Source organism: Rousettus aegyptiacus, unplaced genomic scaffold (genome assembly GCF_014176215.1).
Source record: "Rousettus aegyptiacus isolate mRouAeg1 unplaced genomic scaffold, mRouAeg1.p scaffold_m13_p_1, whole genome shotgun sequence".
NCBI classification, from domain to species: domain Eukaryota; kingdom Metazoa; phylum Chordata; class Mammalia; order Chiroptera; family Pteropodidae; genus Rousettus; species Rousettus aegyptiacus.
In genome coordinates, this window is record NW_023416284.1 from 93,866,164 (window position 1) to 93,929,505 (window position 63,342).

Below are 63,342 nucleotides of genomic sequence, written 5' to 3' on the forward strand. Positions count from 1 at the left end.
GTAGCTACTTTGTGATTTTAAGGGAAGCCAGCCTGAGCAAGGCCATCACCCAGAGGGATGGAAAGTAGAACAACAGAAAGAACCTCTGTGATGACTATACTGAGTGCTGATCATAATGAACTCTACTGAATCACAATCCATAATGAATCACAATTCGCCCTACCTCTAGACTTCCAATTTATGTAAGATGGTAGCTTTTCTTATCATTTAAGACAGTTTGAGTTAGAGTTTTTCTTGTAGTCAAAAACATCATGATGATTCCCTGGGTCGAAGGAAGGTAGGCAATATACTCAAGACATACTTAATGTATATAACTAAAAAAAAACCTATTAAAGAGGCAGGGATTTTTTTTTCACTTAGCCTTTATGACCCAGTGGTTCCAATGGTGTTCCATGAATGGGTGGCAGATGAGAATGCCACTAGCAGGCCTCAGCAGGAATCTGAGAGGAGCCCCTAGAGTTGTGCTCTTGGGTCCTTGGGGAACCCAAATGTTGGCGTACATATTGAAGCTGCCAACTATGAGTTATCTGAGTCACCCAGCTATAAAGTAGGGCATTCCAAGCAACACTGTCATTAGCTGGAAGAGGCAGAGCATACAGGATTAAGTTCTAGCCATTTCTGAAGACATAGTAAGTTGTGTGACTGTGTTATGCCTAGACCAGCAGCTTGCCTAATAGAACAGCGGAGTGACTTATTAAAGATCCAATTGAGACTATAACTGGGACAACACTTCGTGAAGTTGGGATGCTGGCCTGCAGGAGGTATTATATGTTTAGAATCATGAACCAATGTATCTGTATTCATTGCTTCTCCTGTAATTAGAATACGTAGGCATGGGAATTAGGAGGTGAAAGTGGATAGTGCCCTTCATGATAAAGTCAAATGACTTACTACATAATTGCTTTTCATATCTATGACTTGGGGCTCTGCTGACTCAGGATTTGGGGAAATAAGAGATAACTGTTTCTATAAGAGGAAAATCTATGTTTCCGATGCTGGTAACTTTGGGTTTTTATACTACGAATGATTAGGCAAAAAGGGGTGACAAATCCTGAATAATCTTGACTACCAAGGGAAAAAAAGTTGCAGCTTCAAAGTGGGCATGGGGGTATCTTAACAGAGCTCAGATCTGTAGTTCTGGAGCAGGTCTTATATTACCATATTTAATGGAAAAAGTTAATGGAAGACTATCATACTCCTATAAGGACAGAATTATCAAGGGCCCAGATCCCTGTGAAGGTATATTTGGTAAGAAACCCCAACCTACTGAGTGCCCATGTGAAGGCAAAGGGAACATAACACAAATTATAGATGGGGAAAGTCATGCATACCAACTACGTTATCAATTGCAGAATAAAGGCTGCCACCTCTATCTATATATCTTTCTTTATTGTGTATATTTTTATACATTTTAATAATTTTTCCCCTTCCTCTTCCCCACTTTCACCATTTATACTTGGCATGTTAGTAGTGGTTAACCATATAATATTTTTAATATCAGGGTTATTGAGATATAATTTTGTACAGTAAAATTCATCTTTTTTAGAATACAGTATTCATATTCATCTATGTATTTCGAATGATGATTATATCAAATGTAGGGTTTTTATGTCATGCTATTAAAATCAGTTAAGTAATAAAAAATATTCTTCCTTTTTAGGTATATAGCTCAATGAATTTCGACTTGTGTGTAGTCATGTAACCACTACCACAATCAATATTTCCTTTGCCTCCAAAATTCTTTTATGCCCCTATGAAGTCAATTTTCTCCTCAATTTTCAGTTTTTGGCAGCCACTAATCTGAATTTTTACCCTATACTTTTGCCTTTTAAGGAATGTCATTTATGTGGACTTGTACATTATATACCTTTTCGTGTCTGTCATCTTTCATTTGACATAGAATATTTTTAAACACGTGAAATGCTTAAATAAATAGAAATGCAATCACACTATGAGTGAATAAGAGATCCAAAAAGGAGCACAGAGAGATAAGAAATTGAAAAACTCTAAAAGACAGATTAAAGGGGACAAAACGAGAAGATCTAATATAATCTAATCAGTCACAGAAGAAGGGAATAAGTAGACTAGAGAGGAGTAATGTTTGGAAAAGCAATTACTGATAATTTTTCAGACCAGATGAAAGATATGAATCCTAAGATCCAAGGTGCAGAATGTATACCAAACAAGATAAATTTTAAAAGAAGCCCATCTAAACGCAATATAGTAAAACTCAGAACATCAAAGACAGAGAAGCCTTTAAAAGCAGCTAAGGAGAAAAGGCAGATCACCTACAAAGGGACAACAAACTGACTAACAGCAGACTTTTCGAAAGCAACAGCAAATTCTAGAATATTGGAATAATGCCCAGAGTACTGAGAGAAAATAGCTATCAATCTAAAATTATATGCCAGAAATTTATCTTTCAAAGAAAATTATAAATTAAAGATATTTTCAGATGAACAAAAAACAACTAGCTTTCTCTGAAGAAATTTCTAAAGGGTATAATTTAGGTAGAGGAAAAATGATCCCAGTAAGTAGATATGAGATGCAAGGAAGAATGGTGGGCTTAAAAAATAGTAAACATGTAGGCAAATGTGAACAATCATTATATAAAATGATAATAATAACATTAATATATAAGTTAATAAAAGGTCAAGGCTTGTGGCAAAAAAAGGAATTAGAGCAATTTTTCCCTCCTTAAAGATGTCTTGCAAATACTGGGGATGAAACAAGTAACCCCCATTTTCAGAAAGACTCAGTGACAGATATAATCTGTATATTCAAAAATGCGTAAGTGCTGCCCAAAGCATCACAAAAGCTACACGGGCATGAAGTACATACAATACCACAGAGGATTAAGTGAACAGAAATAGGCCAGAGGTGACAGATCTCAGAAAATATTAGTAAAATTACATTTCCTGTGGGTAAAGAATGAGAAACTTACATTCTTTACATACCACAAGAGCTGAGAGAGCTGGAAATCATCAGGCAAAAAGCAAGTAGTCAGAAGCTGTGTGGGTGGAGGTACAGTAAAGATAAAGGGAGAATAGAGAAATTACTCTGAGATGGCAGACCTAGATGTCCACATAACACACTCATGGAAGGAACCTCCTACAAAGAGTTGGGCCAGAAAAATCTAACTCATTGCATAAATAGTAATAAAAAAGGAACTGGCATTACAAAGATACTGTGAGAGGTGAGAAGGAATAGCGAAAGTTAGGAGAAAAAGAACCACACAAAACACAAATTCAAATTCTGACCAAAAGTTAACTAGGTACAAAAATAAGCACACGCCTCAATGAAGAAAGGCTTCATAGCAGAAATGAAAGGAATCAAGGAAGAGAGGGCAAGAAAACAGATGAAACATGAGTTGACCAAACTTAAGAAAGAAATAGAAGAGGAAAAATAAACCATGTTTGAATGTCACGGTAAGGGATGTGGAAGACAGAAATGCAAAAGCAAAAAAATAAAATGGAAATAAGAAAAATTTCAAGTTCAAACAAATGGCCTTGTCCAAAAGAATTTTCTATGATGATGGAAATTATATATATGTTGTCCAATGTGGTAGCCTCTAGACATGAGTGGCTATTGAGCACATGAAATGTGGCTAGTATAACTAAGGAAGTGAATTCTTAATTTAATTTAATTTAATTTAATGGCAGCATGTGGCTAGTGGCCACCATACTGGACAGTACATGATTAGAGGGAAATGCTAGGTATAGAAGATAGGCAAAGGAGATCTGACTCCACACATAATTGGAATCCCTGAAGAAGAAAACTAAACCAATAAAATATTTAAATATTTATAAAGTAGTTCAAGATATATTTCAAGATATAAATTTAAAAACCTTTCTGGAAATAAAAGAAGTTTTGAACCCTCTTCTCAGGTCAAGGGACATAGCATGAGCCAGGGAAAATTGATTCAAACATATCACATAAAATCATTTGACTGTAAACATAAAGAATTGGTTGGGCAGCCAATTTTTAAAAAAATTCAGATTGCCTTCAGATATCTGAACGGTAATACTCAGTATCAGCAGAATGTGAGGTAATACCTGAAAGATACTCAAGGAGAGAAAGTGTGAGCCAAGGACTCACCATCCAGCCAAGTCTTTCAGGTATGAAGTCTGCAGACAAACACAAACTCAGGGAACATTGTTCCCGTGAGCTCTCTCTGAGAAAACATTTTTAGCCAACTAAAAGATGATCACAAAAACCATGACAAGGATGGCGATGAACATTTAATTTAATATATAACTATTGGAATAAATAAATATTAAAGCAAATGTAGAGATCAAGGTGGCAAATCAATATTTAAATATAATAATGTCAGATAATACATAAATTCAAAGAACTAATTACCTAATCTGTAACAGCTGGGGGTCAGATAATATCATTCAAAGTTGACAAATTAAGTAACAGAAGTAGAACTATATTTAACACTTCAAAGGTAAATACAAAGAAAGATGATTTTATTGACTAATATTAGATTGTAGAAGAAAAGGAAGGCAATGGAAAAGAAGGCAAAACACGTTGATTTTAACATTAGCCATAGTTGGAAATTGATACTATCTAAAAAAATAGAGAATTAAGGATATTATATAAAATTACAATGATAAAAAATAACACTTAAACAAGAATGAAAACCTTTCAAATATTGGAAGAGCTACACAACAAAAAGCAAAGCATACTGAACATGCCGAAAGACTTAAACAGAAAAATATAAAATATGTGACAACTCAAACCAAATATTCCTGTTATATCAACAAATATAAATAAACTTAAATCATCCATTAAAGAAAATTTTTACTCAAATAATAATTCAGATAGGTAAAATATAAAAGAAAATAGAGAAGGTAAATGTATAAAATACAATAGGTAAATACATGTTTTATAAAGTGGGAGTCTTAATGTTAGAAAGGTGGAATTCACGCACAAAAAATTAAATGAGGCAGAGAAGATTGCTCCATAATTCTAAAAGGCACAATTCACAATAAAGATACAATTTTGAATATTTATGTAGACAAATAGTACAACAGTGAAATTAATAAAAATATGTCAGGAGAAGAAATAAGAAGAAATATGCTAGCAGGATATTTTAATTCACTCTTCAGTATTTGTATGACCACATGAATAAAAACAAGGCTAACACACATATACACACACATACCTAGTACACACATAATTTTATATTCTGACATTGAGAATATGCTTTCTTTTCAAGAGACAATGGATACTTACACACACACACACACACACACACACACACCCTCACTAAAAGCTCAAAAGTAAAGATAACACAGACCATAGGAATTATCAATAAAACAGAACTCCTTTTTCCTGGCAATTTAAAAACACTCTCTTAGACAACCTTTTGGAGAGGACCTCAAACTGATATTATAGAATTTCTAGAAAACAATAATGTAAAACTATATGTTAGAACCTGTGGGATATACCTAAAGTAGTGCCAAAAAGAAAATTCATAGCCTTAAATACGTCTGTCAGTGAAAGAAAAGGAAAATAAATAAATTATACACCCTATTCCGAGTTATAAAATGAAAAAAGTAATAAAGGAATAAAGAAGAGAAACATAAAAATAAAAGCAGAAATTAATGTTAGAAAACAACATCAAAACAACAGATAAATAAATTTTTAAAGTGTGGGAAAAAATAAAACAATTTTAATCTAACCTAATGAAGAAAATATAGAAGAAAGCACAAATATACAAAATAAGAAATCACCATAGAACCAAAATAAACTTTAGAGAATCATTTAAAAATAACTTTAACTATATGCAAGCAATTTTGAAAACCTACATAAAATATATTACTTTTGAGAAAAATAAAAAAATAATAAGAAAATCAAAACACGGGTTTTTAAAGAATACTCCTCCCCAGAAAATCAGTCCCACACTTCACAAGAAATTCTACCACACCTTTAAGAAACAGACAATAGTCCAATGCTACTTTCCCAAATGCTTTTTAAACTATTGCAAGGCATTGAAAAATGAAGATAACTTCCAAATTATTTCTATAAATCATGTATAACATTAATACCAAAATCTGACAATGAAGGAAAGAAGGAAGGAAGGAAGGAAGGAAGGAAGGAAGGAAGGAAGGAAGGAAGGAAGGAAGGAAGGAAGGAAATTACATCCAAATCTCACTTCTGAGTTTTGACGCAAAAATAGTGAGTATTCATTGTCTATTGCTGTATAATAGATTACTATAAACATAGCAGCATAAAACAATATACATTTATTAATCTCAGTTTCCATGGATCAGGAGTCTAATCATAGTTTAGCTGGGTCTTCTTTTCAGAGTCTCAGAGGGCAATAATCAAGGTGTCAGTCAGGCTGAACTTTTGCCTGAGGCTCACATCCTTTTTCAAGCCGCATGGTTGTTGGTAGAATTCATTACTTTGCAGCTGTAAAACTCAGGGCAGCTGGCATCTTCAGAGCCAGCAAGAATGATTTTTTTGAGTTCAGAGAAAGTCCTAAACCCTCTTTTAAAGGGCTTGCCTGGTCAGGTCAGGCTCATCCAAGGTAATCTTTTCATTAACTCAAAGTCAACAAATGAGGGACCTTTGTTACATCAGCAAAATCCCTTCTCCTTTGCCATATAATATATCACAATCATGGGAGTAATATACCCTATCATATTTCAGAGGACTTGCCCATACGCAATTACCATATGACTCAGTAATTGCACTCCTGGACATATATCCCAGAGAAATGAAGACTTATGTTCACATAATATTACCTGTACCTGCAGCTTTATTCATAAAGCCCCAAACTGGAAATAACTCAGATGTCCTTCAGTGGGCGAATGGTTAAACAAACTGTAGTACATCCATATCATGAATTATTACTCAGTAATAATAAGGAGCAAATTATTGATAAAGGCAATACTCTGGTTGCTTAATGAAAAAGCCAATCCCAAAAAGTTACATATCGTATGATTCCGTTTACCTAAAACTCTAGAGATAACAAAATTATAGAAGTAGAGAACAGATTAGTAGTAGTTGCTAGGGCTTAAGAGAGCTACCTGGAAAGAAAATAGGTGTGGCTATTATGATGGAATTGTTCTCTATCCTGACTATATCAAAGGCAATATGATAAGAGCCACTTCTTAAATGGTGGAGTAAGGACATTCAAAACTCTGCTCCTCCGTAAAAGCAATCAGGTAACTGACAAAATGGTCAAAATCAAAATTTTCTAAACTCTGGAAATTAACCAAAGGCTTAGAAGAGTAAGGAGTATTCATTCATTCACTAAGAATCTCAGTAAACAGAGAATTTTGTGGCATTTTAACCTATCCAATTCTCATTCCTCTCTCCCCAGTTCCATGGTGACCCTGGAAGCTAATACTCTGCAATTATGGTAGCCATGAAAACCAACAGCCTAGCATCATTAGAGGGGGCAAAGTGAGTTTAGAGGTCCTCAAAGCATTGTCATTATTTGACCTGTCTGGCAGTTCCCATAAAGAACCACTTTCAGGACTTGTGTTTATTTGAACTGACTTGGAGCTCGTTCACTGTGAAAACCCTTTTCCTTGGAGCATTTATTGAAAACAGTCAGTTGCGATTGTTTAACATCACAAGTGACTTAGATGATAACAGTTGGGTGGAGCAAAGAAGTAGCTGACAAAAAGTTTAAAAGGAAAACCTTGGAAATAAGATATCTATAGGAGTCTTCGAAAAGTTCTCACATATCGCTGGAAATCTTAAAGGCCATATGCATGTGCAGGGCTTTGTGCACATTAGGTCTGAGAAGACCCTAATCTCTCTCACCCCTGACAGACCTTGAGGCTCTGCACAAACAAGAAGAATAAAGCAGAGTTGTCCACATGTGCTGGAATCTTGAAGATATACCCTAACACACACACACACACACACACACACACACACACACACACACACACACACACACTTTTGGCAAAGACTGGAGATTTCATCCAAGGCATGTAAGGAAATATTTGTCCATTCATTTAACCAGTCAACCTAGAATTACCTGGCCAGCATTAGTGAGGTAATCTCTGATAAGGTCCCTCTTGTCCCCATAAGTAGGTTACCTAAACCTGAAACAATCTACTCTTTGCTAATAAACCCCTTTTCCGCAGCCCCTCTCTGTCTTTAGAAACCTTTTGCTTTCTGTAGCCCTTTGGAGTACCTTCACATTTGCTAGATGGGATGCTGCCTGATTTATGAATCATTGAATAAAGCCAATTCGATCTTTAAATTTACTCAGTTGAATTTTTGTTATTTAACAAAACTAAATGAGATCACGTGTAAATAACTAAAAGAAAGTATGACACTGTCTCACTTAATAGAGAATATAAGTGAAGGGACAGGATTATAAAAGAACCAAATAGAAATTCTAGAGTTGAAAGGTACAGTAACTGAAATAAGAAATTTACTAGAGGGACACAGCTGTAGATTCAAACTGGCAGAGAGAAGAATCAGCAAACTTGAAGAGAGGTCAACTAAGGTTCTTCAGTTTGGGAATAGAGAGAAAAATTAAGAAAAAATGAACAGAGACTCATCACCTGAGAAACATCATGAAGTGCACCAACATCAACATACACACAGGAGAAGAGGAGAGAAAGGGACAAAAAGAATATTTGAAGAAATAATAGCCAAAAAACTTCCCAAATGGGGTGAAAACCATTAATCTGCACACAAGAAGCTCAACACACTTTAATTAAGATAAACTCAAAGAGATCCATACCAAACACATCATAATCAAACTGTCACAAGCCAAGGACAAAGAGAATTTTGAGAGCAGCAAAAGGGAAGTGATTCCTTACATACAGGGGATTCTCAGTCAGATTAATAGCTGAATTCTCATCAATGTCAATATCCTGGTTGCAATATTTTCTGTTGTTTTGTAAGATGTTACTACTGGGGGAAATTGAATAAAGTGTACATGGAACCTCTTTGTATTATTTATTACAACTGCATGTGAATCTACAATTATATCAAAATAAAAAAATTAATTACACTTCAAAAACAGCACTTGAGTCCAAGATGAAATCATAACAGAAGTGTAAAAAATATTTAGAACAGAGTAATAATAAAAAATACTATGTATCAAAACTTGAGAAACAAACAAACAAATAATAGTGGTAATTCAAGGTAAACTTATAGCTTTGCATACTTATATCAGAAGTGAAGAAAGTCTGCAAATTAAAAAACAAAGTGCCCAACTCCAGTTAGAGAAATAACAGAACACACTCAAAGAAAGTAGAAGAAAGCAGATAAAAAATCATAGGACAACATTCAAGAAAATGGAATAGAGAGGATCAACAAAGCCAAAAGTTGGTTATCTAGTGGGGAAAAAAACTAATAAAATTGACAGAGGTAGGAGGAGAGGGGAGATAAAGGAGAGAGCTAGAAGAAAACATATTAGTCACGCAAAGGAGGACATAACCACAGATGCGGCAGATTTAAAAAATAATATTTTACAAAACTTATGAACAAAACCCTAGAGAAATACAGCTCAAGAAATTAGATCTCATATAATCCTACTCCTTTTACATAGAAACTCTTAGGATTAAATAATGTATTAGGTGAATTCTTCCAACTTTTCAAGGAACAGTTCATTTTGATCTTATACAAACTCTTCCAGAAAATAGAAGAGGAAATATTCCCAATTCATTCTATGAGATTAATAAAACTTAATTCCCAAAGCAGTCAAATTATAGCCAATCTCACTTGTGAACTTTGATATAAATATATTAAAGTATTAGCAAACCAAATCACTGATGTATAAAAGAGGCAATAAATCATAACAAAGGCTAACTAACTTTAGAAATACAAGAACGGCTTAATATTAGAGAACCGATTGTCAAACAGTACAGGAGAAAAACAATGATCTTAATTGGTGCGTAAAAAGCATTTGATGTACTTCAGCATTCATGATGATAAAACAACTTTTAGCGGAGTAAGAACAAAAATAATCTTTCTTAATCTGTTAAAGGGTGGCTAAATACTCCTAAAGCAAACATCATACTTAATAAGGAAATGTCAAGAGCATTCCCTTGAGTAACGAGACAAGGATATCTACTATCCCTCCTTCTTTCCGGCACTGTACTGAAGGTCACTAACAAAGAAAGAAAGGAAAGTAGGAGGGAAGGAAAGAAAAATGAAAGGAAGGAAGGAAGGAAGGAAGGAAGGAAGGAAGGAAGGAAGGAAGGAAGGAAGAAGGAAGGGTCTAATGTTTCAAAATAGAAGATAAAAACTGTTATTCACAGATAATATAATTATCTACAGAATAAACTCTTAAGAGCTATGAAACTATTAGAAATAAGCAAGTTTATCAAGTTGGCTAAAAGATGAATATGCAAAGATAAATTGTATTTCCAATACTAGCAACTAACAGGAAAAAAGTTAAGATACTATTTACAATATAGGCACTGGTGGCAATGACCTGGCTAGATTATATTTAATTTCTAGCTTGCTCCTCCAGTTTCTTGTCAATCTGCAAACACTCCTTAAACCCTGCCAATAAATTCTCTTTTTGCCTGAGACAGATAGGATTGAATTTCGTTGCTTGCAAGCACACATCCTGTAATTACACTATTATTTTAATGACCTATTTGGAGTAAAGTGTGTGTCAGAGGGCCTCAAGATCACCCCCAAATTCAATGATTCTCTAGAAGGAATCACAGGATTCAGCATTGTTATTTTTATGGTTACAATTTATTACAATGAAAGAATACAGAGCAAAATCAGCAAAGCGAAAAGGCACATGGGATGAAGTCTGGAGGACACCGGGCCCAAGCTTGCATGAGTCCTCCTCTCCCAGTGGCATCACACAGGACACTCTTAATTCCCTTAGCAAAGAGTTGTAACAGCACAAGCCAAATGTTGCCTGCTGCAAAAGCTTATTAGAAAGTATCTTCAGGGGTTTTTATTATGGGCTGATTAAACAGGCACCCTCTGTCTTGCATGTACACAAATTCTACCCTTCCAGAAGGAAAGCAGGTGTTCAGCATAAACCATATTGTTTGCACAAATAGTTTAGGTACAGTGAGCCTCTCTTATCAGTTAGGGTGGTGAAAATCTTTCTGAAGTCCAAGTTCCCAGACGCCAGCCATGGGCCAACCTTGTAAGTATGCATTTCAGAGGATAGCAGTCAGGTCTGCTGTGTTAACTCTTTTCTGCATAATGTGCATTCTTTCTGCCATATTGAATTGGAAAGTTTATTTATCATAGTCACTTTTCATTTACCTATTCTAGAATGATACCATTTAACTTTAGATAAATTTTATATTAACTTTTATGAAATTATAGTCTTTAAAAGTCAATAAAACCACGAGACTCAAAAATAAAACCAGAAATCCCCTGCTTCATCCCAACTCAGTTCTCCCAATCCAAAAGCAACTATTTCAAACTCTTCAGTAGTTTTTTCCAGTATTTATATTTCTTTTCTAAATGACATGCCTTTACTATTAGTTTTGATTTTTCAATTTTATATATTATTATCTTTTGACTATAGTGAGGATTTAACTCTCTTATGTTTCCCACCACTCACCTCGTATTCCCAATAGTGTTTTATCATAATTTTTAGTTAATTGTTTTTCATCATTATGATTATATAAATATTTGCAAATAAGCCACATAGGTGCAACAAAAATTATGCTTTTTCATGTGAGTTGTTGTCTTTCCTGAAATCGCCTGTTTTAAAATTTTAGTTTTCTAAGTACATATTATTAAATTAATCTCCAGACTATCAGTACTGAAAAACCTATTCTCATATGGTCAAATGTATCTGGTAATCTATCCATTCCAATTGTTTTTGAAGTCTTCGCTCTGTTCCTCTACCCCAATGGTTGTACTCTAGGCCTGCCACACAACTCTCTTTCTGGGGATTCCCTTCACCATAATCCTGGAGATCTTTTGCTTCTTTCTTGACCTGGATCCCATTTTGTGGATATCATGTCATATTTTTCTTGATATTTTCTCCATTTTTGTGGCAAATGTCATCCAGTTTTTTCTTGAGAAAGTATAGATAAATGTTATGAGACCTTGGATGAAAGTGTCTTTATACTAGTCTCACATTTGATTGATATTTTGGCTAGGAAACAGTGTTCTCTCAGTATTTGAAGGGGTTGGTTATTCTATTGTCTTCTACCTTGATGTCATTCTGATTCTTAGCCCTTTCCATGTGGCCTGATTTCTCTCTTCAAAAGCTCCCTTTTTCTATCATTGCTGTTCCTGGGTTAGGTCTTTTTGTATTCATTGTACCAGGGCACTGGGGAAGACTTTTATTCTGGCAAATCACGGCCTTAATTTCTGGGGGAAAAAATTCTCATTTCTTTTTCTAGAATTACTGTAAATGGGATATCAGATTTCCTGAGTTCACTCTCAAATTCTATTTTCTCTTTTCTATTTCCCATCTCTTTTTCTCTCTGGGAGAGTTTGTCAACTTTACCTTTCAAATTTTCCATGAAGAATTTTTTGTAATTACTGTTTTTAATTTTCAAGACTTTGTACTTGTTTTCCAACTGTTTTTCTCTTCCTTACATGTTAATACTATCATGTCCCCATTTCATGGATGCTCTTTGAGGCTATTAGAGATTTTTGTTTAAGATTTTTTCTCTATATTGACTGTTTTGTTTGGGACTACAAATTTCCTGAAATTTCATCATATATCCATTGGTTCTTGATTATCTATCTATTTAATTTTAAGAGGTAATGATTTTTAAAAAGCTGTTTTAACTTTGTGTGTTGGGGGAAGGGAAAGAGTACTTGATATCTGGGGGGCTTCAGTGTAGGGCGAAAGGTGGCAAGCTGGATGTTTTATTTGGGATGTTCCTTCATCTATTTTCATAAATATGTCTTTTCTCCACTTTCAGAGAGGAATCCTGGAATTTTCTAATAACCTGTAATCCAGGTTTCAGTTCGGTAGGTCTAGAGTGGGGCCTGCCTGAGGTTCTGTATTTCTAACCAGCTCCCAGAGGATGCTATTGGCTCTTGGCCAACAATCTGAGCAGCAAGGTTCTAATATAAACTTGATTCCTAGTGTTCTGAAATATGAGGGGGTGGGAAGTGGCAGGACCATCGAGGATTTTGATTTCATAAAAACATTTTTTTCAATTCCCTACTGAAAGGATGGAGTGGCTAAAAGTGTTTTTATTGGACTTTCTCTCAGCCCCCTCCGGAAGACACTAGATTCCAGCAATTTGTACCAGCTTCTCCTTTCCTCTTTATCAGACCTGAGAAGAGAAATAGCGTCTCACCTTTTAGTATGTAGAGTTCCATTTTAGCACCCATTTTCATAATAGCACTTGGTCCTGCCCTCATTGGTGCCTTATATGCCCAAGTCCAGATCTCCTTAGTTCAATTTCTTGAGATGGTAAATCTCCAAGGAGTAGTGAGGAGATCTGGCAAGATCTAACTGCCCCTTTTACAGATTTTTCAGCTAATTCAACTTTCAGGTCTACCCCACACCTCCATCGACCCTTCTCCTACCCCTTTCAGAAGTACCTGTACTCTCCTATCCTAAGCCTTTCTAGAAGTCTAATGTGAATCAGCTAGTTTTTACTGGCTCTTTTTACATGCTTGTTTTAACTTTCTCTGATTTGTTCATCTATCTACTTCCATTCTCCAAAATTTTGACAGTTCTCATCTGCTGTTGTTCTTTCCCCCTATTCTTTTTGTTCTTGTCAATTTTATTACCTTTTTTTTTTTTTTAAGACCCTTTACTAACATATTAGTAAAGTTCGGGGGACAAATGCAAGTGCTCAGTCCACACATTCTAACTGTCTACCATCAAATGTTCCCAGAAATATCCCTCTCATTGTAGACTACTATAGCGTAGATGCAGACTGAGTTTAAATCTGCCATCATTTTATTGCTTATTTGTTCTACCTTTACTATGTCCCTTTTCGTCATCTTCTGTTTGGTTGAGTAATTTTTATTATTCCTTTTTCTCTCTCTACTAATTTATGAGTTATATTCTATTTTTTTCTGTGTAGTAGATTCTATTTACTTTTCTTCTATAACTTAAGAAACAAGGAACAGAGATGTTACATAAATTGACCAGGGTTATACGCAGTTAATGATAGAGCCGGAAGTCATTCCCTAGCAATTTGAATAGAGAGTTTGTAACCTTAACCACTAAACAAAGTGATTTCCCCAAATTTATTTTGCTAAACAAATGGCAGACATTAATTTCCTACACCAAAGTCCAGGCACTTTAACTTACACTACGCTGCCTTAGGATTTAGTTCAAACTAGACCTATTGTTCACACTTTTTTTATTCCTTTTTAAAATTCTTTTCATGATTAGTCTAAAAATTACAACAGGTATTCTTTTTATCAATTGTGGAAATAATTTATGTAAAATTAACTACCACTACTCAGTAGTTCAATGACTTTTGACAAATGCATATACTTTTGTTTTTCCATATCACAATCAACTAACAGAATGTTTCCATCATTCTGAAAAATTCCCTCATGCCCCTGAAGTCTCCTCTACCTCCAAAAACCACCAGTTTGTTTCCCGTCACTATAGTTTAGTATGCATTTTCAAGAATTTCATATAAATGGAATCATACATTATATGACAACAGGTATTCTTGAGTAATCAAAAGACAATGTTAATCCTAGAAATTTGCCCTTTTCCCAATGAAAGAACCTTAAAACACTTTAATTCTAGAATTCTCTATCCTCTAATATGCCACTTAATTTTAATATGCATATTGTGTTAGTCAGGGTTCTCCAAAGAAACTGGAGAGAGAGAGAGAGAGAGAGAGAGAGAGAGAGAGAAATTTATTATAGGAATTGATTCAAGCAATCATGGAGGCCAAGAAGTCCCACAATCTGTTTCTGCAAGCTGGAGGACCAGGAAAGCAGGTGGTGTAATTCAGTTCAAGTCCAAAGGCTGAGAACCAGGAGCACCAACATCCAAGGGCAAAAGATGGATGTCCCTGCTCAGAGAGCAAATTTGACCTTCCCCTAACTTTCTGTCCTATTCAGGTTTTCAACACGTTGGACAATGCCCATCCACATTGCTGAGAGTGATCTTTACTCAGTCTACCAATGCAAATGCTATTTTCTTTTTGAAACACCTTCACAGACTCACCTAGAAATGTTTTACCAGCTATCTGGGCAACTCTTAGCCCAGTCAAGTTGACACATAGTTAACTATCACACGTATGAATCACCTAGAGGGATCTTGTTAAAATGAGGGTTCTGTTTTGGGAGATGCTATTATTTTTGTGTATTTTTTCCTCTCTTTAGTAAAATTATGCCAAGTAGATGGTTACTTACAGGATCAGTTCTTTTGCTAAAATATGGAAATAACATATTTTATGGTGTCCTGAGTTCACTCATGATTAAGAGCTTAAGACTTAATAGAAATGCTAATTAAAAGTTAAAATGAAAAGACATTAACTCAGATTGAACAATTTCCACTTGCTACAAACTGTTTACTTTCAGGCTTGTGGTTTAACATTCTGCTGGGTATATAGTAAAATGTTCTAGCTAGAATTCAAGTCCAAAAAGGATAATGCAAGCCATGCTAGATAGATAATTTAAAACGTAGTATACTATACTCTCTTGCCTGACTAGACCTTAGAGCATGGAAATAATGCAAGTCATTTCCCTGTTCCAAAAATCATCAGGGACTACTATACCTTCACATTGTTTCCTACACAACAGCCTCCATGTTTTGACTTTATTTTTCCAGCTATTCTCTCACATCTCCCATTTTTGAGTCAAACAGGGTAACCCACTGTTCCCCGAATCTATTTTAAATGATGTTCCACCATTTTTTGCTTATGCTAGTACTCAGCCTGGACCACAGTCCCTCTACTATCTTTCTAGCTAACACTCAAAGGAAGCTTTAAGGTGGAGCTGAAATGACCTCTTCAGGGAGGCTTCCTTCCCTTCCCTCTTCTCCAAACAGATGAACTCATTCTTTTCTCTAAACTCTAATTTTATTTGCATTACTCTAGAAATGCTCATATGCTACTGCATGTTTCGGTTATTAAAATACTTGTCTTATTCCTGTGATTAGACTATACCTTCAAGTCTGAGAGCATAGCCTTCACCTTTGTGATCTTCACAGGTATAAAATAGATCCTTATCTGCAGCTCACAAATAATTATTGAATAAATATACATTTTAGTGTAACTAAAAGAGGCTCCAAAGAACTTAGGCTGACTCATCATTTCCTCAATCCTTGGGCCATCTCTTCATTTGAAGTGATTGTACCAGCATTATAAAAAAACTCCCAAGTCTGAACTTGGAATCATCGATTTTCTCCTTTGTTCCTATGTCCAATCAGTCATTAAACTGTTGTCTTCCGATATTTGATTTGACCCTTCCTTTCCCTCCTCTCTAACATCTCTTTCACCATTCTGGTAAATGTCCTTCTATTTTCATAATACCTAATTACCTATAGTAAATTCTTTCTGGTTTACCTAAAACTGTCCCTGCTCTAGTTTATCCTGTACATATGGGGACCATAAAAATAATGTCAGAGTTAAGAAATTTGTGAGATATGGCATGCATACTGGACCTACTATTTCTTTGAAGAATCACCTCTTGCCCATGTCCTCTGGTTCTAGTTAGTGGACCACAACCAGACCTCATCAGAATAGCATGTCTTTCTGGCCACAGCTATCTGTTGAGAGACTGGAAGAGACAGCACTCTAATGACATAATTTAGTCTCTTGACTTGACCTTGCCTAAAGCCAGATGCACCCCTGGACTTTCTGGCTATAAGTCTACAGATTTTCTTTATTACTCAAATTAGTTTGGGTCAAGTGTAATGAAGATTTTTGATAAATTTAGTATGTAGAGCACAAAGCACAGTACTTTGCAGTGTTTGATATTGTTTTTATTATCCCTATACCCTTCCAATACCTCATATCCGATTCAACCCTTTCTTCCTAAACATCTGCCCGTAGGAACTAGCTAGGATAATTTTTCTTATTATTCTCTGCATATTGTCCCTATGCCTGGACTACCCTGTCACTAAACTGTCATTTCACACTCTTTTCACAAATTCACATCCATTACATCCACAACGTGGCTAAAAGAAGTCTCCCGTTCTCTATTTGAATAATGGTAGCTCCATACTGTTCATCAACTTGTCTAATTTATCCTGCATGTGTTTCTAGTTGTTTCCAGCTTGCTTCTTGATCGCATACTAGTCAAGGAAAAATACATTCTGTTTACATATGATTACTGGGCCCTTTCTAGGTTGAGATTTTGTCATTATTTTCCAAAGCAACTCGTACAGTGTTGGACATATGGTAGGTGTTCAATAAGTGTCTATAGTAGGAATGAACACAATTAAATTTAGAGGCCATGGTAGTCAACGTAAAGCCTGTTGTTAGCCTAGCTAAACTTGTTTTCTAAGCAAACTCTATATTCTTAAACCATTTTCATTACAGTATAAAAACACTGCAATGATTCCAAACTCCAACGTTCTTCCCAATTACGGTTTTAAAATTCTCTTAGGTCTAAGGAAGGAATATTCGATTAAAAATAATTTAACAATCAATCAAAGCCAACTTTCATCATATATATTTTATTAATCTAGTGGGCACTGCTTCTGACCCCTAAGAGGTTTCTTGCCTTGGTAAACTAATGGTAATAGTAAAGAGTTGACTGAGAGATCCTGAGATGTTGAAAAAAAAAAATTGGGAAACTTTTTGTATTTATGTTTCCACTTTTAGTTCTAAATGGTAAAAACATTCTCCTACTCCAATTAAGTCAGTTTCTACTTAGAAACGCAGGATTTTAAAACACTACTATTTAGAATCTGTGCCTCTGTTTGTTGAACTTAATTGCTGTTTGGTTTAATGGAAAAGCCAGGGACTGGTGACTTTAAACTCTTTAAAATAGCAAAAGATTAAAATCAATGAAATTTAGAGCCTCTGGGATTTTTGATACATGTTCCAAATTTGTTTTTAATAACATAATTGTCCCATGTTACATTTAAGATTACTTCATAGTGAACTGATTATGTATGCAGTTATATTAACAAAAACCAATTCAAAATGTCAAAAACAAAACTGAGGACAACTGCAAGGTTACAATTAAGAAAGTGAAAATTGAAAAATGGAAGAGGAACATAGATTGAATAAGGTCTTTCTATGAAAGCTCTGAATAGAAAAATCTAGAGGTTAGGTTAACTTAATGCATTTTCAACAGCATTAAAATCATTATTTTACTTACTGTTATGAGTGGAACTCAAAATTCATTTTCTCAAGGTGTTTATTCATTAATTTTAGTAGAAAAAGATAGCTCCCAACCACACAAATGGAATTGTGTTAAATTTTGAAACTGTCCATCAAGAAATAAGTTTACTAATCATATGTATAAATGGGTATATGTTACGTTTTAAAAGAAGAAATTCAGTATTCTTGTTTCTATTAGTCTTTGGTTTTTTTTTTTTTTTTTTTTTTAACTAAAAGTAACTAATATTCTTGCCCCTGGGGCTTCCCTTCCACAATTATCTTTTCTTCCACACCTTCCCTCCAAATGATATTCCCCCTAGTCTAAGAATACCTGACATTAATTCATACTGTTTCATCTTCAGTTTTAGAAACATTGTCCTGACCTTAGCTCTATAAGCCACTCTCTCTTCTTTTAAAAAACAGGTTAACAATATTTTTGTTATCACTTTGCCAGAGGGTGCTACACTGTGACTGGGAAAATATCTTTGTAATACAAATTGGCTTCATTACTTTTCACCAAACTTTCAAATTCAAAACATTTAAATCCCTTAGGATAATGAATACCTATACTTCAAAAGTAACAGTACGTTCAATTTAAACATTTGGAAGGCTTGGATTCTAAGACTATCTTCATTCTCTAACGCTAGAATCTGTGTCCTTGATCATCAAAACCAGGCAAGAAATTGTGAAAGTAACACCAAGCTACGTCATTAGCGTGGGCAGAAGAAACTTTCAAAATGTCATTCATCTTCACATTTAAAGGCAGTTTATCCATTCGTCGTTTATAAACATCATTAAATATTGGTGCTTAAGACTTCAGTCATATCACGTAAGTTTTCCAATTTAGAGGCAAAAGGGGAGTGGCAAAGGAGCCCTCTTCCCTTCTTAAATTTCTTTATAAAACAAAAACCAGTCTGATTACATCTAAAAGCCAGAAGTTGCCATTTGTCTAGCATCTTTTAGAAAGCCGCTTATTGCATTAAATTAACCGACTCCTAGCCAAATCAGGTTTAAGAAGAATGTTTCCCATATCTACAGTGATAAACGAGTTACCAGACGTCCTTAAGCAGACTGTCAAACTTTTGTGTTTACTCTTTTTAAACACAGAGGGGAGAGGGTGGCAAAACGAAAAGTCAGGTGTTTCTTAAGAAAGACGCCTCGTGGGGAACAAGACGCTCACCTGTACACAAGAGGCAGGTCTTTCCCGGCTGTCCTCACTGGGGGAGGGGACAGACATCGCTAGACCTTTGTCCTCCGGACCTGAGCACGGGGTGGGGTGGGGAACGACTTTCTGGGAGTAGAGCAGGCACCCGCACCCCAAGAAACTACACACCGATTTTGACTTCAATGACTGCCCTGGCTTAACCGTTAAAGGGACCCTTTAGCTCCGGGAAGGGGTTTGTTGCCCAAAACCTTAGCCGCCTTCCCCTGCAGGCATAGGGGAAGGGGACGACTGAACACTCTCAAGAATAGGGACTCCCGTCTTTCCCAACTAGACCCGAACGTCCCCGGCTGTCTTGTCGGGCTCGCCCCGGGGAGAGTCGGGACCGCAGCGGGCGCAGACCCGTCTCTGCTCCGCGCCCCCGCCGCGTCCGCACCGCCACCGTGAGGCCGAACCGGGGACGGTGCCCCGTGGCGGCGGCGGCTCCGCGATCCTCTGCGCCACCCCGGCCGCTGCCGCGTCCGACACGGGCGGGGGGATTTTTCCCCGTTTCCCCCCTTTCGCGCTCTCGCTCCCGTTCAGCAGGAGAGCCCGCGGAGCCAAGGAGAGAGCGAGGGAAGGGGTGGAGGTGGCGGGGGGAGGCCGGAGGGGCGGATCCTGCCTGGGGGCTGATCCCTCCTCCCCTCGGCCGGGCTCCGTGGCGGCAGCGGCGGCGGCGGTGGCGGCTCCATTCCCCCTCCTCCCCCGGGAGCGGTGGCGGTGGCGGCGGCCGGGCCGGGGCCCCAGCACGGGCCAGAAGGGGGCACGGCTGTGGCCGCGGACGCCAGCGCGGGAGAAGCCACGTTCCGCTTCCCGGGGCGCGCCGACCTGCTCGACGGTCGGCCCGTCCGCGCCCAGGGGCCCCGAACGGTGGGGCCGGGCCGGCCGCTGAGGTAATGGGGGCGCCAGCGGGGCTGGACAGAGCAGGGGCGGGGGCAGCGGGGCCTGCGGGGAACAGGGACTGCGCGGGTTGGGAAGGCAAGGGGATCTTCCCGAGCAGGGCGGGAATGGTTCGAAAGCCCTCTCCTGGAGTGACGGCGGCGGCGGCAGGGAAGAAGGCGGGTGAGGGGGGGAGCTGAAAAGCGAGGACCCCCTCCCGCAGCCGCCATCTTGTTTCCCCCCGGCCCTGGAAGCCGAGCCGCCGAGCCCCGCCCCCGCCGCGCTCTCCAATTGGCCAGGCTTGAGGCGAGTTCCACCCCCTGAGCGGCCCTTTCCCCCCCGGTTTCCCCTGATGGACAGATGAGGTGGCCAATGGGCACTCGGCTCTGCCCGCTCGCTTGCTGGCGCTAGCTTTCTCCGTCTGAGGGTCGGACTTCGCCTCAGTCTGTCTCTGGCGCGCTCGCCCCCTCCCCTTTGGGAAGGAGGTGTAATTCCCTCCTTTCTCCTCCGAAGGGTCGGGATTCTTCTGGAAGAGGTGTCCCTTTAAAGTGGCAGGAGCTTTGTCTGGGGTCCACGTCTCATGAGTATCTCGCGGGGTACAGGGGGTACCGTCTAATTATAGAAACTCGTTCTTTTGGAACCTGAGGGGTGGATGAGCAGGGTATCAGCGAATAACGAGAAGACCTCTGCGGGTGTTAGAAATATTTGGAGGTGTGTATGTGGGAAGGGCTGTGGGGGATGAGAAACTCCCGCCAAAAAACTGTAAGCTCCTTGTGGGCGAAAGTCATTTCATTTTCCTCAGCAGCAGCCCTTTCCTTTTAGAGTTTGCCCCCCAGAGTCTGGAGGCTTGGGTAGGACAGAAGTGGTCTCCCTAGATATTTGCTGTTCGTTGGAGAGAGACACGAGCTGCTGGGGAGTAACAGGAATGATTTAGAGTGGCTTTAACAAGGGCGGGGGCCATAGCCTCTCTAAACTGTGTCAAGTTATTATTGAGGTAGATTTTCACACCTCTGCAAGGGTCTCTGTGCCCTTGAGGGGTTGGGGCCACAAAGCAGGTCTTTTGGCCCAGGCTACCCCCAGGGAGTTGGCATCTGTAGGGCAAGTAGTGGTTCAAGGGCCTCTGGAACCTGGACAGAATTGCTGGGATGATTCTGTTTCCTTGGCTTCAAATGGGTGGCTGCTTCCCTGGCACTGCTCCTCAGCCACGTTGTTTTTCGTTTGTTTCAGTCACACTTTGGGATTGGACGGCCTTTAAAATAAGGATGTTAATTATACCTTAACAAATAGCAACCCTTAAGAGCAGGGTCTCAGCAAGCAGGGTCTACCTTAAGAGGTAGATTTCATTGATTTCATTTTACTGATGGAGTATGGAGGCACAGAGATTAAATGACTTTCTTCAGATCATACAGGGCCAAAAGTAGAACCTAGATTGTCTTAGAGCCTCTTTTTGTATGAGACAATGGTATCTCTGTGGTTTTCTTACCTCCTAGTGAGATGAGTTGTGCAGGTCAGGAGATCTGGGTTTAAATTGCAGCTTTTACTAGTTAGGGGGTTGAGTGACAACTTTCTGAGCTTTTGTTTCTTCATCTGTAAAATGGAGATGATAATATCTATTCTGCCTCCCAAACTAGTTTTGAGAAATATTAAAAATAAAAGGGCTTTGTATTTGTAAAAATATGCTAATCATTACCATAACCACTTTATGGATAAAGATCCTGTAACCAAGATGACAAAACTATTTTTCTTCTTGAATTCCTTTCCTTGTTCATTCCCTTTCAAGTCTCTGCCCACACCTCAGGGCACTGTATCCCCAAAGTTCTTTCCTGGTTGTCATGGCCTCAGTAACTGCCTACCACAGGTCCTTTGAGCTTGTCATAGTTCCCTCCATGTAGAGAATGATGTGGGAAACTTTAGGGCTTTCTCTATGCTGCACGAGGGTGGACTAGGTGTAGTAAGTATTTGGGGAGAGAAGGACTTTTGAGGTAACAATGTATTGAGAGTTTACCTCAGCTATTGCCCCAGTCACCTTGGCCTTAGGTCTAATGAGGGTCCCAGATAGGTCACTTAAAACTTCAGTGCCACTTGGGGCTGCTTCCAGAGCTTCTGCTTAGAGATGTACTAGCCAGTACATCCTGAATGCTGCCTTTTGCAAAGAAAACCCTGAATACTGTAGTTTGAAATCCTTAGACTGCATGAGATAGACATTTCCTGTGCCATCACACCTTCTCCCCATGCATAGTCAGGGTTTCTGGTCATGGTAGGAGAGCTGTAGACTTGTGAATTTTTGATCCTCAGATGGGGTTACTGTTCATGTCCAAAGCTTGAAAGTGGACGCTGCCCTTTTCTGAAGCCTTGATGACCCTCTCCTTTTCACCATAGTCCCAAAGCCTTATGCACATCATTAAAATATTAGATCACTCCCCGTGTTGCATTATAATGCTTTGTTGGCTTTTCTGTTCCTTCATTCAAACAGAACTCCTAGAAGGTGGGGATCATGTTTGATCTCTCCTTTCATTCAAGTAATATTTACTGAGTAGTTACTTAGGGGCCAGGCACCATTCCAGGTGCTGGGTATATAGCAGTGAACAAGATAGGCAAAAATCCTTCCCCTCATGGAGCTTCTATTCTAGTGGAAGGAAGCAAACTTACGTGATAAATAGGTAAATTAGCATAGTAAAAGATGGTGAGTGTTATAGTGAAAAATAAAGCAAGATGAAAGATTGCTGGTGAGAGAAAGGGATTTGCAATTTTAGATAGAGTGGTCAAGAAAGGTCTCAATGAGAAGTGATATTTGTGGGAAGACTTGAAGGAGCAAGCCATGTGGACATGTGAGGGACAGGATGCTCAGACAGAGGGAACAGCCAGTCTTGTCGGTAGCTGCTTGATCAGATGGAAGGGTGAATGAGTGCTCATGGTCTCCTGGTCTCTCTTTAGGCTCGTCCACTCGTTTGCCAGGTGCCATGCGGAAGCCTCGCCGGAAGTCACGGCAGAATGCCGAGGGCCGGCGTTCCCCATCCCCCTATAGTCTCAAGTGCTCACCTACCCGAGAAACCCTGACATATGCCCAGGCCCAACGGATTGTTGAGGTGGACATTGATGGACGTCTGCATCGAATCAGCATCTATGACCCACTCAAGATCATCACGGAGGATGAGCTGACTGCCCAGGATATCACTGAATGCAATAGTAACAAGGAAAACAGTGAACAGCCTCAGTTCCCAGGCAAGTCCAAAAAACCCTCATCCAAGGGCAAAAAGAAGGAGTCTTGCTCCAAGCATGCATCTGGCACTTCTTTCCACCTCCCGCAGCCCAGCTTCCGCATAATAGACTCAGGCAGTCAACCAGAAGCACCTCCGCTGCCTGCTGCCTACTACCGCTACATCGAGAAGCCGCCTGAAGACCTGGATGCAGAGGTAGAGTATGACATGGATGAGGAGGACCTTGCCTGGCTGGACATGGTGAATGAGAAGCGACGAGTAGATGGACACAGTTTGGTGTCACCAGACACTTTTGAGCTGCTGGTAGACCGGCTTGAGAAGGAGTCATACTTGGAGAGTCGCAGTAGTGGGGCCCAACAGTCACTCATTGATGAAGATGCCTTCTGCTGTGTGTGCCTGGATGATGAATGCCACAATAGCAATGTCATTCTCTTCTGTGACATTTGCAACTTGGCTGTACACCAGGAATGCTATGGTGTCCCCTACATCCCTGAGGGTCAGTGGCTCTGCCGCTGCTGCCTGCAGTCTCCCTCCCGGCCTGTGGATTGCATCCTCTGCCCCAATAAAGGTGGCGCCTTCAAACAGACCAGTGATGGGCACTGGGCCCATGTGGTGTGTGCTATCTGGATCCCTGAAGTCTGCTTTGCTAACACCGTGTTCCTGGAGCCCATCGAGGGCATTGATAACATCCCACCTGCCCGCTGGAAACTAACCTGCTATATATGCAAGCAGAAGGGGCTGGGTGCAGCCATCCAGTGCCATAAGGTAAACTGCTACACAGCCTTCCATGTGACGTGTGCACAGCGGGCTGGGCTCTTTATGAAGATTGAACCCATGCGTGAGACCAGCCTCAATGGAACCATCTTCACAGTGCGCAAGACTGCCTACTGTGAGGCCCACTCACCGCCAGGGGCTGCCACTGCTAGGAGGAAGGGTGACTCCCCCAGAAGCCTCAGTGAGGCTGGGGATGAGGAAAGGCTAAAAGAGGGATGTGGGGAGGAGGAAGAGAAGGAAGAGGTGGAAGAGGAGGAGGAAGATGAAGGCCAAGGCGGAGTAGGCAGCCCCCTCAAGGGAGTGCCCAAGAAGAACAAGATGACTTTGAAGCAGAAGATCAAGAAGGAGCCAGAGGAAGTGGGTCGAGACACACCCTCCACTGTCCCCTTGGTCACTGTCACTCAGATACCCTCTTACAGGTGAGCCTGCCCAGGAGGGCTCCCTAGGGACTCATGGTTTCTTCTTGGGCTGGTGTTGGCCCTGAGCCAGGCCTCCTTCCCCAAGCACTGTTGGTGAACATCTGTTCTCTTCTGTGCCCTCAAATTTCTCCTTTGGACCCTGGGCTTGCCTAGCCTGATTTGTGATTTTGATTGTGTCTTCAGAACAATGTATTTCCTTTGGTTCGAGGTGAGACAAACATTTCAAATTGCTTATAAACTCAGGAGATGATGTCTAAGGCAGTATTTATCAACAGGGGTACAGATGGCATTTTGGACAAGATAATTTTTCATTATTAGGACTATCCCATGCATTTCTATATGTTTAGCATCTCTGGTCTTTGTGCCAGTTGCATCCACTCCCTTATTGCCTGGTTTTTGTCACAACCTCAAACAGTCCCCACATAGGTTTCCAAAAACCCCTACAGTAATATAACTACTTCTAATTGAGAACAATTGTTTCTCAATTAAAGGTTTCTGCTGTTCAGAAAGCTTGGTCTTGGGAATGATGGGGACAGCGTGTGAGGGGGTGGTGGTGTTAGGGGCACATGCTAGTCCTCCTCTTGAGAAGCTTTTAGATTTAGGAGAATGAGGATCGCTCACTTTAGCTGTGTAACTAAGCCACCTTGACCCCTACTGAGTGTGTAGGGAGGCCAGTGTACCTTGTAAACCATCAGAGAGGTAGCCGGAGCTGTTGGAGGAATGGGAGGTTGGCAGAAAAGCAAGAGATGGAAGATTTTCCAGTGGGCGCTCATCTCAAAAGTGATGCTCATTAATAAAGAGTAGGAAGGAATCTTGGAGATTATTCATCTAATATTCATCTAATGTAGTCCTTGCACCTTCTCCCACACCCCCAGATGAAGAAACCGCGGCCACAGGAGGTAAAGTTGTTCATTCCTTTATTCATTCAATGAGATATTTATTGAGCACTTACTATATGCCAAGTCCTATTCTAAGGGCTGGAACCAGGTGGAAAAGTGGCAGATTCTAGACCCCAAGCTGGAGTTCATGTTGCCTCTAGGTTCTGTACCTGCTGTTTGTCTCTCTTGATGAGAAGGATTGGGAGAAAGGAGTACTAGAGGGTAGTGGGGAATGAGTTCTATGAGGGGAACATGCAACCAGACTTGTCAGTCTAGGAAGAAAATGCAAGAGTGGAGAAGGTCAGGAGGATGAGGCTCTTGTTGCAAACCATGGCTTGAGTTAGAATTCAGTCAACTGGAAGTGTATCTTTTAGTCACAGCTGTTCTAGGTTACTCTCTTATCTGAGGTGAGTGGTTGAATGCTTAGCCCCTATCTGTAGGGTGGTTTTGTGCTGGGCTTGACTTTTGTCCTGTCTGCTCTTGAGTCTCTTGAAAGGGCCAGCATGGCATGCTGGCTTAGAACCAGACAGATGTGCATTTGATCCTGCTTCTATCATTAACTACCTATGTGACCTTTGACAAGTTACTTAACTTCTTTAAGCCTTAGTATATTTATTTGTAAATGAATCTACTGTCATATGGTTGTTGTGAGAAATAAATAATACAAATAAAGCACTTAGCATAGTGCCTGGCAAATAGTAAGCGCTCAATAAATGGTGGCTGCTGCTGCTGCTATTTTGTTATTCTTTTTCATACCTGCACAAATGCTATTGGGACCTTCCATGGCCAAGAGGTTGTAGAGGGAGGGGGCTGCCTGCATTTGGGCAGGTGTGCTTGGCATGGGCGTTGGTGGGGGCATCTGTCCTTTGGGGAAAGGCCTAGGCCTTGATTTTGTAAGCTTGGCTTTGGGGCAGGAAAGTCTGACCATAGAAAGACACAAGGCCAAGGTGAGCAATGACCAGTCCAAGATGCCCGTCCTTCTTAGGTTCTACCTTCTTGTTTAGCCATGCTTATTGTCCTTTCAGTGGAGTGAGATGAAAAGCACTGGAAATACCACAGGAGCACTGAGGCGTTGATTACCTGGTGGATAACCAATTATGGAACACAGCATGGTATAGCAGAGAGATTGTGGATTCAAATCCCACCCAACTTTATCATCTTATTAGCTGCAGTAGTGACCTTGACTATTTCTTCAGCCTCTGTTCCTAAACTGCCTTTCCATCTTCTGTAACATGGGAATAATGGTACCTACGTTACGGTATGGACATAAGGACAGAGATTGTAGGCTTTTATTAACTCTTTTGCTATCTCTTTCTCCCACATATCACTGGCTTAAAACCTGACCTTAAAACTTCTCTTTTGGGGTAGGTTAGCCAGCTAAATTTTCAGATTCTTTATCTTCTTATGCATTTATATTCATTTTTTTAAAATTTGGTTCAAAATTGGACATTTTTAGGCTACTGAGGTTTTTAATGAAAAATATGAAGTCAGATAAACCCAAGGAGTTGAGCTCAGAAGCCTGTACTGCTCCTACTAGTTTTCCTTCTATCTTGGCTATCGACTACTCCCTGGTCTGGTGGGAGCCTCAGCCACAGAAAATAGTGACCACATTGCCCATAGTTTACTCAAGTTCCTGTTCTCTTTTGCTCCCTTTATCAGAATAAGGCTGGGGGTGTTGGGTCACAGTCCTGTTTCTCAGGAGTCCAGGACCACAGGAAACAGAGTTTCTGGGAGAGGGTACTTGTGGAAAATTGGGACTGCAGTGCAGGAGGTAGAAAGTCAAGTGAAATATGCTGAAGCTGCTTAACTTTGCTGTCTTTTTCAAGCATTCCTCTGAGGTGAGGCATTTGGCTACTTTATTCTGTCTTCCTTTGTAAGGTTCCGAAGTGAACCTGGGTCTGAATAGGAGGCTATAATCTGGGCTGCCTACTGACCCTGTCTTTCACTTCCCTGTGCCTCTACTCAAGGTTGAACAAGATCTGTAGTGGTCTCTCCTTTCAGAGGAAAAACCAGTTCATGCAGCGGCTTCACAACTACTGGCTGTTGAAACGGCAGGCACGGAATGGTGTCCCCCTCATCAGGCGCCTGCACTCCCACCTGCAGTCCCAAAGAAATGCTGAGCAGGTAGGTGAAATGGTGATTTGAAAGTGGTGGAGTAAAGGAGGTGGAGAGTGGAGGAGAAGGAGTGATGGTTGGGGCATTCCTCCCGAACCCTTGTCGAGCTTTTGTGTGTAGGTGATCTATCCCAGGAACAACCTACAGCACTACAGAACTCTTTAGATCAGACAGCATCTCCTGGATGGAAAGGCTTGACTTTGGAGCAAATTCTAGGGGAGAGTGGAGAGCAATCCCAACTTTCTGTATATGTGGGGAAAATCCTTTAGATGTGGCAGAAAGGAAGAAGTAGGCTGAATGAGAGCCAGGCAGCCACATTGTATGAATTAGGAAAAGGCACACTTTCCTCAAGACACTATACTGCCATCTGCCAAAAAAATGTTTCATAGAAAATATACAATTTACCATCTAAGTTGGAGAGCACTGCCTGCACAGTTGTGGTGTCTTTTAGCCACTAGCAACTGGAGTTGCTACATATTTAGTGTTTTCTGAGAAGGTAGAGGCCTCCTGAGAGACTTTTTAAGTCATCTTTAGTACCCTCTCCCTCTTTACTTTCTCCCTTATTTCTGCCTGTAAGTATTCTCACACTGCTACTCAAGAGATGAAGCAAACCTTCACATGACTATGGTGCCCTCTGTGTTCTGAATGATTTCACTTTTATCTTTTGTAACTAAAGTCTTAAAGTGCACATCTGTATCTGGTCCCTCCTCAAAATGGCCCACATGCTCCCCTGAAGGCTCCCCTCCAACATCAGCAACCGCCTCCCAGTCCAGCAAGTCTTTCCTCAGATTCTCACTTTATCGAGCTACATTTGATACCATGATCACATTGTCCTAGAGCTTCTCTGTGACACCATTTTCTTCCTCCTACACCCCCACAAACTGCACCCTGTCCCATCCCACTTCTTATTCCTTAATGATAACATTCCCAGGGGCTCTGTTGCTTGCCTGTTTGCCTAGAGTAGTTGTTCACTCTCATAGTTTTAAATAATGTGACAGTAGCTCTAAGTTTATTTTCCTTCTTCTCAGTAAACACACTTCCCCATTGTTGTCATGAAACCTTCTCCCTCCTAGCCTCATATGTTCCCTACCTTAGAGTTACTTTTGCCTCTTCCCTCCATACCAAGCCATAGTTAATTATCCCCTGAACACTTTGGAGAGATTTATCAGAATATGGCCTTTTGTTTCCATTCTCCAGCTACCCTGTTCACCCATGTCTTCTTAATTTCAACAATAGCTTTCTAGGTTGTCACTAGCCTGTAACTCTTATTTTACTCTATAACTGATAATACCATTTTCCATTCTGTCACTTCCTTTTCCAGAGTATATTCCCTCTCTCTAGGCAGGCCATGTCTAGGCTCTTTTTCCTGGCATTTGAGGCTTCTTGTCAGCTGGATCCTGGGTCTTCCTTGGCTTTTGTGGTTCTTCAGCCTCTCTGCTCTGGCCAGCCCATTTTTCTCACCAAGCAAAGAATCACTAATTCTGCCTCTACACTTCTGTTCTCTGGTCCCTTTGGTTCCAAAAGAAGCCAGCCTTATTGCTTTAGTCATCTATGTCCACCACTACATGTGAAAAACCTAGTAAGATTGCCTCACCCAGGAAGCCTTTCCTCACCTTACCCAGCCCACTCAGATCCTCTCCATTTTCTATCCTCTCTCAGCATTTTATATTTAGTCTATCTGATTAGTTTTTGTTATCTTTATGCTACTACGCCCTTGTGTATCCAAGTCTGAGCCTCTTCCTTCCCCCAACCACACTATAACCTCTTCTAGGACTGGAGTCATATTTTAGATGGTAGTGGTTGTGTTTTAAAATATGTTCAGGTCAGTCAGTACAAGCTAGCTCATAGTAAGAATACTTTGTTTTCTAGCCAAGTCGAAGCTCTAGGGTGAAAGTCCTTTTACCTCAAGGTGTCTGTTAGTTTCCTTTGGAAATTCTTTCTAGCCCTGAGGGGCATAGCTGTTCTAGTTTCCCCAAGGGTACGGTGAAGCAGCAGCGGTTATTGTGCAGCAGTGGAGAAACATTGCTACAAGGTCAGGGAAGCACAGGAGGAAGGTGCGGTAGAGAGGGGTGGAAGGGCTCTCAGGGACTGTGGCTCAAGGAAGGGGTTGGGGCTCTTCCTTGCCAAGGGCCAATGAAGCTTGAACAGGGAGAGGATTTGGGGCACCTAGCTCTTTTCTTTCCCTTCCCTCCTGCAGCGAGAGCAGGACGAAAAAACAAGTGCAGTGAAGGAAGAACTGAAATACTGGCAGAAGCTCCGGCATGACTTGGAACGGGCGCGATTGCTTATTGAACTGATTCGGAAAAGAGAGAAGCTGAAGCGGGAGCAGGTGAGGAGAAGCTCTGAGCCTTAGGGCTCTTGTTCAAGAACTTTTTCTCCTTCTGTCAGTATGTTATCAGGAGACCTGGAGCCTCTGCCTAGTGTCAACTTTTTTCCTTTCCTGCCCAGCACTATGAGCTCCAAGGCCTGCGTACTCTGCACTGGATGTGTTGCTACTGTGTTATAACTGGGGTTTGGCTTCTGGTGGCTTCAAGCATAAGCTTGCTAACATATGCCTGAGCCATCTCTGGAGTTTCTGACCCAGGGACTTTTAGGGGGAGCCAGGCCTTGAGTATTTTCAGAAGCTTCTGATGGGCATCACCTCTGGCCTGGGGTCTTCTAAGAGTTCTCAGTTGGCCCTTAAACACTTATGGTCCCGAATCATTTAAATTTTTCAACCTCTAAAGGAAATTCTAGGCCTCTGAGCATGGAGACTATTGAGATAGGTAGCGTAGCATAGAGGTTAGTAATATGAACTGTGACACCAGACTGCCTGGGTTTGAATCCTGGCTCTGCTGCTTAACTACTTGTGTGACATTGAGTAAGTTGCTTAATCTCCTTATACCTCAGTTTCCTCAATTATAAAATGGGAGTAATAATAGAACCTACCTTATAAGGTTGTTTGTGAGGATTAGATGATTTGTATATATAAAGAACATAGAACAGCGCTTGGCATATAGGGGTTATAAAGTCAGCTGCTATCATCATTATTGCTATTGATACTCTTTGTTTCCCTGAAGTGTTTACTTTAAGTGCTCTACACGTGGCAGAGAGCAAATACTATTAATTGAATGGATGATGAGCCAAAACTGTTCTCTCTGGTTCAGGAACAGCAGCTGTCACAAGCATGCTTCAGAGGCCTGGGTTGAAGATGTTCCTTTCTGTCTTTCTCCAAACTCCTGCTTCACTGTTCAGCCCCACCATGATCCCTTCTCTTGTAGGCCTGTAGCCTGAGTTTCCACCAATGAGAGTGGGCAGCTCTTGCCATACTTAGCATAGGTGGCCATGGAGGACATCTCAGGACCTTCTCTGTGGATGCAAACTGTCTGTGCCATGCCAGGCCTGGTTCCACAGCTGGGCTTTACTTCCTGCCTCTAGTTCAGAGAAATGAAAGAGAAAAGGAAGCAGTCCTTACTATTAATACATGCTGCTGCTTGCTGCCTGAGGGGGTGAGCCTGGAAGCCCTGGTTGCTCCAGCCAAACCAGACACCCCGGGGGAAAACAGGATCAATATCTCAGCACATTAGATGGGAATTCTAGCCCAAGGAACATTTTATATCATGAGTGTGCTCCTTGGACTGTCAGACCTGTGTTCAAATCTTGTCTCTGTTCTTTTCCAATGGGGTGACCTTGGGCTAACGACAACTCATCATACTCTTCCCAAACCTCAGATTCCTTATTTGAAAAATGAGGATAGTAAGTTTCTCCTTCAGGGTTATTGTGATTAACTGAGGTACTATAAATAGAGAGGCAGTGTGGCATATCTGTGAAGAGCACCCACTGGAACCAGACCATCTGAGACTGAGTCCCAGCTCTGCCCCTTATTAGCTGTGTGATCTTGGGCTAGTCAGTTACTTAGTCTCTCTTTGTCTCAGTTTCCTTTTTGTAAAATATCTCATCTGTACCTACCTCATGTACTCACTTATATTACATAAAATGCTTAGAATATTACTTGGCATTTAGTAAGAACTATAAATGTGTTAAATGTTATTACAGTTGACCCTTGAAAAATTCATGAATTTGGGTGCCTACCCCCTGCACTGTTTAAAATCTGCATGTAACTTTTGACTCCCCCAAAACTTAACTACTGATAGCTTACTGTTTGACCAGAAGCCTTACCGATAACATAAATAGTTGATTAATATATATATTAATATATATTTTCTGTTATATGTATTATATACTGTATTCTTACAGTAATGTAAGCTAGAGAAAAAATGTTATTAAAATCATAAGAGAAAATACATTTACAGTATTTTGGGGGAAAATTTGCAATAAGCAGACCCGCTCAATTCAAACCCACGTTGTACAAGGGTCACCTATATAATTATTATTGCTCTAAGTTTTGGTATGATGCTTGATACATAGGAAACATCCACATAATGGCAGTTGTTATTATTTCTAGGCTGTGGGTTGGGTGGTAGCTCCTCATAAACTGGTCAGCTTAACATCCTATGAAAATATATTATGCATGATTGGTAAAAGTCAAGTTTACCAAGAAAAAATTCAGTGCCTCTTTGCAGGAGTTGGGGGGTGTCCTTATCTCTCCCCATCTAACCCACAGATCAAGGTCCAGCAGGCTGCTATGGAGCTGGAGCTGATGCCATTCAATGTTCTGTTGAGGACCACACTGGACTTGCTGCAGGAGAAGGATCCTGCACATATCTTTGCTGAACCCGTCAACCTGAGTGAGGCAAGTCTCTCCCCTAGGCACTTCCTAAGTAGTGAGCCCCTCTTGAACTGGAAACAGGGTCTGAGTAGGCCCGGAGGAGATTGGGCCACAGGATGTACAAAACCTGGGGATGTCTGACAAGCCTAGTAGACTTGCCCATGGTGAGGGGTCAGCAGGTTAGGGTGGGCCAGGACCCTGGGGCTCTAAGTGAGCCTGGCATGGCCAAATCAGAAAACAGGGAGGCAACAGTGTCGGTGACGGGTATGCCTGTTTGGCTAGTAAATGGTTGTTGTAATTGTACAGGTTTTATATGTTTAGGTTCCAGATTACCTGGAATTCATATCCAAGCCAATGGATTTTTCTACTATGAGGCAGAAGCTGGAGTCCCATCTGTACCGCACCTTGGAGGAGTTTGAGGAGGACTTTAACCTTATAGTTACCAACTGCATGAAGTATAATGCTAAAGACACAATTTTCCACCGAGCAGCTGTCCGCCTACGGGACCTGGGAGGGGCCATCCTGCGGCATGCCCGGCGGCAGGCAGAGAACATTGGCTATGACCCCGAGAGGGGCACCCACCTGCCTGAGTCACCCAAATTGGAGGACTTTTACCGCTTTTCCTGGGAAGACGGTGAGAAGCCTGGATGGGTGGGGAGGAGAGGGGCCAGGCTGAGGCACAGGGACAGAACCCAGAGAGCCAAGGATCAGGATGGGCCTTGGGGCTATAGAAGCAAAGCTGAGGGTAGACACAGGCTGGAATATATCTGCTTGTGGCCAGAATAGTTTCAAGGATTTACGTTTAATTCACTGAGCACTTATTGAATGATAGGAAAGGGGAATCAGGTAGTAGCTGTCTATTTGAAAAGCTAAAGTCTCATCAGGTCTTTCTCCCCTGGACCCCCTCTGTGTGGCATTGGAGCATGGGGCAGGGGAAGTGCAATCCTGGTGTATGTCTGGCTCATTCAGAAGAGTGCAGATAGAGGACCAAAAATGGAATTGCCTCTGAGCCCCATGCTCTGCCTACCCTTGCTCTCTGCTTCTCGATGCTTACAACCAAACAGTCACTCGGGCCGGGGGATTGCCTCATGCCTATTCCATGAAGTCCATAATCATGACTGTGAACTACTTCCTGCAGATGTTTCCTAAATTTTGACCTTGTCCCTGTGTCTGCCCTCTGGGCAGCAGTGGTGCCAGGGCCAAGGCCCCACAGTGATGCTGCTTAGAAGCCACTGGCCCAGGCATTCCAGGAGAATATTTTGCATCCGAAGGATTCAGCCCTTCCCCTTGCCCTGAGCTGGGCAGGTCCTTCAGCCCCTTCTGTCCTCCCTTCTCCCTGGCAGTGGACAACATCCTCATACCAGAGAACCGGGCCCATTTGTCCCCAGAGGTGCAGCTGAAGGAGCTGCTGGAGAAACTGGACCTAGTGAGTGCCATGCGGTCAAGTGGGGCCCGGACCCGCCGTGTCCGCTTGCTGCGCCGGGAAATCAATGCTCTTCGGCAGAAGCTGGCACAGCCGCCACCACCACAGCCCCCCTCACTGAACAAGACTGTGTCCAACGGGGAGCTGCCAGCTGGGCCCCAGGAGGATGCTGCTGTGCTGGAGCAGGCCCCACAGGAGGAGCCAGAAGACGATGAGGATAGAGGTGAGAGATAGTCATGGGCAGGCAGGGTACAGGGCAGCAGGGTAAGGGAGTAAGGGTTAAACCGAAATCCCATAGTAGAATCATCCTTTCCTGAGTGTAGGTCTGATCTTTATGGGCAAGCAGAAGCCTTCAGAGGAATTCACAGTTGTACCCAGGAATGATATTCAAAACATTTAACAATCGGTAGAGACTTAGTTGATTAGTCAGAGTGGATATTGACCGTTGTATTGGAGTTGGCTCCTGAGGTTCACTGATGCAGATATTTAGTTGCCAAATTGTGGGAAGATTCACAGAGTTTCAGATGCTGGGGCCCAGCAGCTGTTCAGTAACCAGTAAAGAAGCATTTCAGTGTTTTGCACCTGACATAGTCTTATTACACATAGCAGTTAAACATCAGCTCACCTCATACCATCATGTAGAGAGGCTCTTAGAGCAGCTTCGGTTGTGGTGTGGGGGCACAGAAAAGAAAGATCCTAAACATGGTCTGGGCCCTCAAGCTACCTCATGGCTTTGACCCCAGCTGGTTGAGTCTACAGGCCCATCCTAAGCAAAAAGGCCAGACTGCAAAAGACGGCAAGAGAAGTGATTCTCAGAGACTCAGGGACCTTAAAGTTGAGCTGCTTTCCATTCTCCCTGCTTCACTGGGGACAGAATTGTCTTCTTTACTGTATCTGAGCCTATGGCTTTGAAGGCCCTGCCATCCATGTAGTTCAAAAGGTTGGGAGTTATCTCCAGAGGTTAGAGGGCCAAGTTGCAAGCAATGGCCCATTTTAGGTTGGCAGAGAATGGCTTAGAAATCACATTTGGCATTAGAGGGCTTCATGTCCATTGTGATTCTTCCCAAGTCCTCATTTGGCTAGCATGCCACTGGTATCCCCACTCCTGGGCTTTGGCAGCACAGAGTTGTATCCAGTGGTGCAACAGTTTCTCCTAGAGGGTTTCAAAACAAAATTCCCAGGGCTCGCCTCCCAGAGATTCAGATTAGGGAAGTCTGGGATATATCGTAGAAGTCTCAATTTTGAAAAATATCAAGGTGGTAAGTGAATAGACATGTTTGGAAACCATAGATTTAACTTACTTTGTCTCAGTTTTCCATATTTATAAACCTTTTCTTTCTGCTTATCCTACTTGCTTCACTTGGGTGATAATGAAACAAAATACATTGAAAGGTGGGAAAACACTTGAGTCTAAAGAGAGTCTAAAGAGACCCCTAATCTGCGAAGCTGAGACTTAGTTGACTAAACGGGGCTTTCGACTTTCTCGAGTGTAGAGCAATAGTTTTTAACCCTCACTTCATCAGACCCACCTGGTAAGCGTAAAGAAACGATAGCCCATCTTTATAGGTTTGGTCTGGGATAGGACCTCAGCAGTGAAATTTTTAACCCATTTCTCATTTAGAAAAAAAAGTACAGCTCGCTGCCAGCATTAATTTAATTTTACATAAACACGCTCTTCGAGGCTGAAACAAACAAATCTGACAGGTTTTCAATGTGAAAATAAAATATAAAAACTGTTCTTGGAGTTATTTCTAAACAGAACTTGTCTCTAATCCTAATGTAACAAAAATGTATACATAAATCGGATTCATCAAATGAATCTTCCGCTAACAACTGTTCAAGAACGATGGTAACATCATGTGTAGGAATGCTACATTTTCTAGGATTTGACATTTTCAGCGACTGAGAATTACTGTACATTGTAAATGGAAAAAATATCACTACTAAAACAATGCTATAAATAGAATGATGTCATTTGTTTCCAAAGACTGTGGATATACTAGAGCAATACGAAAATAAAAGCAAAAAATTTGGGAGCAAATTTTGGGAGTAAGGTTAGGACTGTAATCCATGAGTTATCCCAGGGTAAACGCTGCAGCCATGAGCGCTGCTGGTGAGCATTCTCGGGGCAAATGGGAAATGGGTTAAGAAACTTGCTAGGTGATCCTAATTCATAGCCAAGGTTGAGAACTACTAGTGTTGATCAAACTTAGTCCTACATTCTCTTCATTTCAGACCTGAGACCTGGGATGCTTCTCAAGCCTTATAATGCTCATGCTTTTGGTTCTTGGTAATGTGTGTCATTATCTGGCTTGTAGGGGCAGACTTTTTCTAAAATGTTCAAGCAGGTTCTATTTTTCTCTAACAGATGACTCCAAACTGCCTCCCCCACCAACCCTGGAGCCCACTGGGCCTGCACCTTCCTTGTCTGAGCAAGAATCCCCTCCGGACCCCCCCACTCTGAAACCCATCAATGATAGCAAACCTCCAAGCCGATTCCTAAAGCCCAGAAAGGTAGAAGAAGATGAGCTCTTGGAAAAATCACCTCTGCAGCTAGGGAACGAGCCCTTGCAACACCTGCTCAGTGACAATGGCATCAATAGACTATCCCTCATGGCCCCCGATACCCCTGCCAGTGCCTCCCTCAGTGGTGTGGGCCGCCGCACCTCAGTCCTCTTCAAGAAGGCCAAGAATGGGGTTAAGCTGCAGAGGAGCCCAGATCAGGCGCTGGAGAATGGCGAGGACCATGGTGCAGTGGGCTCTCCCGCCTCTCCTGCCAGCATCGAGGATGAGCGGCACTCCCGGAAGCGGCCGAGGAGCAGGAGCTGTAGTGAGAGTGATGGGGAGAGGTCCCCCCAGCAGGAGGAAGAAACAGGTGACCCCGCCTGTGACTTCTCTCGCTACTTCTCATCTGCTTTCCTGCTTTGCCTTGCCAGCCAGCACCCCGCCCCGCTCCACCCATCAGTTGCCTCCCTAATAGCCCCTGCAGATGCCAGTAGTAGCATTGAAGGCTCCATAGCTCACAGTTGGGCCTGAGTAGTAGCCTGGGGAATAGGCTTCGAGCAAGTATTTTGAGAGGGCTAATTTGTGTCTGGGGGTCTCTTGGGCCCTGAGGGAGATACAAAGTTGTATATTGTTAAAATGGGTCCTATTTTCATTTTAGCTCATTCATTAGATATTTTTGTCAGGCATTATTCTAGGGACTGGGGGTGGGGGGAATCCCCTTTCTAGGGGAGATGCACTAAAAGCAAATGAGTGAAATATCTTATATTAAAAATTGTGGAGAAAAATCCAGCAGGGAAGGGGTATAGGGGACCTCAGGGTGATGGTAGAGAGGGTGGCCAAGGGAAGCCTTCTGAGGAGGTAACATTTGAGTAAAGATCTGAAGGAGTTGAAGGTGTGAGCTGTTTGGATAACTAGGGGAAGAATGTTCCAAAAAGACTAGCAAATGCATAAGCCCTGGAAGTGGGAACATGGCTGCATGTCTGAGGAACAGCGAGAGAACCAATGTGGCTGCAGCAGAGCGAGCCAGGGGGTAGTAGGAGATGAAGTCCCAAAAGTAGGAAATGGGGGCTTGATCACTAAAGAATCTTTACTGTGTTTCCTATTACCCACCAGCTGGTCACTGGTGGGTAAGAGCTCAGACTCAGTTCCAGCTCTGTAAGAGTTCACAGTGTAGTGGGGGAGACTAGATGGTCTCCTGAGGTGCAGAGATGTCACAGTGCTGGACAGTATGTGATTATATGTCAGGTGACAGCACCAGTGGAGATGCTGGGAAGTCTTCATGGAGAGCGCTACCTAAGCTGGCCCTGAGGGATAAGGGTGGGATAGAAAGTAGATTGGATAAAGGGCTCAGACCCAGGTGCATGGAAACAAGGACAGAGTCCTTGTGAAGGATAGATTGGAGAGGAGCTTCCTGAAGCATCAGAAGCCAAGGCTGGATGAGCGAGGTGGGCCTGGATGTGCAAGCTCTCCATTGCCAGAGGAATTGAGTCTTGATGGCCTATGAAGGCCAGCTTGCTTGATGGGGAGAGACATGTTCTTGATTGTTGCTCCTTATGTCCCTCTAATGTCCTTTTATGTAGTGGCTTGGGGCTGTATGGCCAGCATATGCTTTCTCTCTTTCTTCCTGACACTTTATTTCCAGCAATATCTTCCTTTCCTGTCTGGCCCCAACTTCCCTGTATTAGGGCAATAGGTTGGTATATTGAGGCAAGATCTCGAGGCCTGGAGTTAGGCAACCCTGAATTCACATTGCATCTTCTTATCAGCCATATATCAAATTAATTAACTAGAGCAAGTTAGAAAGGCTTTCTGAGCCCATTTCCTTATTTCTAATATAGAGTTAATGATACCTACTTTGCAGGGCTCTAAGGATTGGAAATAGTCTGTATAAGGCATTTGGAATATAGCAGTAGATGGTAGCAGTTATGGTTGTTGCCATCTTCTCAGCTAGATCAGGCGCAGCCAGACAGCACTGAGAACCCTGCACTAAATAGTCCTGCCATTGGGTGATAGGTCTGGACATCAGCCTCATCCAGCCTGAGCAGGCCCACTGCTTGGGCATACTGCTAGATTCTATTCCTCCTGCACAGTCCAGCTCCCTGGTGCTCAGGAATACTTCTGAAAAGTCTTCATTGACTCTCACAAAAACAGGTGTTGATCTTTTGCAGAGAAGGCACCTAAGGAACAGCTAGCTTTGGAGATTTAAATTGAGGTCACTATGTTAGAGGCAGAGCCAGCTCAGAGTCCAGATGTCTTGGCTTAGACACCTACTCTTACAGGTATGACTTGTGACACAGTTTTCTGGCCAAGGTGTCTATAACTTAGAGGTCTTGACTCAGAGTTGAGACTTGTAGGACTCTGGATTGTGGTTAAGAATTAGGTAGTTAGAGAGGAGAGCTAAAGGCTTCATAGGAGATGAGACTCTTCCCTGGGATGAGCAGGTAGAATTCATTTGTCTCTGAAGGGCTTCCTGCTATAAATAAACCTCTCATTCATACTTAATAGCATCCTCCATAAGCAAAAAGGTATTATCTTCACAAAAGGATAGGCCAAGGCTTAAGGAAAAAAAGGGACTTATATTTCAGCACTCTAGAACCCAGAGAATTCTGACTTCCCTTCCCAGGAGGATTTGGTCTGCTTTAGTTATGCTGAAAAGCCCCCCTATCCTCAACTCTGACAAATCCTGCTAATATCTCCGGGTGTGGTCAACATAGCCCTTATGCTGCCCCAACCTCCCCTGACACCATCTCAAAAGAATGAAGCTAGCCGTTGCCAGCTGTGTGATGGATAGGGTGTGTGAGTGTTTATCTGAAGAGGCCAGGCAGGCGGGTTCCCCAAGAGGCAGAAGAGAATCCCTGATTATCGAGGCTTGAAATGAGAAGCAGATCTAGGGACTTATGAGCCAGCTGGAGTTGGGAAGTCTTGATATTTCACTTTGTAGCTAAATGACAATAACCCAAATAAGCTATGTGTTAGATTTTCCTTTAAGTAAAACTTGAATATGGGAAGGGAAATGCAGTGTCTGCTCATTGCCTAGCTGACATTTTCCCCAAACCTTTCTCAGCTTCTACTACCCAAGACCCATTTTCCACAGGGGAAGGCACAGCCATTCTTTCCACCCCTCCTCACTGAGCCCTTCCTGGGTGGCTCACACACTGCAGCATGTGTCACAGGAAAGGGTTTTCTGCTCTCAGGCTCACTCACTCTGTATGTCCTTGGCAGGCGTGACCAACGGCTTTGGAAAACACACTGAAAGCGGGTCTGACTCAGAATGTAGTTTGGGTCTCAGTGGTGGACTGGCATTTGAAGCTTGCAGGTAAGAACATTTGTCCCCAAAGCTTTGTTGGCAGCTCCACCACCTCCTTTTATTCTCTGATCGAACCTCTTTCTTATTTCATTTTCCCCCCACCCCTGCTATTTCCTGAGGCCTCTGGTCTGTAACTGGTAGCTCCTAGGAAACAGCATGACCCTTGACTCCAGGCATGATAGGACTTGAAGGGGAGGAGTGGCATTGATGTTTTACAGGGTTTGTGAAGCTGAGTTTGGCCTTAGAGGGTGGGGACAGCCAAATCTCTGTTGCCCAGGGAGGTTAACAATTGAGCTAGTCCCCTACTCACCCCCGATCCACTCAGATAACCCAGCTTTTTACAGACATGTTTTCATCCTTTGTCTTTTGGGGCATCTGTAATAGCCCCTTTAGAAGTGTGGTATGGGAATAAGAAATGAGCTGATAGGAAATCAGGAATTGCAGGAATTGCCTTTTGTTAGGCAAAGGCCCCAGTTCTTCCACCATCTTTGAGGTGAGAAGGGATGGGTTTCTTTTCCCATTCTTTTACCTGAAGGAAGGATTTCTGAGATAGAACCTTAAAGTTTCTTCCAAGTCCAAGAATTTATTGAATCCCTGTTCTGTGTTGTGTGCTCTGTAAGACACTAAGGAATGTAGGACTCTTAGAAATGAGACTGTCAGTACCACAAAGGAAAAGTGACTTGTCCTCAAGGCTTTCCTCATGGTCCATCTACATGGCTGCCAAATGGATCCTGGGTTCTGAGTAGGGGAGAAAAGGTCCCAGGGTAGCACCAAAAGATGATGTGTCTGTGTTTGAAGCACCTCCAAGCCGTATTGGGTGTGTGTTCTATTAGGTGCTCACTCTGCCCTGGCTGCTGGGCTCCTGGTGGACCATGGGAGGCGTCCAGCTATCCTACACTGGTCCCACACTGCAGCAAGGCCCAGCTTTTGATGGTTACTTTGAGTTTTTTCTCCCCACCCAGCCTCAAAATTGCCTTAGCTTACTCCCTCCATGTTGCAGACTCAAGAGATGTAGGGAGAGTAGATGGGAAAGAACACAGTTTACCAGGCATAGAGAGGAAGCAGAGATTTCAGAATCTTGTTAAAATGCTTCTTGTCTGATCCTAGGTTGGAGTTCCTGATTCCCTTCAGTGAAATGGTGCCTGGAAACCCAGTTCATTAGGAGTGGATAGGAGTAGGGTTACTGGCCTGTCCCCTCTGAGACCTTGACGAAAGGTCGAAGGTGTGTTGGGCTCTTTCTTCTATGAAAGGTGCTCTTCCCAGCTGGGAGCCACAAGAAGCAAGCCAGGCCAGGCTCTAGTTAGCCTGCTGTTTCAGGCTGTGTGTTTGCCTTTGTGCAGGACTCCAGTCCAAAGCCACTGATTGCCCTGGGGTCCTACTCAACTTGGAAAAAAAATGCCTTTGGAAGGCATTTCTTCTTTAGCTCAGTGGCTCTCAGTGGCATTCAAGGTTTAAAACAGGCGATTCAGGGGCTCTAATCATAGGGATTTTTTTCTTTTTCTGTTTTTATTTTTTTTTCCTACACTGGTGATAAGTACATAAAGCAAGATTTTACTAATTCATCTAAAATCATATAATCTCAGAATTAGAACTTTGAAAAAACTTCTGGTCACTGATCCCACCCTTTTCCCCCACCTTGGTTTATCTGTTATGCTGATTTTCTGAGCAGGTTAGGGCTTCACTGTTTTTCTGTGGGTCACTCATTTAGTTATTAATTGAGCACCTACCATGAGCCTGGCACTGTTTTAAGCACTGATAGGGTGTCTGTTCTCATGGAGCTTACCTTCTGTAGGAGAGAGAGGAATATTAAACAGGTAAATCAAATAATTATAGAGTGGGTAACTTGGAGAGACAGCTGAAATCCAGGCCATGATCAAGTCACTTGTGCTTTTTTCTATGAAACAGGAACACACAGACCTACTTTTGGTGTTGCATCGCATTTTATTGAGCTCATCTTTCACAGAGCTCATCATTTGATATTTTAACATTAGCAGTTTGTAATATTTGAAGTGAGACATTGCTCTTCATATATTATTTACTATAGAACTGCCATTTATTGAGTGCTTGGTATGTGTATTAATCCATTAAATCCTCACAGCAACACATGAGAGACACAGGCCTCAGAGGTTAAATAACTTGCTCAAGGTCCCGGAACTACTGAATAGAAGAGTCAAGTTCTGAACCCCGTTAGTCTGGCTCCACAGTTTAATCTCTTAACCCTCTTCTGTTGTATTTGAAGGTGCCTTCCCATATCTGTGATGTGAACTTGGAGAGCCTTTCCTAATGAAACTACTAATACCTTACATTTTTATAAGGCCTTAGGGTCTCTAAGCCCAGTAACAGATTTTTGAAGGATGAGTGAGAACTGAGTCCTAAATGTGGGCTGGGTGTTATGTTTACCCAAATGGGTCCTAATTTTGACTAGCAGGAAGAAAGCTCCCAATGTATTAGTTACTGATTCTTTGAGTTTTGGTTGTGCAGGTGTTCTGTATAAGACCATGATAAAGTCAGTTTAATGATTCAGTAAAACAGGAGAGCCTACTCTCCAACCAATCCTAACTCTGGCTTCCTCTTATCCCACCAGAGGTTTCTTAAACATTTCTACTCCTCTACACATTGTTGACCTGTCTTTTAAGCATTTCTTTTTTAGTTGGAAAAATGACATAGTGCTAATGTTTTTTGAAGTTTGGATGGAAAGAAAGCCCTAGCCATACCATTCTTTCCTAGAGACTCCCAACTGTGGTTGTATGTTAAAATTGTATTGGGAGCTATTTAAAAGATGCTGATGCCTGAGTGGGTTCCAGTTATATCACTACTCTGGTATTACTATTCTCATTTTTGCTTATTACCTTCTAGTCTTTATCTAACATATTTTTTTACCTCCTTGCAGTAGCCCTGTAAAAAGATCCATCTCTGTCTAAGAAAAACTTCACACAAAGTAGAAGTGAGAAGTGGATTTTTTTTATTTAAAAATGTCTTTTCTAATTAAAAAATTAAGACATATTCTTTATAGAAAATTTGAGAAAGAGGCAAATTTTTGTACCTCTAAAAAAATAAATTGGTTTCGAAAGAACAAGAAATGTGAACCATAGAATAGAGCAAAGAATTCTGGGCTGTCTTCATGGCCCTGCTGTTTAAACTCTGAAAGGATTGACATGCCTGGGGTGACCTTTCTTCTGGATGAAGTTCAAGGTCCCCAAGCAGGGGAGCAGGCATCTCCTTCCAGGTCGAGTCTTTCCACCAGGATGAAATGTTTCCTCCAATCCTATGGGAACTTTCTGGTCTGAAGTATATTATGGTTTACTGTGAGTTTTTAAGGGAAAGTGAGAAACCATTCTCTTTGAAGGATTTTTGCAGCCATGGAAGAACAATAGTAGGGGTGTTAGTCATTGCAATTGCTCATTTTGCCCTCTTTCTATCCCTATTTTGTATGCAGTGGTCTAATGCCCCCCAAACGCAGCCGTGGGAAGCCAGCCCTGTCTCGAGTGCCCTTCCTGGAAGGTGTGAATGGAGACTCTGACTATAGTGGCTCAGGTGAGGAGCAGTGTATAGGTGGATGAGGGTGGGGAGGCGAGCCTTCCAAAGAACCAGCTCTGTGGGCTGCAGCCAGACACTAAGCTCCTCCAAATCCTTGGGCACTGGACAGAGAGATGTTCCTCCCAGGTCATTCACGCTTTTTTTTTTTTTAATTCATCTTAAATTTGAATTGGTAATACATGCCCATGATAACAAAAGTCAGAAAGCTACAAAAGCTTACATAATGAAAACTCAGCCCTCTCCTCCCTAGAACAACCACTTTTAGCAGTTTTGGTGGCTTTCCAGTTGTAATCCATACGTATACAAGCTATATGTAAGAGAGTAACTAGAGAAACCTAGTCTACACATGTTTCTCTAAACCATGCCTTTTTGTTCTGCTAATAATATATCTTAGAGAGCCTTCTGTGCTTTTTGTCGTCTGCCTAATTGGTGTCCCATTATACTGGGGTGCCATTTACTTTGCCAGCCCTCTACAGATGGACATTTAGATTGTTTTTACCTATTTCTTACAGTCAGTGTTGCAGTGAGCAACCTTGTACATAGATCATTTTGTATCCATGGGGAGTATACTGTAGAATTGGAGTCACCTTATTGAAGGAAGGAAGTGTGCATTTGTAATCCCTATAGATATTCCCAGTCTCCCCTCACTGGAGTGATCATTGATAGCCTGTATCACTGAAACTCACACATAATCCTGTAATTTCATGTGATCAGTGCCTTCAGCCTTCCCCTCATGAGACATTCTTCTCCAGCTGGTCCAAACAATGGAATATATGGGTCTCGTCTCCTTAGATCAAGGGAATAAAGGGCAAGGCAGGGCCAAAGGAGGGGGCTGGGTGGTGGTCAGGTGGAGCAGGCATAGAGCAGGCTCTTCTCTGAGTATACTGTCCAGCCTTCCCTTGGCAGGTGTGCACTCTCTGGATGCCCTGTCTTTGAAGCTTTCATCTAACACACAGACTTCAGGGTTTCTCTTCTGCTCTTTCCTTTCCCAACTGCTTTATCTTCCCTTAGTATCAGTTTTTTTCTTGTATGTGTATTGATAAATGCATGCCTGTGTGTTTCACTGCCATCTGACTGTCAGCGCCCAGGAGGCAAGGCTCTTGTCTAGATGCATTTGTATAACATCTAACATAAAAATGGGAGGCTACTGGCACATACCTTGTGTTTCTAGTGTTGACATTTTATTCTTATTTTTAAAACCACATACTTAATTGAAATGATGCCAAAGGAAATTGACCTCCCACTGTTCCATCCCCTTAACACAATTGTCCTCATTTCTCTGTTGCTTTCTGTTTATTTTAGGCACTTTTTTTTTTTTAACAAAATAATTATCTAAGACACATGCTCTTCTGTGTTATTTCTTCAATGATATCTCATACTTTTTTCATATTGACATAGTCTTTATATATCTTACATTATTAGAATAATGTACCTTTCACTCAGCGACTTATAATTTACTTAACCATTCTATTGTTAGACATTTGGTTATTTTCAACTTTAACATTATACATAATGTAGTGAGCTTATATTTTTGTACAAAAAATATGTCCTTTTATTTGTTTTTAAAGTTATTTCTTAGACTAAGTTCACAGGGAAGGAATTTACTGGAGCAGATGGTTCATACATTTTTTTGTTTGTTTGTTTTATGGCTCTTGAGACAAAGCACCAAACTACATTGTAAAAGTTGCCTGAGCGGTATGTGATTGCACCAGTTTCCCTGCAGCCTGCCTTAGTATTGGATTTTATCTATTTGTTGTTATTGCTATTGACTCAATAGGTAGAAAACAATGCCTCATGATTAGCAGTAGGTTTTTTAAAAATTATAAATGAGGGTGGTAATATTTCCTTAGAAACATAGTTTTCACCCTGAGATTTGGGGCTTTTTCCTTGGTTGATTGAGTGGTTATCTCCCTGTTCCCAGTTTATAGATATGAGGAGGGGAAAAGTGGTTCTTTTCAGAAGCATTTGTGGAGCACCTATGCGGTGTGCTAGTACAAAGGATGCTAAAGAGACCTAGTGTCTGCTCTAGGCTGGACACCAGTGTAAGGTTTTGACAAAAGCAGTCATGTGAAGGACCTGCAGACCTGCTTGGCTTTGCTGAGTGCTGTGTATCCACATGACCTGGATGGCCAGATGTGACCCTGTCAGAAAAGAACTCACTCAACAGTAGGTTTTACTGGGATGTCTATCCCAGGCATCTTTTTCTATGAAGCCTCTGTCACGAGGACTCCCCACTTGGGAAGGCCTGGAGAGCAGTCTGTAGCTCTGTTCAAGCTGGGTTATGGTCTTTCTCCCTGGGGCCCTGGTGATGAAGCAGTTAGATATTTCCAAGGAACACTATCCTAGGATTCTAGTCCAGAAGTCAGCAAACAATAGCCTATTGCCAGTTTTTGTAGGGCTCACGAGCTAAGAATGGTTTTTACATTTTCAGATGATTGAAAAAAATCAAAAGAAGACTATTTTGTAACATATGAAAATTATAAGAAATTCGAACTTTAGTGTCCAAAAGCAAAGTTTTATTGGGACACAGCTATGCTCATTAATTTACAGATTATCTATGGCTGATTTTCTGCTGCAAAGCAGAGTTGAATAATTGCAACAGAGACTTAACTTAAACTTAAAATGTTTACTCTTTGGCCCTTTACAGGAAAAGTTTGCCAACTCTAATCTAGTTTAAGGACTTCTAAGGAAGGGGCAGGGAAGAGGAAGGGTGGAGGGGATGTTGCCTACTCATTTTGGGGCTGCCCCAGTCAAGTGGAGGCTACAGGCAGGCCTCCTGGGCACCATTCCAAGTCCCCTTTGGGCACTGTCTCCTCCCCTCACCCACCCCCAGGCAGAAGCCTCCTGATGCCCTTTGAAGACCGTGGAGACCTGGAACCCCTGGAGCTGGTGTGGGCCAAGTGCCGAGGCTATCCCTCCTACCCTGCCTTGGTGAGTCTGCCCCAGATGCCACCCTCCTCCCTCCCCTGAGCGATTCTGGCCCCTGCCTTGCCTTAGGGGCTTATCTGATTGGATCAAGCCAGCAGAGTGTGGTGGGAGTCAGAGGGCCTTTAGCTACAGAAGGGCGGGAGGTTGTGCCCCAGCCTTGGGTGGGTCAGACCAGCAAGGATCCCAGCTTGGAGAGACAGAGACTAGGGCTTTTAGGGATTTATTTATTTGCTAATACATAAGAGTAATATGTGCTCATTGTAGAGAATTTGAAAAGCTACTAATCATACTTAGATGTTTCATTAAACATCTGTCATGCTAAGTTTATGAAGTACTGAGGAGGATATGGTTATTTTCAGTTTGTAGGGAAAAAAACCTGAGGATCTATTTTTTAGTCATGGTCATCTAGCTATTAAGTGGCAAGGTTGGTTGCAGTTTGAGACCATAAAATATGCGATGCCTGTGTTCTGAGCCACAGAGTTCAAAATCATCCATAGTCCTCTCTATTCAGATGGAAATGACCTCTTGGTGTATATATACACAAACTTTTTTTTTGTTTGATTAATACATAAATATGCACATATGAGAGACTATACTCCATTTAACCTTCCTTTCACATAACAACATATCATAAACATGCATGTCTTATGGCATTAAACTTTCTTCATCAACATCACTTTATTGACTGCATTATCTTTACATGCATGTATTTACCTTATTTTAACTATTCCCTAGCTGGTCATTTAAATTGTTTAGAAATTTTCATATGATAAACCCTTAGCAGTAAACACCACGGTAGCTTTGCCTTTGTGCGCATCTATGATTATGTCTTTACAGGGAATTCTTAGGAGTGCCTTCTTGGGGGAAAGTCTGTGCAAAATTCTGATACATATTGTAAAGTTGCCCTTTGGAAATTTAATTCTGGTTTATACTCTAACCAGCAGTAGTTAAAATTTACATTTTTTCCATAGTAGAAGTAAGCAAAAAATTCCATTTTTACCACCTTGAATGTTATTTCTTAGAACTCTTTCTGTATTGGGAAGGTAATGTCCATCTGGCTCTGAAAGATACCGATTCTAATCTTTGGGGCATGCCAAAATCATTTGGGGGAATTTTTTTAAACGATGCAGATACTGAAGCCTAGAACTACCAAAATAGACTGTCTGAGGCCAGACCAACCCATGAATATTTTTTAAAAAGCTTCCTGGATGATCTTTAGCCATGTTTGAGAACCACCCCACCAACTTCGTGCGTGCACACAATGCTCTCTGGGCTTCTCCCAACTTATTCATGTCTGGGGCTCTTTCCTGTCTAACAGCCTCTTATGGTAAAGAGGGCAAGAACTCTGATCCTTTTTGGACAGGTGAGAAAACTGTAGCTCCAAAAGGTTATACATCTTGCCGGAGCCATATTGGAGCCCATGTTGCCTGCCTCACTTCTTCCTTAGCAGTGGCAAGTGCAGGAATCCACACTGACAGCCGCAGAGAATGTTTCGGCCTGGGGCTGTCCATACAAGGTTCTGAGCCCTGAGGCCTGCTGTCCCTGAGACTCCCAGCTTAGTAGTTGAAAAAGTGATTAAGGCTGAGTAGGTTTTAGTTTTGGTTTTTTTAAATCTCACAATGCAAAACTAGTCTTGTCTTTTTTTTTCTTTAATTATTTTCTTATATATTTTCTTTCGTGAGTAAAGAAATTCAACTCCCACCTGAAAACCTAATCACCTGAATACAACCTGTGTTTTTATTTTGGTTTATGCTCTCCCAGTTGTTTTCCTGTGCTTACTTAAATATGTACAGTTGAACCTTGAATAAACAGGTTTGTGCTGCGTGGGCCACTTATTTGCAGATATTTTTCAATAAATACACAATTGGCTCTCCATATCCTCAGGTTTCACATCTGCGGATATGGAGGGCCAACTGTATGCGTCCTTCTGCATCGTTTTTTATAAGCACCTCGATCTTCCACAGATTTTGGTAAACCACAGGGGTCCTGGAACTAATCACTTGTAGATACCGAGGGATGACTGTAGTTAAGTTTTGGGGGGTCAAAAGTTATACACAGATTTTCAACTGCACATAGAATCGATCCTCCTAATCACCGTGTGTAAGAGTCAACTATGCTTGCATCCGTAATGATTATACGGTTTTTAAATATGTGGGGGGAGTTTCTTGTTTTTTTTTAAGAAAATTGTTTTTGTTTTTTTCTATAAAAATAACATATCTACATTATAATAGTTTTGGAAAAATAGATAAAAGCAACACAAATCTCTATCATTCTAACATGTCGACTGTAAGCATTTCGTATCATTCCTTCTATTTACTCTTTATAATGTTATAGCTGTAACAGTGTATGTACACCTTTATTATATGTTAAAAGTTTATCATGTTATTTATTTTTATGTTGTTTTACATCTGTATAACATTTGCGTGACTGTGCCATTATTTATTATTTGGGACACATTTGCCTCTATCTTCTTTAAGAAAGGAAGAGAGCTCTCTTTAAATGGCAGACTTGCCCACCTTGGGGGAAATTTTTCACTGTCTTCCCCATTTTCCAAGATATGAACCAGTGTGACTTAGTCAAGAGGAAAGATGTCTTGTTTGGTAATCGAGGAGGGTTTATATGGTGGTTTTCACTAGTACCTTTGGCTTCAGTCCCAGGAGGGACAGACAGGCCAGGAGATAGAGTTTTGACCACATCACATAGCAGGGCAGGCGTGGTTCTTCCTTAGAGTAAACTCTTAACCAGAGCATCTGTTTTCAGCTGCTTGTCTTGAGAGGGATGTTGGGAGGCTGGCAGATACCCAAAGGTAAATAATAGAGTGGTGTTTTATGTGAAGCCCCTTGAGACAGGGTACAGAAATGAAGATTGTTCCATCTCTGGAGAAAGTGCTTCTTCAGTAAGTTTTCAAGTCTCTCTGGCCTTAGCACATAGAGATTGTCAGCCAGCTGCCCTGGAAGAGGGGCTGTGTAGGAGACAGTGGGCAGCAGAGGCCCAAACTATGTTCAAGTGCCTGGTTTTAGTCCTAGCCATGGCTTCAGCCAGCTACATCCTCTTTCTGTGCTTGGTGTTTTTCTTTGTCAGCAAATACCTATCAGAAGACTTCTCAGCATCAGCAAGATGCTGATATGTGAATAATTAGGAGCTTTGGTAACTTTGTAAGTGTTCCACAGAGGTGGAAAATTGTTGTTTTGTTGATGTGTTAATGTGTGAGCAGGCATTTTGCTGAGCCCTTGCCGTTGTGGAACATACAATCTCAAGGATTCATTCTTCTAGTGGCCCTTATTTCTAGCCACATCATTCTCCCCTCTCCAGCAACCCTGCTAGCTCAGTCTTCTACCTTCTCTCTGATCTTACCATGGAGATGTGATAAATGTATCTGATCCAAGCACCAGGAATGATTATAGTCAAGACATGAAGGTGGTAGGCAACCAGAAGCTCTGTTAGGTTAGAACTAGAAGAAGGATGGGCCCTCCTGCTGATGCAGAACCTTCTTCATAACCATGGTATTTGGAAAGGCCCTTGAGCATTTAAAGTGGATTGCAAAAGTTCTAAGGGGAAATCGACAGGAAAACAATGCACTCCACTTCTCTCCACTAAGGGACATTGAGAGATAAGAGTTTGCCTATCTGACCTGGACATCAGAAACACCCCACTCAGTTTCAACTCCCCCATGCTGGTTTCCCATGACTTCTGTTTCATCTCTGAGCCCTGACATTTTGAGGAGCATGCTCCCTCATCTAAAGGACTGGCCAAAGGATTAAGACAAGGAGCTGGGGAAACCGTAAAGATTTCCATTTTGGGGTACCGAGGGTCATGGAAGAGGTCAGCCTCTTCACCACTTGGTCGTGAACCTAGCCAAGCCCCTGCATAGCTTCGGTGCGGGTATTTACTGGTTAGTCCTGGGGGAGGGTGCCCTGCTCACCTTGTCCACTCCCAGCTGAGTGCCATCTCCTTTTTACCTCCAGATCATCGATCCCAAGATGCCCCGGGAGGGCCTCCTGCACAATGGCGTTCCCATCCCTGTCCCCCCGCTGGATGTGCTGAAGTTGGGAGAGCAGAAACAGGCCGAGGCTGGAGAGAAGCTCTTCCTTGTCCTCTTTTTTGACAACAAGCGCACCTGGTGAGTGGGTGCTGCAGCTGGGGATGGTGCACCAGGGTGCAGGCTGAGGGGCCCGACCAGGAAGCTGTCTAAATGCTGACATGAGAGATACACAGAGGAACTTTGGACTCACCCTGCCTCCACCCAGGTGAAGGTGGGGTATTACCTGTCAGCAGCTAGCCTGCACTTGCCATATTAATAGTAAGTTAATGTTACTAATAACACTGATTAATAGTGTTAATAGTAACTGAGGTCACATTCCCTGGGAAATACTAAGATGGAAATTGATTCAGGAGGCTTACAGGGGAGAGGTGTGGGATTGAGGGATGCAGCATTGGGCAGAAGAAAAAATGAACTGCAGTGTACTTGCTACAGAGGCCTCAGCTGACCTGTGGGGAGCTCTGTAGCTGAGTGATTGTTAGTGTCAGAAATTGGGGCTGTGCTTTTGTATTTCCACATCAACTAGTCATTGGATGCTGGCTGCCCCCAAGGAGGGGGGTGACCTAGGGCCAGGCGGCTCCCTTGGAGGGTGATTCCTGGAGAGAACTCACCTGAGAGCCTGTCAGCTGCCAGTACATCCAGTGGCTACAGGAATGCATGTCTTGGTCCTGGGGGCAGGGTTCTGGGCAGTGCAGTGTCCACTACAAAGGCCTTGCTTGTTCATTGTTTATGAGCACCTTAAGGTTTCTCTCAGCACCAGTAGGGGAGTTCTTTCACCTCTCCTTCTATAGAACAAGGAGGTAGGACTAGCTAGTAAAAGCGATAATAATAATGGGTAGTAATAGCTACCATTTATTGTTTACTCTGTATCCTTCCATAAATTACTTTACATATATGATTCATTTAAATATTCATTGATTCCCTCCCAATCCATTTTGCAGATGAGGAAGCTGAGCCTCAGAACTGGGGTAAAAACCAAGATCTGGCTCCAAAGGCTAGGCTCTTAGCCACATGTTAGATTCACCTGAGGATATTTAAAAAACACCAGGTGCAGGCCCCACCAGGAATCAGTTTATTGATGCCTGGCATCAGCCCCACTTCCTAGCCATAGCCCCCTGGTTCTCCAAGGCAAGGCAAGGCTCAGAGCTGTGCAATGGCTCAGCCAGTCCCAGAGGGCAACACGTGGCTCTCTCTTGGCTCCTGGGCTCTGACAATGCCCTAAGCAGAGTGACCATCCTGGGGCCCCAGTGAAAGGCCCGACTGCAAAACAGGTCCGTTGGTGGCCTTCTCTCTGAGGTGTCCCAGCTTGCCTCCCTCCGCCTGTCCCTTCCCCTTGGCTTTGCTGATCCTAGGCAAGTGGGCCCTGAGGACCATCCTCATGGGACTGACTCACCACAGCCTAGCCCCTTTACTGTGCTTGTATTTTAGGCAGTGGCTTCCGAGGGACAAAGTCCTGCCCCTGGGTGTGGAAGACACCGTGGACAAGCTCAAGATGCTGGAAGGTCGCAAGACCAGCATCCGCAAGTCAGTGCAGGTGGCCTACGACCGCGCAATGATCCACCTGAGCCGTGTCCGGGGTCCCCACTCCTTTGTCACATCCAGCTACCTGTAAGGGTGGGGCCCGGCCTATGTCTGCCTGCCCTGCCTCCATCCCAAGGGACACAGAGAAGCTTCTCCTTGCCCCAGCCACATGTGGCCTGCAGCTTCCCCCTTTTATAGCAGGCCGAGGACTGGGCTATGTCCTTTTCAAGGACAGGGCCCCAGTTTTGATGAACTGCATGGTTCCACTGGTGGGCCTGCTATGTGCCAAAAACTCCCACCTGAGCTCCCTCAGGGCCTGGTCCACTGAAGAACCAGTTAGAAGTAGTAACAGCTGTGAGGCCCAGCTGATGAGACGGACCTGGCCCCAAAAGGCAAAGAGTCCTGGGCTCTTTCTCAAGGGTGTGCCTGACCCTTTCTACCCCACTCCCAACTAACTACACCTCAGGACGAGTGAGGCTCTGACATTGACCCCGGGGTGCTTGTGGATACACTAGGGTCCCGCGGAGAATCTCAGTGAGCTCACCCTCTCTCTGCCTCCTTCACTCTTTCTTACACCTCTTCTCTGTCCCATTTTCTGCACTTCTTCCCAGTCTTTATCCCATGTTCCTTTCCTTACTTTCTCTTGTGCCAAACTGACAGAAATCATCACCAAATTGGTTTTTTTGTTCTTATGTCTCATTCCCTTTGAGGCTAGCTGCTATGCTAGGTAGGCGCCTTCGCATGGCTCGTCAGGGCCCAGAACAGAGGCCAGCCTATCACTCGGGTGACCCCTCCACCAGCACATACCTCCTATCCTCCTGCCCTTCCCCCACCCACTGACCTTCACATCTGAAGCCAGGCTGTGAGAGCTTGCCCCTTGAATTGAGGTGGGGCCCCTCCTGCCCTCTCCCCATCTTGCCAAGGGGTGGGCTGAGGCTAGGTGGGCTCCTGTCAGCAGAGCAGGCTGAATGTATGTGTCTATCTGTCCACTTGGATGTCGAGGGTTGTTGGGTGGAGCTGGGTCTGCCCCTTTATCCTCCTCTCCTCTTATGGGTTTTTCCTTTCCTGCAACTGCAGCCTGTAGCCTCCCTCTCCACCATCATGAGTGGCATGGTTCCTGCAGTCCAGCATCTTCCTGTCCTGTGCTCTGCCTGCCCAGCCTCTGCTGCTCCCACTTCTGAACTCCAGGGAATTCAACACTTTTATTTCAGACCCACTGTCCTCTTCCTTCTTTTCTTCCAATCCCCTCCCCACCATCACCTTCTTAAAACAGAAGGAAAAAACTGTGAAATGGGGAATGCTGACTGACAAACCACAACTTTAAGAGGCTTCGATGTCTGTTCTCTGGGTGTTTCTTTAAACTTCTTAAGCGCCAAAGTCGCAGGGCCAGGTTGCAGGCCACCGATTGCCATGTTGATTTTTAACCTGATGTTCTTTCTAATTGTTTTAAAATTTTCATAGGGGAGTTTTGGACAAAACAAGTCACTGGGGAGATCACTGCCATTTTTACACACACAAGTTTTTAAAATAAATAACCAACCACCACAATTTCTTATACATTTGGGACAAGAGCCAGAGTTTTAAAGGGAACCAACAAAACTCTCTATAACATAAAGGATGGGGTTTTGGATTTTGTACAATACTAAAAATACAACAACAGCATATGGCTAGGGAAGGACATGGTGTATATAATTGTAAAATATTGTTCTAAATTATTCAGGCCTATAGTTTCCATTACTGGAGTCCTCCTCCATTGTGTGGCTGAGTATTTTAAATGCGCACAGTGTGGTTTATTTAAAGGAGCCAATGCATCCCCCTCTCCCCAGGTAGTCGGTCACCTGTGGACTCTGTGACCTTTGTCTCAACCTGTGTTGTAAGATCTCGAGGCTTTCTCTATTTCTCTTTCTGTGTCTATCTCTTCCTTCCCCCTAACACTTTCTCTTTCTTAGTTTCTCTTTTTTTTTCCCCCTCAATCTCTTTGAATCTTTCAGTTTCTGAGTCTCATTTTTAAAACTGCTCTTTTAGAACGGGAAACGGCTCAGATCCTGCTGTGGCATGGGGCCTACGTGTCTCAGTCGCGTCTGCTGTGAAGCACACGATGCTCTATTTATTGTAGAAAGTGACTTTATTTGCTTTCTAGAATTGTTTATAACAGATGGTATAAGAGAGGTAATAAACAGAGAAAAATCTATGCTTGTAAAGAATACAAAAGTTAATTTTACCTACTATAATATGACTGTCTGAAATTTATTTTCTCTCTGAGAAATAAATGTTCTAATGGGCAGCAGTTGCTGAGCTGTGTTTGGTGTTATCAGTGGGGGCCTCTCTCTTCCTAATTCCTACAGCCCACCCTCTCCTCAAAAGGCCAAGGGCCATTAAGAAAGGGGTTGTCTTGCTGTTGTAGGCTCCCAGCTGAAGAGGTGTCTGTCTGTCTGCCTGTTGGTCTCAGACTGCTGGAAAGAGCGTGAGGATGGGCTTTGACATTGTTTCCCTCCCAAACAGCACCGCCTTCTGGGAGCTGTGGAGGGTTCAGCCTATCTCCCATGCTTCGGCCTCCCTGTGGCTGTGTTCCTTTAGCGGCAGAAGTGGCCCTTTGGACATCTCCGGCACCTGTTTACCCAGCTTGTGGAATTCGACCTTAGGATGCTCACTCTTCCTTTGACTTTCTCTCTGTCTCCATTAGGGATCCTTGAGCCTCTTAGGTCTTTATTTTGCAGATGAAGAAACCAACCAAGATTTAAAGACCTGTTCAAAGTCAGCCAGCCAAGAAATGGTGGCAGAATCCTGGGACAAGAATATGGCCAAGGTTTTTCTCATGGGCTCCACACATTTCAAGGCATGCTGGTCTTTTTCATACCTTTCTTCCCTCTCTCAGTGGCTGTGTTTCCATCATTTTTGGAAAGGCACGTCTTGAGCAGAATCAGAGGGAGAGTCCCCAGGGACAAACTACTAAGTTGCTGGGCCTAGGGTAGCTTTTCATCATCCCCTCCACCCTCCCATTCTTTCTGGTCTTACATGGCTCTTGTGCTTGTCTCAGTGGTATGGCTAAAGGACACAAGGGTCTCTTGATCACTTCCATGGGACCTATGAATTCTCAACATTGAAGTCACTAAATTGTGAACGCTCTCAATTTGGTATAACGTTAACAAAGGACCTCCAATGTGGCGATGGTCCTTGCAGAAATTCTTGGCAGGACTGGAACACAAGACCTGACACTGCCTCTGCCCAAGTCTGGCTGTACCTCACTTGCTGTGTATCATGAAGTGGCCTAAACCAACCTTTGCCTGTTATTGTTTTTTTTTTTTCTCTCTTTTGTTTTGCTAAAATATTGGTAGTCTCCAGCAGTTGAAATCGAATGAGCTATATATCTCCATCTTTGGTACTGGGGGTACATTTCAATGGAAATAAGTCTGAGACCAAATTCTGCCCCTTATTCAAACATCTGTGAGCAAAGAGACCCCCAAATGGCCATATAATTTCTCCTCTAGCTTGAGAATCTCCCACTCTTTGCCCTCAGATACAGCCACCAGCACCTGCCGTGGCAGAATCCTGTACACAAAAATCTTCTGAGGGCAGGATCAGTAGCCAAGTTGTCAGGTCCAGGATCAGGAGCAGTGGAGCTTTAGGCTTGAATATTATTGTTTTATATACAACTTTATATATAGCAATTAAGGTATACAAACCTTAAGTTTCATCTCCATGGATTTTCACATACGTATCTATCCATGAGACCACCTCCTAGATTAAAATACAGACCATTTCCAGTGCCCTAGGGGGTTCCTCATGCTCCTTCCTAGTCTATATCGCCGCCCCCGCAATGGTAGCCATTATCTAGACTTCTAGACCTCCTCCTCATCTCTGGCCATTGGGCCAGGGGGAGTCTGAACTCAGCCTCAATGGCCCACTCTCTTACATGGACCCAAGCTGCCGACACTTCAGTCCTCAGGCAACCTAAGTGCAAGCAGGACAGAAGGCACACCCTACACGTGGAGTCCAAATAACACTTCTTCGAGCATTCTCACACATGTTATTTGGTGGGCACCATGCTCATTTCTCCTCAGTTTATCCCCAGGAGTGGAATTACTGGGTCATGGGACAGATATGTGTTTAGCTTTAGCAAATTCTACCAAACAGTTTTCCACTGGCTGTACAATTTACAACCCACCGGCAGCGTATGAGTGTCCAGGTGCTGCACCTCCTCGTCAGCACTTAGTATTGTCAGCCCAGACTTTTGCTCCAGACCTGCTTGTTGAATGGCTTCTGCTAAGCTCCGTTATACAGCAAGGCTTCTCTCTTCCTTTATAAGCACTACTTGCTTCAACTGGGGAGCCCCTCATGGACGGAATAGGAGAGCTGATCTTGTCTTTGCTATGTAGCACAGTCATCTTAGCACCCACCTCCATACTCCTGGGCTACCAGGTCCCTGTATCGGCTCTTTGGGGAAAGTACTTCTTAATTCAGATTAACACAACCCTCCCTGGCCCCTTCCTCCTCACCTCTGTTCATTGGGTTCAGGGGGTCTGAACTCAGCCTCAGTGGCCCACTCTCTTACACAGACCCAAGCTGCCAACACTTCAGTCCTAAGTACAAGCAGGACAGAAGGCATGCCCTACACTTTGGGTCCAAATCCTTCCTTGCCCACAGGCTGATGCCTGAAATTCCATTAACATTTCATGCCTTTACCTCTCAAGGCCACGATTCTTGGGGGCATACCTGTTACCCGACCCTGTTTCCTTTAAGTTATTGGTATTCCAATGTGAATAAAGAATATGTGAACAGGTTTTGATGAGGCAGTATAGCAAACGACACTGGGTCCTCGTAGGGAGGATTAAAAAGGGGATGAAATGGACCTATTTGCTGTTGGTTGACCTTGGTGACACAGATGGAGTCGTAGAGGATGAAGGCTCAGAAGACAGAAGCGGCTTCAAAGGAATTGCTCAGATCACCAGTGGGGTGAAGGTCTGAGATAAGAAGGCAGGGTCAGGGAAAGAGACCCGAGGGAGCTTTTTCTGGAAACAAAGCTCTGGAAACAAAAGGTTGCAGAGCCAGAGTTCATGTAGGCAGCTGTTTGAAGCCGGCTTTGTCCTTAGGTTCAAGAGGACACAGGCTTTCCTGGACTGGCCCGCAGGGCTTCTGGCTCTACTGTGCTTTCTGGGCACATCTAGGTTTTGGCAGCCAGGACCCAGCCAGCTGTCCTCCTCCTGTCCCCATCCTTCCCCTCCTCCCTCATTCCCTCTCTTCCCTTTCTCCTCTCTGTCTCCCTCAGTGTTCAAATTTTATTATTTTTTATTTCAACTGGTTTATGCAATTCAAATTTTTGAAATTCAGGGATGTCTCCTTCCTTGTCCCTAGCCTCCCAGTTCCCCTCCCAGAAGCAACCAGTTTTACCAGTTGCGTATGAAACTTTCCCAAGATACTTTAATACCGGTGTGTGTGTGTGTGTGTGCATGTGCGTGTGTGTGTGTGTGTGTGTGTGTCCCCTTTGTTGTGCAACTGGTAGCATACAGTTCACATGGCTCTAGGCCTCATTTAAAAAAATTATTTGTATTAAATACTGAGTAAGCACAAAAATAGAAACTATTTTATATATATATATTTATATTTATATATATATACACACACACACACACATATATTTAAATTTAAACACCCAATGATACAGTAAGCCACAGTGCCCACCACCTATCCTAGACAAAAAAGCAGAACTTTGAAAATCTTCTGTGTGGCCCTTCCCCGCTCCACCTCTTCTTCTAAATACTATCCTGAAAGTTATGCTTATCATGATCTTTTTTTGTTTATAGGCTCGCCACATGTTTATATCACTATACAGTAAATATTGTATAGTGTTTCACTCTTTTAGATATTGAAGAGAAGAAACTGTATTGCATGCAGTCTTCTGCAACTTGCTTTGATCATCCCTACAATTATGGTCCTGAGAGCAAGTCACGCTGGTATGCATGGCTGGTTAGTTCATCTTCACTCTGGCATGGAATTCCATTGTATGAAGATAATGCCATTAATTTTTCATTGTGACATTTCAGGATAGTTGGGTTTCTTCTAATTTTTCCTTGAAACAGCGCTCATATAAATGCTCTTAATCATTTCCCCTGGTGTCTATATTCTTTTGGGGGAGAGGCAGATAAGGATTTCCCTAGGGTTTGCAGAGTCCTAGGGAATGCACATTGCCAACTGCAGTAGAGATGCCAAACTGTTTTCCAAAATGGTTGTGTCAATTCACATACCTGTCAGTGTATCTGAGAGTTGCCTTGGCTCTACTTCCTCACCAACACTTGGAATTATCAGGTATTTAAATTTTCCAAACGGAAATCATAATTCATAGTAACTTACATTTTCATTTCCCTAGTTATGCACATTGCATTTTTTTACTTAAAATATATTTTGGTGATTGTTCTGTATCACAGCGATGAGGAATTCCTTCTCCTTCCCCCCCCTCCCACCAGCTTTATTGAGAAGTAATTGACATACATCACTGTATGAGTTTAAGGTGCACAGCATGACGGTTTGATTAACATATATTGTGAAATGATTATAACAATAGGCTCAGCTAACATTCATCTTCTCATATATACAATAAAAAGAAAAGAAGGAGAGAAGGAAAATGTTTTCTCCTTGCAACGAGAACTCTTAGGATTTACTCTGATAACAACTTTCCTATATATCCTACAGCACCTTTAGCTGTAGTCATCATGTCGTACATCACATCCACAGTACTTACTTATCTTATACCTGAAAGTTTGTACCTTCCAACCTCCTTTTTTCCATGAGTTTTTGTTTTTGTTTTTATGATTTCACATATAGTGAGATCATACAGTATTTGTCTTTCTCTGTCTGACTTATGTCACTTAGCATAGTGCCTTCAAGTTCCATCCATGTTATCACAGATGGTAAGATTTCCACATTGTTGTTTTTTAATGTCTGAATAATATTCCACTGTGTGTGTATATATACATGCATACATATACACACACCACAACTTTTTAATCCATTCGTCCATTGATGCACACCTAGGTTGTTTCCATGTGTTGGCTATTGTAAATAATACTGCTATGAACATGCGGGTACACATAACTGTTTGGGTGTTTCTGTTTCTTTTGGATATGTTCCTAGAAATGGGATCGCCGGATCATATGGTAGTTCTATTTATAATTTTTGAGGATCCTCAATACTGTTTTCCATAGTGACTGCACCAAGTTACAATCCCACTAAGCGCACAGGGGCTTCCTTTTCTCCACATCCTTGCCAACATTCGTTGCCTCCTATAGTTTTGATGATGCCCATTCTAACAAGTGTGAGGTGTTATCTCATTGTGGCTTAATTTGCATTTCCCCAATGGCTAGTGATGTCGAGCATCTGTTCATGTATTTGTTGGCATCTCGTATATCTTCTTTAGAGAAAGGTCTGTTTTGCTCCTTTGCCCCTAGGTCCAGTTTCATTCTTTTACATGTATGTTCCCACCTCCTTTCTTGGTCTGGAGAGTGTTCGATCATATGGAAATCGGACTGATTTAACCAGTTCCTTATTGATAAACGCCGAGTTGGTTCCAGTCTCCTTACAGTCAGTTCTACAATGAATAACTTTGTTACATAGATGGTAAAGCACATCTGTACATGGGGAGTCTATATGCTGAGACGTTTAGATGAAAATGGAAGACAGTTTTTGCTCCCCTCCAGCTCTGCACCTATTTCCAGCAAATTTCCTTAATTCCCCAAGTTCCCCCAAATAGGAACTGGATCTGCCCTGGTTTGTTTCACTATATCATCTTTTCTCCCACATGATGACGTTCAACTCACCCTGTCCCTTCCCTCTGAACCAATCCAGAAAAACCCTGATCCCCAATACTGCCACCCCTACCTCCACACAGTCTCTTCAGGATTGTCCCTACCCTGGTATCTCCTTATGACCATCCCCCTCCCAACAATTAGTGTTCCCTGAGGGGCTGGACTTTGCCTGATCCTGAAGGAGAGGAAAAGTAACTGATGGCTATTCTCAGAGAGGATATAGTCTGAAAGGGAGCAGGGTGACAGATACAAAAGCAACCAGACAGACTAGGACAAATCCCAGCCCAGCACCTATTAGCTGTACCTCCCTGGACAAATGTCCCTGAGGCTCACTTCTTTATGAAACAAGGACATTAACACTTCTCTGGGGCTTGGGGTGAAGGGGACTGATGTTTACAAAGCACCTCATAATTGTGCACTTGGAAATAATAGCTTTCTTTGTTATGAAAGATACTTCTGATTCAAAGAAGCCATGACACTGATATGATAGATGGTCTGAGAGCCCTCAGAGGAAGGGGAAGGAAGCCCAAATTGGAGGAGCTTCCTGGCGGAGTAGATATTTGACCTGTGTCTGTCAATATGTGCATCATTCAGGCAAGTGGGGAAATCCTTCTCTTGAGGGAGAGATCCTCAAAATCAGAAGTGCGGAGGGGGAAGGTAGAAAGCTTTGGATGTGCTTGAGGACTGGGGAGTAGTTTGGGGAGGGACATGAAGTGTGAAGGGCGTGGAACTGAGCATCAGAGATGTGGCTAGAGCTCCATCTTGGCGCCTAAGTGGGCAAAGTGAGATTCTAGGGTCGGCCCAGGGATCTGATTTGCACCCGTAATTCAGGTGCACACCTTTTCAACAGAGTAAGAAGGTGCAGTCCAGGGTGAAGGGATGTGGGGTTCAGTGGAGCTAGACCTGGTTACCAGAGAGACCAGCAGCTGGTATGCAGGGTTTTTCCTCTGGGAGGAACCTTGGGAGGAGCGTTTTATTGCATTTGACCCAGGGCAGCCTTCGCCCCCACTCTGTCCCTCCCTCCCTCTCTCTCTCTCTCTCTCTCCTTTGACCTGGTATCCTGAATGCAGAGACTCACACAGGCTGAGTGCCTGGGACATCGCATGTGCAAGGAATATGCGAACTGCACGTGCCCTCTGGAAGCTTGGAAGCTAACCCTGGCTGGTTAAACAGCCGCAGCAGCCATTTTCCATCTAAGCACTTCGCACTCATTGGTCTCAATCTTCCAACGGTCCGGGTGGGTTGCAGGTATCATCATATCATACCCCTTTCATGCAGAAACGGAGCTTCAGGAAGGCCGAGTAACTCGTGCAAGGTCATATAGCCGAGACCTGGGAGAACTGGTGGATTCATGCCCACCCATTTGATTCTAGAACCCGCACAGTGTTCTCTCTCCCTCTCTCCCCTTCCAAAGACATTGCATTTTCACAATCTCAAATCAGAAATTTCAAACAGATATTCAGTAATATTCCTCTTCCTACCCCTGTGTCCCAGTTTCCCTTCCTAGAGACAACCAGCGAAACTAGTTTCTTATAACTAGTTTTAGAATATTCTGTGCATATAGATATTCTATGGATATTCTCCCCTGCTCTTTTGGATGACAAATGATGGCATCCTACAGTACTGTTTGGATCCTGTTTATTTTTTTCTTTCCTCACTTGGTTTTCCCAGGCAGTCTTTCCATGTCAGTTCACAAAGAGCGTTTCCTGTTTCTGCTTTATAACCTAAATATTCACTTCCGCCTCTCCTTGGTGGGTGCATAGGGGCTTCCGAACTTTCACAGTCATAAACCATTCCACAGCGAACAGCCTTGACCTCTGGTCATTTTGTATGAGGAGGAACACCTGTTGGACAACTGCCGCCAGCACTTGGCAACATTCATTATATTTTCCACAGATCTTCTCATGGGCTTAACTGTAAAAGCACTTCTGCCTTCTGTATTCCGACACCCACCTCTTGCCCCAGCGCTTTCTCCCATAGGCTTTGGCTATCTGGGTATACATCTTGTGCTTGTGATTACACAAGTAGAGCTGTATACCGTCGGCTGGCAGCTTTGATCCTCGATGAAACAAGGTACTCCCAGGTATTTCTCAGTCTTAAATCGCAGGCCTGCTTCACCTGACATAAACAGCTCTCTCCCTCTCTGTGGCTCTTACCATAAAAACAAAAGAGGTTTTCCCCAAATGAAGCATTAAACTGCACTATTAAATATGTCTTCACAAACTCCAGCGCTCCCTACTGTCATTAGTCTCCCATACCTCAAGCTTGCTAGATTGTACTCACTCAGCAAAATCTCAGCCTAGTTAAACCCAGCTCTCTGCTACTCGGCCTGCTCTGCCATATCTCCTACTTGTGTATTTTGTTCCCATCTGCCCCCGCTAGAATGTAAGCCCCAAGAGGCAGTGGCTATGTCTTCTGTCCATCCACCCGCCCCCACCCCAGAAAAGTGCCTAGTGCACAGTGAATGTGCATGTTTGCTGAATGAATTTCAGAATGTAGAGAGTTCATTTATAGTAACATCTGGGAGAAAAAAAATAGAGGATGGAAATCACATTATGCTGGAGGAGGGTGGGAAGGCTGGGATGGGGTACACAGGCCCGGGAATCCTCAAGTTTGCCCAAGGAAAAGCTTTCTATTCCTTCCTAACTGGCTCTGGGTCTGGGAGGAGATCTTAAAAGAGTTCTTCATTTTCAAACCCAAATTACAGGATTCCGAATCTTTACTAAACCGTTGCCAGTCTTGGTTACTTCAAGCTTCCAAAAAGATGTTTGGCTGGCCGTGATTAGCACGGATGTCTAAGGCCAGGATGACCTGACCAGTCACCTTTTCTAACCCGCAAATTTTACGAGCAGGGAATTGAAGCCTAGAGAAAGAAAGACACGTGGGCACTGGTGGCAGAGCCTGGACTGGGAGCCAGGTTTCCCGCCCTGGGGCCCTGGGTTCTCTGCTACCCCCTGCTATGCCACCTCACTCTGCTGTCACATGAAGTCATTTGCCCAATTGTCCTTGCCCTTAAAAGAAGCCAAGAAAATGATTTGTCTAACCCACACTAAAAAAAAACGCCTTAGAGAGGACCGAAGTATCTGACAAGGCTCCAGGGAGCCTGTATGACGTGTTTAGCATGTGACACACAGTTCTCTGCTCTCTGCACGTGCTCCCACACCTAATCTTCACAACAACTCCCTGAGGTGGCTGTTATTAACCCCAACGCACTGCGAGGGAAACTGAGACACAAGGAGGTTACACAACTACACACATAGTTAGGAAGTGACGGAGCCTAAATTCCAATCTCTGTGCAATTCAAGAGTCTATGCTTAGAACCGTGACTCTCTAGGGTCTTAAATGCCACACCGAAATGATTTTTCAGTTTAAGCAAATGTGTCCTTTGAAAGTTTCAAGTTCTGTTGACAAAGGAATTCAAATCTGAAACAGGACGTGGTGTGGGCAAGTTAGGCTCTGCTTGTTAAACTAAACTGGGCGCTGGCTGCATTTCAGCCCTAAGTACACAGGGGAAGCAGCAGAGGACAGGGTGAAGGGAACAGACGCTTACAGTGACATGTTTTGTGCCAGGTGTCTTCTGTACGTTAGCTCCACTTCATTCTCACAATGGGCCCAGGTCACAGGATCCCACAGCTAGTGAGTGGCAGAGCGGGATTCGAGCCATACACATTCTACTCTATCAAGAGGCTTCCCAAGGCTGTTTATACAGGATGTGCTTAAACACCACACATAAGGCATTTCTGGGTCAGGAGCTTGGAGTCTCAAGTAATCTTGGTAAGTCCCAGCTGAGGGCCTCTGACCATTATATTCTTTCCCTCTTATTCCCGAAGCACTGAAAAAATGTACAGACTGGAGTGTCCACTGAGATAAGTGAAAGAGTTTAAACCAACTAAT

At 42.7% G+C, this 63,342-nt stretch overlaps 1 protein-coding gene across 3 annotated transcripts; it reads left to right on the forward strand.

Moving 5' to 3' along the window:
- The first annotated feature begins 20,061 nt into the window (after positions 1–20,061).
- BRPF3 (bromodomain and PHD finger containing 3) lies at positions 20,062–53,877 on the forward strand. 3 transcript variants are annotated; one of them, XM_016152612.2, is made up of 13 exons: positions 20,062–20,291; positions 23,212–24,688; positions 27,534–27,690; positions 29,879–30,010; positions 32,285–32,413; positions 32,711–33,023; positions 33,733–34,035; positions 36,181–36,687; positions 39,540–39,633; positions 43,061–43,158; positions 45,995–46,092; positions 50,055–50,209; positions 51,557–53,877. In XM_016152612.2, exons 2-13 carry the CDS (start codon positions 23,238–23,240, stop codon positions 51,738–51,740), a joined length of 3,621 nt encoding a protein of 1,206 aa, XP_016008098.2. In that variant the 5' UTR covers positions 20,062–20,291; positions 23,212–23,237; the 3' UTR covers positions 51,741–53,877. The 3 variants fall into 3 exon arrangements, with proteins under 3 accessions (XP_016008098.2, XP_016008100.2, XP_016008099.2); XM_016152613.2 differs by lacking the exon at positions 20,062–20,291 and adding an exon at positions 20,358–20,988; XM_016152614.2 differs by lacking the exon at positions 45,995–46,092 and having other exon boundaries at positions 20,087–20,291; positions 51,557–51,687.
- Positions 53,878–63,342: the final 9,465 nt, after the last annotated feature.

Bases quoted from the DNA above. Each gene is read 5' to 3' on its own strand.
- BRPF3 (XM_016152612.2), top strand. From the start codon at position 23,238: ATGCGGAAGCCTCGCCGGAAGTCACGGCAGAATGCCGAGGGCCGGCGT. The intron at 43,159-45,994 runs GTGAGGAGCAGT...ACCCACCCCCAG, and splicing joins CTCTGACTATAGTGGCTCAG to GCAGAAGCCTCCTGATGCCC. The intron at 46,093-50,054 runs GTGAGTCTGCCC...TTTTACCTCCAG, and splicing joins ATCCCTCCTACCCTGCCTTG to ATCATCGATCCCAAGATGCC.